Source organism: Panthera tigris, chromosome B1 (genome assembly GCF_018350195.1).
Source record: "Panthera tigris isolate Pti1 chromosome B1, P.tigris_Pti1_mat1.1, whole genome shotgun sequence".
Lineage (NCBI taxonomy): Eukaryota > Metazoa > Chordata > Mammalia > Carnivora > Felidae > Panthera > Panthera tigris.
In genome coordinates this window covers 153,030,995-153,103,083 of record NC_056663.1, presented here as the reverse complement: position 1 = coordinate 153,103,083, position 72,089 = coordinate 153,030,995, and positions in this window count along the sequence as shown.

Here is a 72,089-nt window from a genome sequence, read left to right as displayed (position 1 = left end):
TATTTTTATCTGTGACACTTTTCTTCTGCTATATGGTTTTTAAAGAAAACAGCAAAAAGTAATAATTATATATGTTTTGGGATTAAAATGCTTTAAGTTATGCTTTGTATGATAATTATAGCATGGGGGGGAGAAGGCAATGAAGCTATATTGGAACAAAGATTTTGTATATTACTGAAATGTGTTATCAATCTGGACAAGATTGTTTTAAGTTAAGATGTTAATTATAATTGGAAGTACAACCATTAAGAAAACAATTTTTAAAATATGGCACAATACAAAACATTATTTAAAATAAAAGAAGGCAATAATGAAGAAATAGAGAAACAAAAACCCATAAAACATATAGAAAGAAAATAGGAAATTGATTAGTATAAATCTTAAATTATCAGAAATCAGTTTAAACATAAATATAATAAACACTACAAACAAAAGGCAGGTATTTTCTAAAATTAGAAGTAAAAATAAAAACTAAGATTGGGGGTGCCTGGGTGGCTCAGTTGGTTGAGTGTCTAACTCTTGATTTTGGCTCAGGTCATGATACCAGAGTTGTGGGATGGAGTCCCAGGTCAGGCTCCATGCTGAGCATGGAACTTGCCTAAGATTCTCTCTTCCCCTCTGTCCCTCCCCCCTCTCAAATAACACAATTAAATAACTAACTAACTAATTAATAAAAGTTAAAAAAAAGGAAAGTTGGACTACATGCCATATATTAGAGATATATTTTTTTTTCAAAGATACTTTTAGATTGAAACTAAAAGTTTGGATGGGGCGCCTGGGTGGCTCAGTCGGTTAAGCGTCCGACTTTGGCTCAGGTCATGATCTCACAGTCTGTGAGTTCGAGGCCCGTGTCGGGCTCTGTGCTAACAGCTCAGAGCCTGGAGCCCGTTTCAGATTCTGTGTCTCCCTCTCTCTCTGCCGCTCCCCTGTTCATGCTCTGTCTCTCTCTGTCTCAAAAATAAAAAATAAACGTTAAAAAAAATTTTTTTAAAAAGAGTTTGGAAAAATTATACCATGCAAACAGTAACTATGACAGGGTTAAAGGAACTATGTTGATATTAGAAAAAAAGACATTAAAATTAAAAAAAATATTACTATAGTTGGGGCACCTGGGTGGCTCAGTTGGTTAAGTGTTTGACACTTTTGGTTCAGGTCATGATCTCATGGTTCGTGAGTTTGAGCCTCATGTAGGGTTTTGTGCTGACAGTGAAGAGACTGCTTCGGATTCTCTCTCTCCCTCTTTCTCCGCCTCTCCCCCACTCATGCTCATGAGCACATGTGCTCACTCTCTCTCTCAAAAAAATAATTAATTAAAAAAATATTTTACTAAAGGTAAAGAAGGGACCATTTTGTTATGTTTTGGAGTATAGTACAGTTTTGTTTTTAAAGCAAATTATGTAATAGTCTTATAGAGAAAAATTGTATATACCTTTTAATATTTACAATGAGTAGAATTTTCTACCGAACAAATATTCCATCCACTATAAATAGAATTATAATGGAACATTCTAAATACAGATTATGAAATAATGTATAATATGCCAGTTCTTTATGAAAATTATCCCTCCTTCCATTAAGAAAATTACAGCAAAATGTTCCCCATTAAATTACTTAGGTAATTCATCAGAAAGGTTATGGAAGATGGAAAAATTTCTTTAATGGAAATAAAATAAGTGTGAGTCAAGTGGAAATTTGACAAGATATTTTTCATAAAAACCATTAAATGATATGGTGATTTAGAATAAGATGGAAGTAAGTTATTTCATTGTTTAATGATGCAAAGAAATAATTCTGATGAATATTGATACATATTTACAAAAAAAAACCAAAGAAATTAGAAGCTAAATCATTCAAAACCTTAGGCTCAGTGGACAATGTGGGATAGAAGTCACTAACTTTAACGGTTAATTTTATCTATCAACTTCACTGTGTCAATGTGTGTCTAGAGATTTGGTTAATATTCTGAGTATGTCTGTGAGGGTGTTTCTGGATGAAATTAACATTAAACTTGGTAGACTGGGTAAAGCAGATTGCCCTTCCCAGTGTGGATGGGTTTTATTCAATCCACTGAAGGTCCAAATAGAACAAAAAAGTGGAGTAAGAATAAATTCACTCGCTCTGCTTGAGTCTTCATTCTGGGACATCATTGTTCTGACCTTTGGACTAGAACTGTAACATTGGCTTGCTAACTATACATCTTGAGGCTTCTTAGCCTCCATTATCACCTGAACCAATTTCTTCTAATAATGTGTGTGTGTGTGTGTGTGTGTGTGTTGTGTGTGTGTGTGTGTGTGTGTGTGTGTATATATGTGTGTGAGAGCTGGAAAGATATTTAGAAAATAAGTATAATAAAACAAAAGCAGGAGAAATATTTTTAATCATTTACTTAACCCCAAATCAATATGGAGATAAAGTTCAGATCTCTTGCCTCACAAATTAAGAATCACTATTGTAGGCCCTGTCACTTTCTATATTAAACATGTATATCAACTGATTTATTTTATGTCAAAAACAAAAAATGCACAGCAAAAGTTTAAGCAGGCAAGGAAGACTTTATTTGAATTTGTTGCTGCAGTGTAGAGAGGCCAGAATGCAGTCTGACCTCAACTCTGCTTAAACAAAGGTTGGAGAGTTTGTAATTGTAGGAATCTTGATCCTAACCAAAGGAAAAGTAAAGTTTCTCCTGTCTACATAACAAGTGACAGTTTACAACTTGGGGCAGGGCACAAAGACTGGAAATCAGGGTACTTCCTTCTTGATTTCATTTCAGAGAGATGCCTCTCTGTTCTTGAGAAAGAGATCCTAGATTGTGAAACTGGCTAGGATCTTTTTAAAGGATTTACATTTCAAAGAGACAAACAATTTATAATTACAAAGGATTTACAATTACATGTTTTTTGTTTTCATTTTGTTTTGTTTTAAGTTACTGCTATAAGAAAAGGGAGGTCAGAGTCCTAGAGTCATATAAGAGCCAGTCTAAAATTTCATCAAACTGAGGGGAGCATTATTAAGGGAGGGATCAAAATAGATCAGTTTCTTCATCTTTTTTTTCATATAGCATGTCAATTTTCTCAAAACTTTGAAAAATGGATAACAAGAGCTAAACACTTGTAATACATTTAAAGCTCATCTTGCAATAGTTGGGCTGTTTTTCGTAAGTGAAATAAAATTATAATATTTTAAATAACTCCATCAAAATTTCATTGCAAAATTCTCAAAGATCCAACAGCTTATTGAAATAATGAATACTTCCAATTTCTTAATGTAGGAATATTTTGAAGATGAGTGTGCCAGTCTTTATTAATAGCATTTGCTGTTCGAGGGAAACTAACAAATCAGGCTGAGGTGGGAATAAAGAAACATGGCTTAGCTAATTAGAGTTATTTAGAGACATGTTTAAATCTTACATAAGGTCCTCACAGACTGTATTGTACAGACCATATTAATACACTGCATTCTGTTGTTTTGGTTTTCCAAATTCCTTAAAACTACTGAACTAGAAAGCAGTCTCTACAGTAGATATACTGTTTATTTGTGGGCTGATACCTTGGGAGAAAGAAAATCATTTAGCTGTATCTTTGCATCACTATCCCCTGTTGTTTAGTAGTACAAAGATCACACTGGAATAGCTGTTTGTCTACTTCGCCAATTTGAGAAAAGATGTTGTAATAAAAGTGAGAGCCAACAGGGGTAAAAAATCTCACGTGTGTCTTAAATGTTCTTATTGGAGTGGAGAAAGACAGCACTCTTATTGCTCTTAAATTCCTTTTTTATTTTATCTGAGCATTCCTCTGTGCACATTCAAGCTCAGCAGGGAGTTTCACAAAGAGGCAATAGAAAAGAGACTTGATAAACCAATATCTGAATAATTTAGGTGGCACTAAGGAGACCTGGGAATCATTAAGAGAGGCAATATCTAAGAGTAAGAGCTTCAAGTTTTGAGTACTATTAGTAAGAGATCCAATATAAAGTAATCAGGAATTCCCTTATAGGCCTGGAGATTGAAACCACGGAGCATAGCTGTTGTATAAAATGCTCCAGTTGGTTATGCCTAGAGCAAAACCTGTCTTTACAAATGCATCCAAATTTATTCACAGCCACCTGTGAGCTGCTGCTTTCCTTAGTTTTTATGGGAAACTCTGTATTAAGACTAAGGACAATGGCCTATTTTTCCTGCAGTTTAAGTGACTATGGGATTGGCTTTTTCACTGGGATGTTGTCATCTTCCTCCTCCTCCTCTTCACCATCATCATGAAGGTCCTTCAAAATGAATTCACATTTTTAAATCAACCAAAACCTTCCTTCCTGCCATTCACCACCTCTTGCTTCACAAAAAAAGAATCAAGATTTTATATGCACAGGATTTGGAAGCATGTGGGAAATGATACAATTTATTATGGCCAATAGGTATGAGAAGCTGAGAGGAATTTATACAGCAGAGATGGAAAGACAAATGGCAGCTGGTTTACAGCTCTCTTCTTAGGATAGTGATAACTAAAAATGTTAATGTCTTTGGACCACTGCTACCACTTGTGCCTCACTGATTTGAAATTCCTGAAGGAAAATTGCATTTAAATTAAAATCTATTTGCATTAACAGCAAGGTGTGAAAACAGACATTAGTGACTAAAGGCAAAATTAACATCTAATTTAGACTTTTTTTTCTTTTCAGTCATCAAGAAAATACCAGGAAGAAGAAATGTTTCCTTCAGTACTAAGAGAAATGTAGCCAATGGTATGGAAAATGACAATTAGATTCACTTCCAGACCAATTGAAAACAAGTAATTGTTAGTGAATTCTATTCACTAGAAAATAGTGTGTTAGAATGATCTTGATGCTTTGTTATATATTTGGAAGAATTTTCCCTGTATTTCAGGGAAAGTTTCTTGGCCACTACTTTTCTTTGTGGGAGGTGTTTTGTAATGAGTTCAATATTTTTTAATAAAGGAGTGTTCAGTTTCTCATTTTTTTCCCTTCTATTGATATAGCCAAGTCTTCTTTTGTTTTATGTTTTGAGGGATTTGTCCAATTTATCTAAATTGTCAACTTTATTGGGATAAAATTTTTCATTTCTCATTATTATCTTTCAAAATGATTTAAGAGTCCATAGTGACCACACTTTTATCCCCCACTCTGTTTTTACTGATAATATTAACAATTACTGACTTATTTATTTCTTCCATTTTCTTTCTTTCTTTCTTTCTTTCTTTCTTTCTTTCTTTCTTTCTTTCTTTCTCTTCCTGCCTTCCTGCCTCCCTGCCTTTCTTCTAGATCATTCTAGAGTATAATACATTTGTTTAATGGATCAAGCTTTTGGCTTAATTGGTTTTCTTTTCTGAATATTTGTTTTCTGTTTCACTGAGTAATCATTATTATTTTATATCTCTGCCTTGATTTACTAGACTTTCTAGCTATAGAGATGGTAGCTCAAATCAATTATTTAAAATCTTCCTTTTTTGTTATTTGTAATTATACTTTTGTACATATTATATATGATCATATATTATATATTATACATTTAATTATATATTATTTACAAGTAATTGCACAATTATATATAACTGTACTTATAAATTTCCCTTTAGTCATTATTTTAGCTGCATCAAAGATATGTTGATAGATACTGCCATCGATACTCAGTTTAAAATACTTAAAAACATTTTTTTCTATATTGCTCATTTGATTTTTTTACTTAAACCATAAATAGTTTAGATACCTATTGTGTTATTGTCATCTAGTTGGAGATTTTCTAGTTGTCAATTCCACTGCGGTCAGAGGATGAATCTCATAAGACGTACCACAATTTATTTATCCATTCATCTCTTGAAGGAATAGATGCTTCCAAGTTTTGATGAATTTGAGTAGAGCCACTGTAAACATTCATCTGCAGGTTTTGTGTAAATGTAAATTTTAAACTCATTTGGGTAAATAAGAAGGAAAGCAAGTGCTAGATCATATGGTAAGTGTATGTGTAGTTTTGTAAGAAACTACCAGTCTATCTTCCAGAGTGGCTGTACTGTAACTTTTTAAAATATCTTTTAGAAGGAATTTATGGACAGAGATCAAGGTCAGATATTGGGCCCAGCATATTATGAGGAGTGTTTACCAGTGAGGTCAGGAAATTGCACAAAATCAGAACTTCCATTATAAGTAAGAAAATTAAATACTAAATATAAGACCTAGTGATGAAGGAGTGGGGCAAGCTGAGAGCAAAATACAGGCTGGCATACTACCCCCTCCCAGGTGGAATATGTGTGATATTCCCCAGAAATTCCTGGCTACCCAAGAACAAAGGAAAGGGGTTTCAGTGCTTGCCATGGTGATATGGGAAACTAAGGCAAATAAAAACTTAAATTCCCTTACTGCCTACAGCCCATTGGCAAATCCTTGAAACCCGCAGAGTGACCTCCCTCTAGGAGCTCCACTGCCTCCATGATGACACTTTGCTAGGGAAAAAAGAGACCTTAGCTTAACAATATCTCAACCTTGAGGATCCTATAAGCCTGCTTCTTTTATCTCAACTGTCCCAAGATATATGCTGACAATCATATTCCAAGATTATGGCCCCCTGATTTACATCTGAAGGGTCTTATGACTGAGGTGTTTATTAGCTGGTAATAAATGGTGTTTCCCTAGCACCAGCTAGCCCCTCAAGGTCCTGGAAACCTTGCTTCCAAAATTCCTTAGACATTACTCTATCCCTGACCCCTCCCAACCTGAGGGTATATAATGAGTTACCCATCAGGACCCCAGTGCATTTCTTCCTGCTCATAGGTCCTGTCCTTGGGCTTTAATAAAATCACCTTTTTGCACCAAAGGCGTCTTCAAGAATTCTTTCTTGGCCGTTGGCCCCAGACCCCATGAAATTCCCATCACCTCAAAACTTCATCACTAACTCTGGGGGATAGACAAAAACACCTGATTTCTGAAGACATGGTTGCTAATAAAAAACCAGAGAAATCAAGATGGAGGAAAGACTTGTTAAAAAAATAACCAAGAACAGGATGAACTTTCTGAGAAGTGAAAAATTTTTACCAGGGATTGAGGTAAAATTATGCATTTTTTATAAGCACTTCCATCTTATAAGCACTTCCTGTTAGTAGCTTCCCCTCATTATCCTAAGTGAATCTTTTCCTGTGATTACCAAGAATTTCAGCTGCAGCCCTATCTGCATTACAGAATAGAAAGCACAAAAAATAAATGCACTCTCCTGAAAGTTAACTACACGTTAATGTAACAATGTGAAAAGGGAATTGCAGGTCTTTGCCATCTTCACAAGATCACATTGGAGAGGATAGGAACTTTTGCCAAACTTTGGTCATTGCCACTCTAGTAGGTCTTCTAGAATACAAACATTTTCATTATTATAGTTGGCTTTCAGAAAAAAAGAATACTGAGATCTTTTTAAGAAATTTTAGAACTATTCTTCTTTTCCAGTTAAAGAAAATTGAGAACCATAATCATCCCTTAGTTGTTATCTGCTAAGTCAGGGATAGGTGTTGTAGGACTCTTTACCTCAATACCCAGGGTTCTTGTCACACCACTTCAAAGAATGAGAAGGTGGACACAGAATTAAATGAGCACCAGGCAAAAGTTTATTATAGTATAAGATCAGAAAGTAAGAATATTATGAAAGTGATGAGGCACCATGAGGCAGACTGAGGGCCAAGCACAAGCTAGCATTCCTCCCCGCCCCCTCCCTCAGCCAAGGTGGGATATATGTGACATTCCTCAGGCACTTCTTGCTACCCAAGGACAAAAGAAAGGACAGAAAACAAGTGGTTAAACTAAGAATCTCCATCAGTTTACAAATATCATAGTAAATTACAAGAAAAAGACAATCTTATCAATAGCCTAATCTCCAGAAACTTATAGACTCAGTTTCCTGGAGCCCCAACATCACCTTCCCCTCCAGAGTGATGTGGGGGACAAAGGCAAGAAGGAAATGTCAGATAAAACTGAATTTCCTTTTAACCTGCAGCCCATTGACAAATTTGAGGCAGGCAGAGTAAACTGTTCCCCAGGAATTCCCTACTGTCTTAATGTTAATGCTTTGCTAGAGGGAAAACAACCTTAGCTTGACAATAGCTAGGCTCCAGAAAATCTCTTTTGGAAACTTCCCCTTGGACTTTACCTCTCCCAAGTCTATAGTATAATACCAGTAACTCCACAACCCTGGTGCATCTCTTTCTGCCCACAGGTACTGTCCCTGTGCTTTAATAAAACTGCCTTTTTGCACCAAAGATGTCTTCAAGAATTCTTTCTTGGCCATCAGCTCCGGACCACCCCACCATCACCCTAAAACCTCATCAAAAGCTCTCTTCACTTCAAAAGTGAATACCCCCGACTAAAGGCAAGGAAGTGTATTTTAAAGGATTTTGGTAGGTCCCTTTCCTTCTCCCTTGTTCCTTCTCAGGTTCTACCCTTATTGGCTTGGTAATTCTAAATGCCTAGTCACTCCTTTTTGATTGGCTTGTTTCTGACTTTTGCGGGGCGGTCTATAGCCATATGGTTTCATGTGGGTCACATGTTTTATGGTCTACTTGTTTTTCAGTGAGGTCTTTTGTTTGTCAAATTCCTGACGGAAACCTGGGGTGGGGGTGGGGTAGGTGGTATCTATTACATTAAGAGGAATTTTGCACCTGAGGGAGTTTGCTCAAGGTTAGACTTCCGGAAGAGAGGTTTTAAAATATGTGTTTTTCCCCCACCAGGAGAACTTCAAGCCCTTGCCTTTCTCTTTCTGCCTACTGAATCCTACCTTTCCCTATTATGTAAGTAAAACCACAGTAATCACTGACAGAGGGAAAACAAGGCAAAAATAATGGGAAAATGATTCAGACACTTAAAATATATTTCTTCTTTGAAAAAAGAGTGCTTTAGTGTTTTTTTAAAAATATTTTTTAATGTTTATTTATTTTTTTGAGAGAGAGAGAGCTTGAGCATAAACTGGGGAGGGGGCACCTGGCCTCCAGGCCTAGGTTCTGGACTATCAGCACAGAGCCTGATATGGGGCTTGAACTCATGAATGGTGAGATCATGACCTGAGCAAAAATTGGCCACTAACTGGGTGAGCCACCCAGGTGCCCTGAAAACACAGTACTTTAAATGAGCTATAACACTGATATGAGAGACAAAGTTACTTATTCTCTCTTTACTGACTAAGGAAAAAATAGTTAGGCACTTATGAAGATTAATAGAAAATGGGGAGGGATACTCATGTTAATTCAGGTATTGGCAATTCATGAAAAATTCAGAAGTATATACAAGTATATACAATCTAAATTTTTGATTGAACTAGAGAACAGATGTGATTTAATATGGAGAAATGAATAATTATGCACACCAAGGGAAATAATTAGAATTACTTGCACACATATATAAATTAATCAGAAACTCTCTGGAGGTATAGCAGAGAAACACTAAAGATGATTGGATAGAAGTATTTTTTGACATGATCCAAGGGCACTTCACACATGCAGTAAGAATTTTACTACGTTTAATCCAAAATTGATAACTTCTGCAGTAAATTATTCATCGTATTCAAAGACATATATTAGTCCAAAGTAATTCACCAACTAACAAATACTTATTTTTGATCAAATAATTAGTTGACTAATAAGACTTAAGTACTGATTCATTTTCAAATTTTCTTTATTTCCTTAGAGAGTTTAATATATGGCAACAAAGGTGATATATGATCAAGTTTTGGGGTGATGGCAGTTCAGAGCTGACAGCCAAGAATTCTTCAAGACATCTTTGGTGCCAAAAAGTGATTTTATTAAAGCACAGGGCAGGACCCATGGGCAGGAAGAGCTGCACTGGGGTTGTGAAGAGTGACTGGTTATATACTATGGAGTTGGGGGAGGTAAAATCAAGGGGAGGTTTCTTAAAGGGATTTGCATATACTAAAGAATACTCAGAGATTACTAGAAGCTTAGCTATCTTTAAGCTAAGGTTGTTTCCCTCTAGCAAAGCATTAATATTAAGACAGTAGGGTGTTCCTGGACTTTAGGCTATTGATAAGATTGCTCATTTTTTGTAATTACACTAAGATATTTGTATACTGATGGAGACTTCTGTCAAATTAAACCATTTGTGTTGGTCCTTTCTTTGTTCTTGGGCAGCCAGAAGTGCCTGAAGAATATCATACATATCCCACCTGTGGGGAGGAGGGGTGGTGGTGTGCTAGCTTGTGCTTGGCCTTCAGCTTGCCTTATGGTCCCTCATCAATATATACACGCATATGCCATGTAATAGTTTACAAAATATCTAAAATAACCAAATGGAAGAAGAGGAGATGTTTTAAGATTCCTGGAAGACCACTATATAGTACCTTTGTAGTGAATAGGTTTTATTTTCTTTAAATATTATTATTTATTATTAATAGTACTAATATTATGGAGGTGTTGGAGACAGTTAGTTAGGTTCTAACAGGATGCCTAGAGGCCAGCAAAGATAAAGTCATGGCCAGCTATGGGGAAAGTCAGAGGCCTGCCTTGGCTGCACTCCAAAACAAAACCACAAGAAGATGAATCAAACCAGATAGGCCCAAATGGCTGGCAAAGTAGGCCAGAAACCTCTGATCAATTAAGGAAGAAAAGGTGCAAAACTCTGCTTACATGAGATCCCCACCTGAAGTAATGAATATGCCTATCCCTTGTTAACAACTGTTGATAAAAGATAGAAACCCAATCCCCAGAGCATGCAGCACCTAGTGTCTGTGCTCCCTTGGACTTGCAACCTCTCTCTCTCTCGCTCTCTCTCTCTCTCTCATTTCAAGTGTGTACTTTCATTATTTCATTTTAATAAACTTCCCTGATTGTGGCACTCATCCATTGTGTTGTGTCTGTTCTTGACATCTTTCTTGTGACAAGACCAAGAGCCTTCAGCAACATCTTTGGGATGGGCTGGGTGGTGTCCTCATGGCCTGGGGTTTCCCAGTTCACCAGTCAATGAGGCACCATTTCATAATTTAAATATTCAGTGTTTAATTTTGTCCATTTTTTTTAACTAATAGAAGTTATTTTTAGAACAGTTCCAGGTTTACAGCAAAAATTGAGAACATGATACAAAGAGTTCCTGTATACTTTCTACTTACTCTTTCTATTATTAACAGATTACATTAGTAAGTTACATTTTGTCATAATTGATGTACTACTATTGATACATTATTATTAACTGAAATCCAATTTTTTTTAATTGTACATCACTTTTTACCTATTGTTCTTTTTTCTAAGAATTCATCCAGGGTACTACAGTACATTAATTTTCATGCCTCTTTAATCTCCTCTTGATTGTGACAACTTCTCAGACTTTCCTTGTTTTTGTTTTTTTTTTTTTATGATCTTGGCAGTATTGAGGATTACAAAGCCTCATATTGTATAGTGCTTCCCTATTTATCATATGTTTTTCTCATAATTAGCCTAAGGGTAAAGGTTTTGGGGATGAAGATAACACTAGGGAAAGTGCCAATTTTATCACATGATATCAATAGCAATTTTTACCAACATGATTTATGACTGCTGATACTGACCTTAATCATGTATCAGATTTCTCCACTGTAAAGTTATACTTTATTCATTCTGTCCCCTACTATTTCTTTTGAAAAATAAATATGAGCACCTAAAATTAAGGATTGGGAAATTATGTTCCCTTTTCTTGAGGGTGGAATATTTACATACTTTTTTGGAATTCTGCACACAAAATTCATCAGTTGACAAATAGCTTTCCATGCTGTAATAATAGCTTTTTTTGTTACTATGTATTTTTAGTAGCCTGCTTTTATAGTTATCTAGAGGTTCCTTGAGTTCACCCACTACTTCTGTTTTGAAATTCAAATTTGTGAATCTGATATGGGTTGACTAATAATCATAATTTTTAGGGCTGATGTTAAAAGCATTCCCTATATACTGAAGAGATTGCATGAGGTTCTCTAATGTCCTTTCCAGTGTCCATATTCAAGGAATTTTGTGGATCTATCAGTCTTTCAAAATCAGAAATCACTAAGGAATTTGACCTGTAATTAGAATACTTCAATAATTTATTGATGCTTTCAGCTCCATCCTGAATGTGTCTTTCAACTTATTCTGTTATTGTCACTTGTTAATTACTTTCTAAAGCATAATTTTGGTCATTGCAATGATTTGTTTTAAAACTCCAATGACCCAACACCAAATATCTAGCAAATATCTAAGCAAAATCCCATATAACAGAAGACTTGTACAAACACATACACACACAATTTGTACCATTAATATAAATCCTATCACATCATGACATATATCTTAATCTTGTCATCTTTACAAGATTATAAACTTGAAGATAGGGCCCATGCGTTGTGTACTTTCATAACCAGGACATCTCTTAATATGGTTACTTGGAAATGTATTTCATAGGTGCTCGGCAAGTTATTTTTCCATTATGTCCTATATATCAGTTTCTGAGAAGTTGAAGTACATAAAAGCTTAAAAAACATATAGTCTATTATGGTCAACTGGATACAGAGAGATATCTTTAATATTATGTGATGACTCTTGCAAAAAAGGCATGAAAAATCTATGGTATAAGTGAATGTCAAGAGAAAATCACAATTCAGATTATAAAGAGGAATATAAAATCTTCTTAGATTGGGAGAAGCATAACATTCATATTAAAAGAAATGATTTAGGACTATTTAAAATGAAATGTAGAAAGGGGGAAAGGTATTGGGGAATAGTGAACATCATGAAAATAGCAAATTGATTGGGTCAGGAGGACAAATAGGGAAGTAAACAGAATCAGAGATTAAAGAGATCTTATAGGTAATGCTATATAGCACAACATTATCCTGAATATTATGGCAACTCACTGAATGATTTCTAAGTAGAGTAATAATTTAAATAGTTGTTTCATTGATTTGTTTGTTTGTTTCAAAATATTGTCTTTTGGTAGTTGGTTGGAGGTGGTAGCTAGAACAACAGGACATAGGTGGTTTGTTAAAAACAACTGGGATAATTCAGTTGACGAAACGCTAGAGTTTTTGCAGTTAGATTGTGATTGTGTTACAAGAATTATATATACATTCCCTCGCCTTGTGAATTTAAAGTATCTCCCACTAGGACCAGTAAAGTATATTGGCCTTGTCCATTGATAGTGAGCTTGGCCATATTATATGATATACCTTGGCCAATGAAATGTAGGCAAAGGAACAGTGTGCTAATTACTGTGGCCAATAACTTAAGAAAAATCACAGGTTTCCACTTGCCTTCAAGTATTTATGCCATCCACTGTAAAAAGAGCTTTCAAAATAGAGTAAGCAAGGCCTAAGAGAGTCTTTTTTAAAAATAGTATTGGGAGGCCCTAAGGGAGAGGGAATTTGTGAACATGAATAACTATAAACTTTTTGAACTTTCAAGCCAGTCTCAAAGCCCTCGGAGTGGACTTTCCCTTCACCATGGCAGTTGAATAATCTGAATTCTTCATTTGAAACAAGCCCATTCAGCTTAATAAACCTCACTCCCTCATTTGCATATTAACTCAACCAATCCCAGTTAACTTAATTTCAATCCATGTTTTGCACAGAAGACCTAAATGAGAACCAGATTTGTAACTTTTTGCACTTGTAACTGCCCCCTCTGTGTTTCTTGGAACATAGTTCAGGTTTTCTACAAGAATTTGTGTCTCCCAAATTGTAACTCTAATTACCCAAATAAATGTCTGTTTGCTTAAATTTTCAGTGAATTTTTTCTTGGTAGACATCAGCATGAGAAAAACATGTATTAGAAAGCCTCTAAACCCGGGCTGAAGAATTATGTGGAACAGACTTGAATCCAGCCTGTAGTCTGGATTAGGTCTATCAGATCCCAGCCAAATATAAAATCATCTGCAGACCTTTGAGCAAGAAATAAATGTTTTTGTTTTCAAAACACTATATTTTTTGTTGTGTTTTGTGTTTTGTTCTTGTTCTTGTTTGTTTGTTTGTTTGTAGCTGAAAACTAAGTAATACAAAGGTAGAGATGGAAACACTTCATAGATATTTTGTTATGGTGGTATAATTGACAAGACACATATTAAATTGGAAGTGGGTTATGAGGGAGAAAGCAGGGACAAGCTTTGTCCTCAGATTTCTTTCTTGGAAATTTAATATGGAAAATGAGTGTTAGTGATATATACTTAGCCCTTCCCTTCACATCTGCATTTAATCTCCATCTCTATATTTGCAACATTTATTGCCTATTAAACTTTTTTTCAAACTCTGTTTAACCCTAAGATGTTAATATTCTTCTTGTCATCCTTCCAAAAATAAATTGGGTCACACTCCAATATCATTGTGAATATCTAACTAACTAATATTAACCATAAGGTCAATGTGGGCCTTGTAAATAGGCTTTATATCTATTTTGTAAATAGTCTATGTTCAATGCCTACTAGAAAGCAGACACTAAAAACATTTGATATGCACATGAATAAATGAATGAGGTATATATGAAAGGGAGTGAGAGAAGAGAGGAAAAAAGGTAAGAAAAGTGACAATGGTTATTATACAATATGAAAATTATTATTTGAATTGTTATATTGATTTGGGATATTTGGGGATATATTATAGTAGACTTAGGATATTTTGAAATAAACATATATTTGTGTAAAACATGCATATATATCATTTTTCAAACACAAGAATATTACATATATTATATAAAATAAACTGTAATAATTTAAAGATGAGATTTTAACTGAAATAACGTTTATACTAGACATGTTACATAAAGAATATACGTTACAGAAGTAAATTATAAAAATAAAGTGTTAAGCAAAATTACCTTTAATATATTTTCTCACTACCAAACGGTCATGAGGAAAACTCCCCACAAGTTACTTTTACTAAATATCTCTCTCATAATTAATTGCAGTTCATAAACAAATCTTCAAATAATTCCCAAACCCCAACCTGTTTGAAGTTTTAAACTCTTCTGTTTTACTGTGAAAAATCTTCTGTTTTACTGTGTATGAATATATGAATCATATATTCAAGAAACCATATAAAGAACCATAGTTGAAACCCCCAAAATTAGTTTTAATGTCTTAGAAATAAAATTCATAAACTATTAAATCAGTTCATTGATTTATTTATCATATATGTATTAAGCATCAATTAGCATACCAGAAAAGGTACAGAATGCTGGGGATATAAAGGTGTCCTGAAATACTTCACATTTAGTTCAATTTGCATGGGGCTAAGGGGAAAAATGAAAAGTATAATATATAATTAAATGCTAAAATAAGTTTAAGCTCATAAATCAATTGGACGCGAGAAGAGTTGTAGTTCAACTCACTTAGGGAAGTTAAGCCAACTTTCTGCAGTGGGTGGTATCCTCAATAAAAGTATAAAATAGGAAGACTTGAATTAAAGGAGCCATCAGAAATTAGTTTGAGAATTTCCACAAATAATTTAAGTATAGAGACAAATTACTGGATGGGCAAATGCAAATCAAAGATTCTATAATAGATATATCTTGATCCTCACTGCCACGTGTGTAAACAATTACTTAAAACTTAAAACAATGAACTTAAAACAATTAAGTTAATGCTAATTAACTAAAAGAATGCTAGTGGAAGCATTCTTTTTTAATATGTTGTCAATTTAAAGAGCAAATTCTAGGTAGTGTATTAAAGTTAAATAATGAAATTTATATATATTTGTGATAGAGTTTTATATTGTAAAGTTATTGAAACTTAAGCTTTTAATGAAATTTATATAATTTAAATAAGTATTATATGATATACTTGGTTGTAAATACAATTAAAAGCGTTATAGACTGTCATGTTTAGGTAAAACGTGACATCATATTTTCTAATTTTTAAGTGTAAATGACCTCTTAAAATTGGAAATAGGAAAACACATTACACAACTATGAATATGCATTTATTTTTTTAACTGTGATTCATTTCCCATCCAACCAGATCAACTGTTGTTTCATCAGTTGAATTTGTACAAAAGACGATACTTGAAGAGCATTAGACAGCAAGAGATGAAGAAGGGAAAAGCCAGCGTAATTTTGTCTTGCTTTCTGCTTTGACTAGTGTATTGTGTCCAGCAGTGGTTATATCCCTTCTATGGTTCCTGATTTTATCACGTACCTGTGGCCTTTTTATTTTTTGTCTTAGCTTCATGCTTTATTCATGATTTCATAACCAAGTCATGTTTGATTTGAATTTTCACCCTTTTAATTAAATTCTTGCATTGAATTCTCCTCCTTTGAACTAGTCATAGTTATTTTTTTTTGTTTTCCACTTCAGACTCTGACAGTTGTTTTATGTGCATATATTTAGAACATTTCTAAACAGAAGGCAAGTTCTTATGTACACATTTGAAACAGTTCTGAATAACAGATAACTCTCTATTTCACAATAAGAATATTTTAATTTTTTTGTCCTTAGAGGGAACATTTGGGTGATATAAAATGTTAGGCATATAGGTGAAATAGTTAAGTATCTACTTGTAATATCAAGCATACTAATTTATGTGTACATATTTTAAATATACTGTACAAAAATATATTCACACTGATTGGTTTTTATTCTTTCAGTTCATGTAATGATTTTAGTTAAAATTCCTAATATGCATCTTTGACATTAGTGATTTTGTCATCATTAGAGCTTCTTTCTATTTGCGTATCTAGTGATTTTGTACAGTACATCATCTTCACGTCAAGTGTAATTGTTTAAGTTAGATTTTTTTTTTTGGCAGATGAGAATTTAATCCCATGCCACAAGCAGACATTTGCATAAAATTTTGGCAGACACATTTCCACTTGTTCTGCTGGTGTTTAAACTGTATTTAAAGCATATTTTTATTGCTTTTAGTAATAATCTGTAATAAAATTCAATTCCTGCATGTTCACATTATTATGAATAACTATTAAATTTATGTTATAATTGAGCACTTTCTTTTTATAAAATCAATTCCAACAGGTATTCCTCTTAAGCAATCGGTACTAGAAATGACTGAGATCTGAAATGTCTTATTGAAATTTCTTCAAGCAGAACTTGGTTGTTTTAAATGCATTAACTTTGAGAGCACTTTCTATTATGAGGACACTTCTTCGGAATACTTTTTGAAATAACACATAATTTTTCAGGAATATGTCAAGAGTAAACCTACTCTTTATCTATGTACTATTTTGACGTGCAACGTGATGCTTTAAGTTGCATTAACAATATATAAAAGCATTATATAAACTTAGCAAAGTAAGAATGGAGTAACCAAACATTGTTTGGCATATTCACACATTTTTTAAAATATTCATTAAAATAAGATTTCTTTCTTTTATAATTTCTGTCTGGGAAAAAGAATAAAAAATATATGATAAATTACATCACGGCAGTTATGTAATATAAATATTATTGTAGGATATCATAGGTTTACAACAGATGCCATTTCATCCTTTATTTGTCCTGAGAGAGTTTACTCAAGAAACAATCCCTGAAAGTGAAATTCTATGTATCTTGTAACCAACCTTACTCTCCTAATCGTATAATTGAACAAGTTGGTTCAACCTTCAATTGGATTGTATCTCCTAGGTATTTGAAACTGGAACACCAGGAAACTGAGTCAGTTTATTGAGCAGCATAAAACGGTCTTCCCTATGAAATGTATCTAATTACTAATAACAGTGGTAGTAGATGAAGTTAAGATTCCATGCATGGGGACCCAGGAAGTGTCTTGGGTTCTACACTTGTTCACCGGTTCAGTGTTTCCTTAGATCTATGAAGTATACCTTCTTATAATAAACTTGGGATATTTTGAATGACTTTCCAATCACTGGATTAATATTACCCTAAAAAAAGTCAGAGAGTTAAAATAATTTATTTGGATGAAAACCCATGCTTTGGCCATCTTTGCTTTACAAGATATACTGCTTGTTTGTTTTTCCCCTATGTATGTAAATAATACATAACCACCACCAAAATTTTTACACATATTTTTATATAAAAAACAGAAGTCATCTATAAGCCAACTGCATATTAAACATTGCGCTACAAAGCTTATACTTTATTATAGAATAATTTTGTTCTCATTTCTTAAATTTCGTTCTATTATTTTTTTCATATCACTTTACTTAGCTATTCTGTATGCATAGCTATAGAGTCACATGTTCTTTCTTTTCCTAATGGGTTTCACTGTAACAGCTATTAATGGCCATTAATTTAACTGTATCTGTTTACTGTATCATATCTGTATCATTATATACTGTATCATTACTGTATCATTATGTACACATGTATATGTGTACACATACACATAAATATCCATCAATTTAGCAGATACTTGCCATGTTCAAATATCAACATGATCTACTTTGTCCAATAGGCATATGAGACAATTCAAGTGTTTTGGGTTTTTGTTTGTTTGGTTGTTTTTTTTCTTTTATTTTAGAAAGTGGGAACATGAGCAGGGAGAGAGGCAGAGGGAGAGAGAGAGAGAGAGAGAGAGAGAGAATCGTAAGTAGGTTCCATACTGAGCATGGCTTGATCCCACAGCCCTGGGATCATGACCTGAATCGAAATCGAGAGTCAGATTTTCTGCTGACTGAGCTATCCAGGCGCCCCTCAAGCACTTTGAATGTGGCCAGTGGAATTGACATGTTCTGTGAGGGCAAAATAAACAATAGATTTTCAAGGCTTAGATTACAGTTAGAAAATATTATAAAATACATTAATATTTTATAGCTCAGGTCACAATCTCACGGTTGGTGGGTTTGAACCCCGCATCGGGCTCTGTGCTGACAGCCAGGAACCTGCTTGGAATTCTCTCTCCCTCTAATCTGCCCCTCCCTCACCTCTCAAAATAAATGCACTTAAGAAAAAAAAAAGGCGTGTTTACTTTCGAAGAATATGTAGACCACTATGCAATAATCATGCACATAACAAAAATAATATCATAATGTAAGCATCATATATATAGGTAATCACAGTGAAAATTAAATTTGAGTTGAAATTTGAAGAGTAGATAGGAGTTTATGGTTAAAAGCTAGACACCTATTTATGGCACATCTGATTGTTAACGGATATTCTAAAAGACTTACCTATGAATGATATGAAGGTGAGTAAGAGGTTAGAGACATATGTAACCAGCTAACTGTAGTGCATCTAGGGAATGGTCAGTCTTTTAGATATGTTCAAAGAGGCATGATAGTTCAGAGTGACTGTTCCATAGATATCTGAAAGATATTTTTAGGAGTCAATATTTTTGACTCAGAATTGTATTTTAAAATTTAATCTACTGATTAAGTCCAATTTGCTTAAATCGTTGGAAAATGTACACAATCCATCTTTCTTTATATTTTTATTTGCTACTTCTCAATGTTATGAAGTTTCTTAAAATGAATATAAGCTTGGGCACTCACAGTATATGATACATACATGAAGCCTAGTTACTTGGGAATCCAATAATTTCCCTCTAACTTTGATATTTAAGAGCATTAAATTTTGAACTTAAATGGCCAAGGAAAAAGAAAATAACACTACTAGTGATTTCATGGTCTTGTTTTACCTCATTAGATCTTGTTGAGTCTCCTACTGTTTATAAAATTGAAAAATCATGCTGAGTCAAATGCCCAATGGCCTGAATAAAATCAATTTTAACATTGCGCATCCCTCATCTAAACTTAGTCATTGACAGCAAAGAAAAAAAATAGTATTATAGTCAATTTTTTCTTTATGCACTACATCTGTGACTGCTGTTTGTTTATGCTATGAGTTTGCTTTGTCACTAAAAGAATTAGAGATTAGGACCACCATTCAAAGAAAAAAAACATAAGACTAAGGCAATTCTCACGCCTCTCATTAAATGGTATCAAATGACATCTAGAATTTAATAATAAAATAAATTTTAGAATAACTATGTACTCTAGATAACAGAATTTGTATTATTTACATTTGAAGGAGATGGTAAAATATTGAGGCATGCATTATCAAAAATTCACGTTATTTCAAAAATACTTTAAGAGATGTCAGAGATGAAGTAGCATATTAAAGTAGAGAAAGTAATTCTACCCCTTATCTGTTAACTTCAAACATATATAAAGGTTGTAGGTAAATTTTTGTTTCTTCTAAATAAGTGTAAAATCATGGGTCAAGTAAAAAAACAGTAATGACAGGAGAAAATGATTTTGCTTTATTTTGCACATCTGAAACAATCTCAAATTATAACTGCTGTAAGTTTTACCATTAAATTATTATATTTTGCCTTGAGTAATTTTATATTAATTTATTAAAAGAGTTTGACTTCTATTTCCAGAATCTAGGGGCAGGATTTTATTTTTAAACCAAAGTTCAAAACCCTGTCTCTTTGTGATAATAGGATGATACTTGTTTTCTAGACTCTGCTTTAAGTTAATTAAACCCTCCTGCTATTTGGAAACCATTGTTCAGGAATTCTTTTTTGTACTAGGAAAAGAAATATTACTGCAACATTTTCAGTCCTATAGAGGATGGTCCACTGGGAAGTTGGATCCCAGTGTCCCAGAAGCTATTAAATATAAAAGTAGCTTGGCACTGATTCACCTTAGCACAACTGCTAGAAAATTAGTTCACATTAAGCAACATTTAAGGAATTTAGTGTAGTAATATCTTTCTCTTAAAACCTCTCTAAAAATATGCTGAATGTAAACATAATAGCCACACTTTCACCTGTCCCTAGGAGATTTTGATCCGTCCCCTGATTCCATGAGGGTAAACTAGATATGACAATTTGAAAACCACTCATTGCAACATATTTTGTAGCTTGATTTTGATATTATTGCTTGTTTTAACAATATTTACAAGGGACTTGACAAAGACAACTTTTTAAAGTAGTCTCATTGATCTTCATAATAGAGATAAGAGTAGTGTGGATATCTGATGAACAATTGGGTACAGAATACCTTGAAACTTGAAAATGCAGCATGAAATGTAATTATTTTGTAATGAACTACAGAAACATAATATTACATGACTATTGCTAATTTGTTCATGCTATAGCCTAATCCATGCCCATTGATGATGGATGGGAAGAGATTGCTTTTCTTTTCTTTTCTTTCTTTTTTTTTTTTACTTTATCAGAGATAACTATTATTACTTTTTGAAAAAGTAATTTCTCATCTAAGCTTTACAAAAAATCTTTCCAATGTTTGATATCAGGCATAATTGTTCGTCTTTAAGCTGAGATAAATATAATTTGTCCCAATCAAAATGTATTCTTGGAAGTAAAGAGACATTTCCTACTCTTATAATGATAGTAAGCAACATTAAGTAATAAATGTTTACCAGTTCAGGTGTCCAACTTAAAATTTCTCAGTAGTCTACCTTTTCTGGGGTGAAAGGTAGAAGTTATGTTAGAGATACTTCTTTCAGTATTAGATTCTCTCTGTATTATTTATTCTTATAAAGATACATACGCAAAATCATGTAACAGGCCAAAGTGTCATATATGTTTACGAATTAATGGGAGGATTGTTCTATGTCCAGATTTTAATTTTTAAAGCTATGGCTGAGTACCAATGTAGAAAGGCCAATGCCATTTGAAAGCATATATTATTTACATTTCCTGAGAAAAGGGGGAATGCCATAACCATGCGGGGCCACGTAGGAAAAAACCAGATGTGAGTCAGGAGGCAGTAGATAGGAGTGAAGGGAAAGCCTAAATGGGGCCTTAATATGGATTTCCACAGAAAGGCAAGGCAGATCAGGGTATACAATTTACTATGGTCCGGTTTGAATAATTCCCTCTGGGCTTTGGGTGTAGGGGTGGTATCTTGTTGCCTTTTACCTGGCCCTGGGATTTAGGGCAGGGGAAATGTTGACTTGATATGTAAGAAGCAGATAAGAAGGTGGGTGGGAGCAAAAGCCTTGGATGAAGTCTGCACAAGAAAGGCCAGTTTCAGGCAAACTGGCTGGAAAGCAGTAAACACTTTAGCTGATATTTTGTTCCTGTGATTAATGGATGCCAAATGACATACCGAATCTGAGAAAACACAGTTTGGAACGATGATAAACGTGGCAATTTTAAGTGTGGCACAAGACAAGTGGAGGTGGTGTCCTTCTGTGTGGAAATTTCTCTCAATGCTCTTGTCTAGTTATTTCTAAAAACAACCAGGTGTCTGGCCATTTCCAAAAGAACCAGCCTGCCAGCTAAATAATGAAACAAACAAAAAGACTCAACACAGTGCTCACATGCAGGACATTCCAATTCAATTTACAGTGTGGCCTAAAGAAGGAATTGAATAAAACTATGTTCTTGAAGACTCTGCTTGGGAAATCTGACTGAACTTCAAATCTAAGCTCTGGCAAAAGCTAGCCATATATCTGGGCAGTTTAAAGAATCTCTTGTCCTTCTTTTTAAAACTAGTAAAAATAATAATAGTAATAATTAAACAACATAGTTATTGAATAAAATCAAATGTAATGTATTTTTAACAATGCTTAGATTTATTCCTTGCTTAAAGTAGGGAAGTGATAATTAGCTCCCTTTGTAACTAAAACTACTACACAATGTGACTAGAGAGGCATTGATGTTCTCCACATCTTGCCTTTAGTCAGGCATTCTGTTGACAGGGCAGGCTATTTTTTTTTATGCTAGAAATGACATTTCTCTTACCTTGAAGTCTGTAAATGTAACCTCACCAGAGAAAATAACATAAATTGTGTTGAACATAGAGTTTAAGTTAAAATAAATCAATATAAATTAAAAATGTCTTTAACTTTAAGGGCACGTGGGTGACTCAGTTTGTTGGGCATCCAACTTGGGCTCAGGTCATGATCTCATAGTTCATGGGTTCAAGCCCCGCACTGGGCTCTGTGCTGACAGCTCAGAGCCTGGAGCCTGCTTAAGATTCTGTGTCACCGTCTCTCTTTCTGCCTCTCCCAACTTGCGCTCTCTCTCAAAGATAAATAAGTAAACATCAAAAAAAAAATCTTTAACTTTATAAAGTTATGGCATCAAAATTTTTAAATTATTTCAAATTGTTAAGAACAAAAGAAGACATTACCTAATCTGTTTATTGGTCAATGTATGTCATCTAAAACTATAAGACAAAGCATTAAACATATCTAGAGTTATAAAAGGAACTACAGTATCATTAAAAAATAAAGCTTATCATTTTCTTGTATTACAGGTTAAAACAGGAAATTAAACTTTCCCTCTTTTAACTCTAAAAAGAACATCAGAATGAATTAGCAATTTATTAAAGAATACTTAACACTTAGGTGCTTAGTATTAAGAAATTACTAAAACCCAAAACAACTATAAATCTGCCCAACAGACAGTATAAACTTTAAATATACTTGTTAATTTCACTTTCTCACGTTAGTAAATAATGTAAGAGAAAGTGAGTCATTGCAACTAAGATAGTATCTGGATTACATTAAGCATTGGTACAGCATATGACCACAATAGGTACTTGGAAATGATGTGAGATTATTTTAAATTCATACATATATGTTGAACAATATTGTGTTTAAGGTACTGCACTAGGTAGTATAGAGTACATGAAGAGGAAGAAGATACATTACTTCTTACCAACAAGCACATCCAAGCAGGGCATACACTTAATGTAAGCATCATTTGTTCTTTTACAACTTTTTAATGAATAAATAGACATTCTTAGAGAACAAATATAAAAATAAATTTTACCTAATCAAAGATGCACTACAGAAGTCCCGAGTCTTTCTAGACAATTACTTTTCAGCAGGCCCACTATTATTTTTTTTTCTACATCAGATATAGCTAATAGTCTGTAACATATGGATGACTAATTGTACCAAATGGTGGTGGCAATGATGAGTTTAACAGAATATGGTGTGATTAGTATTAAACAGTTTTAGACTTGATTTAGCATTTTGTTTCCTAGCTGGTGAGTAAGGAAAAAAAAAGAGCATTTAATATTTTTTAACAGAAAAAAAAAAAAAAAGATAGAGCACACTATTTTAATCTTTTTTAATTATTTATTTTTTCAAAGCTATTGAATTTTTAATATTTTCTTACTTCAGGACTATAAGAAGAAAGATGTAGAATTGATGGAATTCATGAGAGAACAATTATCTACAGTATCATTAACTCACCTTTGGTTCAAATACAAACTTGAACATGAAATTTTATCATTGTTCTTTATGCAGTGAAACACTATTATTTTACCTACTACTATCACTGAGTGATTTTTTTTTTAATTTTTATCCAAATGTCATATATCACACTGGCAATGGAAACAAATTTGTTAGTTTCTGGATTTCCTCTGCAAAGTGTGATAAAGAACAGAAACTCAATTTCCAATTATCAATCCCAAGAATGCTAAAATTTATCTGGTGTTTGGATGTAATTCAAAGAAGGGCATAACACAACACTTGCCCTTTGGAAATAATTTGCTCTCAACTTTTATAATAATCTCTAAGGCATAAAACAGTAACTCTCACTGAAGATATCATTTAAAAACCAACTCTAGGGGTTCCTGGGTGGCTCAGTCAATTAAGTGTCTGACTTTGGCTCAGGTTATGATCCTCTGGTTCATGGGTACGAGCCCCACATTCCAGCTGTCAGCACAGAGCCTGGAATCTACTTCAGATTCTGTGTCTCCCACTCTTTCTGCTGCTCCCCTGCTCACTCTGTCTCTCTCTCTCTCTCTCAAAAAAAAAAAAATATATATATATATGTACACATCTTGGCTGCACCCAAGATCAAAGAGGTTTTTGTCTGCTTCCTCCTCGAGGATTTTGATGGCTTCCTGTCTTACATTGAGGTCTTTCATCCATTTTGAGTTTATTTTTGTGTATGGTGTAAGAAAGTGGTCCAGGTTCATTGTTCTGCATGTTTTCCAGTTTTCCCAGCACCACTTGCTGAAGAGACTGTATTTATTCCATTGGATATTCTTTCCTGCTTTGTCAAAGATTAGTTGTCCATACATTTCTGGGTCCATTTCTGGGTTCTCTATTCTGTTCCATTGATCTGAGTGTCTGATTTTGTGACAAAAGATAAATAAATATTACAAAATAAATAAAAAATAAAAACCTATTCTACTACAGTTTAATTTTCAAAATCTACTCTGCCCATAAAACATGAAAGAAATTTGTATCACTAAGCAATTCTAAATTTGAGATTATTCAGATTTATTTAGTTTTTAATTTAAAAAAATGTATGGAGAAAACAATAGAAAATATTAAAGTGTGTTATATATATCAAATTAATTTCTCAATATTTTCAAGTGTTTATTTGTCCCTATCAATAGAACCAAGCTTTGACAGGCTTGATTACAAGCATATTTTTGACTACTGGCAAACTGAGATATTAATATCTGTTTATGATTCAAAGGATTTAAAATTTTTAATTATTGTTTTGCTCTATATTCCCAAATATTTCTACATTTTTAAAAATTTTTTTATTTTTTTTAACGTTTATTTATTTTTGAGACAGAAAGAGACAGAGCATGAATGGGGGAGGGTCAGAGAGAGAGGGAGACACAGAATCTGAAACAGGCTCCAGGCTCTGCGCTGTCAGCACAGAGCCCGATGTGGGGCTCGAACTCACGGACCACGAGATCACGACCTGAGCTGAAGTTGGATGCTTAACTGACTGAGCCAGGCGTCCCTATATTCCCAAATATTTTTAAATTTTGGAATATTGTTTGTTAAATGTTTCCTATGTCAAGATGATTAATTTTTTTCATTATTTGACAAGCTAAGTATTTCAATAACTTTCCAACAAACTTTAAATAATCTTTCTTAGTGTACTTATTACATTAGATATATCCAAATCTAATTGAAAATGTACAAATTCTGGCTTTTTAAAACTAAGTTAACTTTTAAAAGTTCTTTCAATGTGAATTCAGTGAGACTATCAGTTATGATTGGACATTTAAAAATATTTAGCTGATGTCAATAGTATTTTATTTTTTATTTAAAAACAACTCTGGTTTTTAAATAAAAATTTATCTTTCAACTTTTTATGAATGGCAAGACTTGGCCATTCAGAACCTAGAATAAACACTAAAACTGGTGAAAAAATATTTTTATGATATTTCTCTTGATACCTTAAATATTTTTTAAATTTGACCATCACAATTTATGAAAGGGAAAAATGAAAATATCAATAATAATGAAAATAAAGCAGAAAATTTTCTGCTTTATTTGTCAATATACTTAGGACTGTGGAAGTAAAGATGGGTAATATTTATTGGGTTTCTTCCAAGCTCTAAGACCTGGTTATAAATATTCTGATATAAATTTATAGCTTCAGAATTGACTGCTCTCATGAGATACAAAATGCCTGGTTGATGCATATACTTGTTTTACTCATAGGGTTCTCAAGTTAAAATTTCCAAATCTGAATTCTTTTTTTTAATGTTGTTTTTTTGTTTTTTTGTTTTTTGTTTTTGCCTTTTCAGAGAGAGAGACAGAGCACCAGCAGGGGACAGGGGACGGGCAGAGAGAGAAGGAGACACTGAATCCGAAGCAGGCTCCAGGGTCCAGCTGTCAGCACAGAGCCTGAGGCAGACCTGACCAAGAGATCATGACCTGAGCCAAAATTGGACACTTAACCGGCTGAGCCACCCAGGTCCCCTTCCAAATCTGAATTCTTAATTCACTGCTGCTAAACCTATTTGTCTTCCAGTCTTCACCGTCTCTTTAGAAATTACTGTCATTTACCCACCATTTAATTAAACTTTGATTATTCCCATTCCTTTATTCCACATGAATGTCATCAGTAAATCTTTGTCTTCTTCCCAAATTATAATCCACTTAATTCTATTGATTTTTTTTAAATTTACATACCAGTCCAAGACACAATCACGCTCCATTTAACAATGACAATAGCCATATATTCCTTTCCACATTTGTTCAACCAGAAATATTCCATTCATGATAACCAGAGTGGTCTCTTTAAATAGAGTATAAAGCTCATATGACTCATATGACTTCTAATTTATCAAATAAAGTATAAAACTTTTAATCTGGACTACGATTACCTCCATTATATGATTCCTTTTAAAACTATTCTCATTTATTATCAGTAAGAATAGATATTAATAAATAAAGTGTGGAACAGAGAGATAATTAGGGAAGTGATTATAATAATCACTGCAAGAGATGCTGGTGACTTGGACCACAGTACTAGCAGTGAAGGTGGTGAATGGCTATCATATTCTGTCATAACGTGAAAGAAGTGCCACCTGGCTTCTCTGGTCGATTGGAATTAAGGTGAGAGAGAATGAAAGGCATCAAGAAAGACTCACAAATTTTGTTCTGAGAAATTGGAAAAGTAGGTTTTGCAATTTGCCAATATGAGCGAAGGTATAGGAGACCCCAAATTAGAAGTAATGTTGCAGAGATTAGGCATTTCTTTTAACACAAAATAATTTTGAGAATCTTATTAGATATTAGAATGTAGATATCAGAGAATCATTTGACTATGTGTGCTTCTATTTCAAAGATGTATACTATAAAGTTGGGAGTTTTCTACACAGAGATGATATCTAAGATCTGGGGTAGATCACCAAAGAAGTCAGTTGCTATGGAATGAATATTTGTGTTCCCTTCAAATTCATATGATACAATCTTAACCCCTAATGTGATAGTATTAGGAAGTGAGCCAATGGAAGATTTTTAGGTCATGAAGGTGGAACCCTCATGAGTAGGATTAATGCCCTTTTAAAATAGACCCTACAGAACTCTCTCCTCTTTCCACCATGTGAGGACACAAGAAGTCAGCAGTCTGCATTTTGAAAGGAGAACATACCTGAACCTGGCCATGCTGGCATCATGATGGTGGACTTCCAGTCTCTAGAACTGTGAATAAATAAATTTCTGTTTATGGTATTCTCTCTTTTTTTTTTTTCCTTAGTATAGCCAAAGGATTGTCAGTTTAGTTGACTTTTCCAAAAACACAACTTTGAAGTTTTGTTGATTTCTTTTTCTATTGTGTTTCTAGGTTCTATTTCAGTTATTTCTGTGCTAATATTTGTTATTTCTTCCCAATGTCTAATTTAGGCTTAGTTTCTTCCTTTTCTAGTTCCTTGAAGTGTAAATGGAGGTTGTTTGGGGAAGGAGACAACATGGACTTGCATTTCAATGGGTACAAAGTGTCAGTTAGGCAAGATGAGTAAGTTCTAAAGATGTCCTGTACAACACTGTGCCTAGACCTAACAATACTGTGTTCCTATACTTAAAAATTTGTTAAGAGGGTAGATTTTTATGAATGTTCTTATCACAATAAAAAAGAAAAAAATTATTAAGGTGATGAATTTTATATTTTGTATATTATACCACAATAAAAAGATAATGCTAAGCACCCAAACCTCCCCAAAATATTAGGTTTGCATTTCCTTATTCTTCGGTAATGTGCAGAGAGAGCATTACTAAGAATGACTTTGCCCTTATTAGAAAGATCTTATGTCACCTAGGACTCTGGCATGAATCAATTGCACTTGTTTCCACTCATGGCTTTTATTTGTTTTGCTATTTAGATAATATTCGGGCTCATATTTTGAAGTTACAAGCTTTAGATTAAACAAGATATTTTTTAGAGATAATTAATTCAAGTTATTACTTTATTTTATTATTTAATAAAAATATTTTGGGATATAAGACAAATCTGCATTCAAATCCTAGTTTCACTAAATATTATCTTCACTATTCTTTCATCATGAAACTGTACAAATCTTGACTACTTTCTTTTTTTAGTTTTCTGAAACAGAGCAGTTACATAGTATTCATCATATGCACTAAACACATGAGTTTTCAAGCAACATAATGGATTACTGAAATTGAAATAAATATCAGTATATAAGGAATTTAATAAACTTAATAAATGTAGGCAAACTATATCAAGGAGATTATTCATCTTTGCAAACTACTCTTTACTTAGGAATCCAACCCTACTTATGTAACTGTAGAAAAGATTGTTTATAATATTTTCTAAATGCAATATATTGTATGTATGTGTAAACATATGTGCTTATTTGTATGTGTAAATAATCATGTTATCAAAATTTTTTTTAACTTTTGCATCAAAATACAGAGTTGATAATCAGGGTGTTTTCTTTTTTAAGTCGAAAAGTTGATGAGTGATGGAATAATTGAATTCAAATAAGTTGGCATATTTCTGGGATAGAAGTTTCAAACTATGATAAAGGAAGAAGTCCATTTGCCTAGACAAGCCTTTGCTTCTGAGATTCATGTTACACCTTCCAATACATGTTGGAACTCCATCTACAAATGGACAAAAACACTGTACCATCTAGCACCTGTTGCAAACCACACATATGAGAAAAATGACCAAGTACATAAAGTATATAAAATTGACTATGAAAAAGTGACACAGCTTCTCTCGATTCTATCTCATCAGCTTCATAGTGAGGGTAATACTAGTAGAAATTCATGTTCATATTAGGCTTTTGAGTATACATACACACATATCAGTAATACATGTAATATATGCTCATATATATAACAATATGTTATATAATCACTTAGTAAGATCTCAATAAATGTTAACTCCTACTATTATTTATTCTGATAGCTCTAGTTCTGACATAAAGAAACAAACAGGATGTGGGTGGGTGGGTGGTTATTTAATTGTGCCTGTGAGGGGCTAGAAATCATTCAAATACATACATATATATATCTTATGTATGTATTTGTCACTGAAACAAAAAATGTATTTTTTACAAACTTATATTACTTAGAGTGCAACATATTATATTATTATTATTATTATTATTAATATTTCTACACTCTTGCTTTCCCCTAGAATTGCCTACTACCTTCCCTCCAACCTACCTATTATCTAGCTTTTTCCTTCCTACCTATAACTTCTTTTCAGAAGACAGTCTGGATTTTATCAAAGGACTGACTAGAAGCTTCTCAGGAATAAAATACAATTCTCATTTTCTAATAAAGGATTTAAGAGCTCAGAAAATATTTCTTTTATGACTGAATTTAGCTCCATATTTTAAGGGCATCTTTTATAATTTTCATGCAAATGAGCTGAGGAGGAGACAAGGAGCTATTTGGAAATTACTTCTTGATGGTGTAAAGATAATTCATGGCATTTATTATGTACCATAGTCAGAATAAAGGTGTAGAGAGGTACAGATTAAGAGGAAAGAAAAATGTAAAGTATGACAAATCTTAGAAAATATAAATAGTGATCCCATAACATTTTGAATAAAAAAAAGGTAATAGCAGTATTGTCCATAATTTTCTTTCTAATTCAAGAATGTGAGACAGATCTCCAGTCTATGCAAGGGTAACAATTATTAATAAGCCTTTAATAAAGGCTTTTTTTTTCTTTTTTAATTGGGCATGTCAGTTCTATATGAGGTAAAGGGAATTAGTATAATGAATAATCTTGAGAAACGAGGATCACAGTCATGTATCAAGAAAGTGGAATTTAATAAGTCTCTGGTTTACCCAGAGGTTCCATGGTCCAGAATTCAAAGTGTAACAGAACTGGGTAGAAATGACAAACATCAGACAGCAGACATTGTCAGGGTAGCAAAGGTAAATTCCTGGAAAATCTACCTTTAGAAGCTTAAATTCCATCCACTTATAATTCTTTGCTTTGGTCCCCAGTATTATAGTAGCATAGCACTGTGTTGAGACTCCTTCTTAATATTAATACTTGTGAATAGTCTAGAATTTCATTCTACTTACAAGTTCTTAAGCTAGCCTGTGACTGCTTCATGGGTGCTGGCAGAAGACACAAGACTCCTGAATCAGGGACAAAGGACTTTATTACTCATGGTAAAAACAACAGCCAGGACTTCATATTAGTTTGTGTCAATTCCCCTCTTTCCCAAGCTCCACAGGGGTTAAAATGGCCTATAAAGAATGCCTCTACAGGCAATGGGTTGAACTACAGGAAAGGAACACTGCATTGGAACAGTCTCTGATTTTACAGTGAGTAGAAAAACCCTGCTCTCTACTAGAGGAAGGCACAACTTCATTCCTCAAGGTTGTTTGTTGCAAGCCTAATACTGAAAAATGGCCCAGCAAATGAGCGGCAAGGGGCTTACATTCTTAGTGGAGTCAGCAAGAACTTGCAGGGAATCTCAGGCCCATGGCGGATTGCTTACACAGCCGCTTAACAGCTATTGATATAGCCTGTCAGGCACAGTGTTAACTCGAGCTAAAGAAAACGAAGATAGACTGAAAGAAGTGTGGACTTTAATTACCACCAAGAGGGATAAAAATGATTGCACACTCAAGCTATTCCACTATGTGAATAACGAGGGAGATAATAGGTATAGCCTCTTATTCAGAAATGTCATTTTTAGTAACATTAATTGGAAACCAAAGAAAATTCACTATATTCAATATTCTTTTAGTCTCCATGTATAGAAATCAACATTTTTTAAAACATCATAAATTTTTCTCAGATGCCCTGTATTACTTTGCTTTAAACATGCATTTGGAACATTTTCAAAGTCACTATCTGGGAATTAACTTGCACATAGCAGATCAAAACCTAAAATGATATTGAGAAACCCTTCAAAATAAATAGTAGTTTTTTCATATTGAAACATATCTTAAAACATTTAGCTCAAGTAGTTTTGTTTTTTGTTTTTTTGTTTTGTTTTGTTTTGTTTTGTTTTTTGTTTTTGTTTGCTTGGGGTTTTTGGTTAATACTATTCACTAATAAAAAAAAATGCCAGTATATCCTTTTCAGAGAAATATTCAAATCCTATGCAAAAAAGTAGCATACTATAACCTGTACTCAATGGTCAGGACCAACTTTTAAATAGCAGTTTCTAAGTTGACTGATCTAACCTCTCCACAGAAAAATGTAAAGTATCAAAGTTTTCACCTAAACAAGAATTGAGAAGCAATTAAGCCATTTCTTACTATTGTCATGTAAAAGGTTACAGAATACATAAAAAATTGAATAGGATAGATGCTGTTTAATTAGAAGCATTATATTGTTAATTTTTTATGATGAGCAAAATATTTATAATAAGCATTATGTAGAAACATATTTAAATTTTAATTTAGGATTTAATTTTTTAATATTTATCTTTATTTGGTGAAAGCCAGAAGATTAGCTAAATGCTTCTAACTTTATTACTAGCCATATAATATGGTAGTATTTTAAAGAAAGTTTCATGTAAAAAGGAAAGAGAATGGTCTTAATATAGTTTTGTCTTTTAATTTTTAATTAATTGGTAATAGAAAAGAAAATGATCCTTAGAGTTTACAACTTAGATAAACATAATAACTACCCAAAACATTTTTTAAATAAATTTTTAAAGAGAATTTACCAAAATTACTTTGGTAAAATCAATAAGAAATAAAAAGAATGCATTAAATGCATTATCTATTGATTTTATTTATGCTATAAAAATCAATGATACCTATTAAACAATTTTAAGTTTGATACATCATGTGATGCAAATACTTTTACCCATTACTTATATTCTTTATATTATTTTAAAATGACTCTTATAGAGCATTTGCCTGACCACCATTTTTTTTTCTTATTTTAATAAAAAATTTCTATCAAAAGAATCCATTGTATGTGAATCTATTAGAAACTTTGTCAACTAACTGGCTACAATTGTATCAGAAAGGCTAGATTGAGTTTTTTTGTTGTTGCTGCTTGTTTAGGCCACAAACTTACTGGCTTGAAACAACACAAATTTGTTACCTTATAGTTCTGTAGGTTGGAAGTCCAAAATGGGTCTCACTTGCCTGAAATCAAATTGTTGGTAGAGTTGGTTTAAGTCTCTGGTGGTTCTAGTGGAGAATCCCTTCCTTCTTCCCCACCTGTTGAAGGCCACTCACTGCTCTTGGCTCATAGCCCCTTTCTAATAAATAACTGCTTTATTGACATATAATTCACATATCATTCAATTTATCCATTTAAAGTATACAATTCAATGCTTTTTAGACTCTGCACTATATCTGCTCTATCACCACAGTCATAGAACATTTTCATCAACCCCAAAAGAAATCTTGTATCATTTAGCTATCACATCCCCTGCCCTTTCCCCCACCCCCACTCCTAACTCCCCAGCCTTAAGCCCTCATCAATTTACTTTCTGTGTCTTAGATTTCCCTATTCTGTGCTTTCATATGAATGGAATCATAGTTAAAGTAGTCATTTGTGACAGGCTTTTTTCACTTAGCATGTTTTCACGTTTTATCCTTGTTGTAACGTGTATTTTTATTGCAGAGTAATAATCCATTACATAGATATACCGCAATTTTTTTGAAATCCATTTGTCTTTTGATGGACATTTGGGATGTTTCCACCTTTTGGCTATTTTGAGTAATGATTCTATAAACATTTAGGTAAAAGTTTTGTGTGATAATATGTTTTCATGTCTCTTGGGTATATATTAAGGGTAGAATCACTGAGTCATATGGTAATTCTACATTTCATCATTTGAGGAAATGCCAGACTGCTTTCCAAAGCAGCTCTGCCATTTTACACTCCTCCTAGTAGCCTATGTGTTTCTGATTTCTCCACATCCTTGTCAACACTTCTTATCTGACATTTTTTATTGTAGTCATCCTAGTGTGTATGAAGTAGTATCAGGTTCAGGTTTTAATTTGCATTTCCCGGATGACTAGTGGTATCAAGGACTTTTTAAGTTGCTTATTGACCTTTTGTATACATATTCCTTGGAGGAATGTCTATTCAGATCCATTGCCCATTTTAAAACAATTGTTTTTGTTGCTGTTGAATTGTAAGAGTTTTTCATATATTCTAAATACAAGTCTCTTATCAAATATATGGTTTTCAAGTAATTTCTCCTAATCTGTGGATTGTTTTTTCACTTTCTTATGGTGCTCTATGCAGCACAAAAGTTTCTAACTTTGATGTAATCGACTTTATCTAACTATTCTTCTATTGCTTGTGCTTTGGGTCTCATATCTAAGAATCCTATGCTAACTTCAAGTTTGCAAAGATTTATTTACCTTTATATTTTCTTCTGAGGAGTTATAGTTTTAGTTCTTAAGTTTAGATCTGATCCATTTTGATTATTTTTTGTACTAGGTGTAAAGGAAGGCACAATGTTTTTGTGTGCTTGTTTGTTTTCATTTGGATATCCAGTTGTCTAAGCAGCATTTAGTTGAAACACTATTTTTCCCCCCACTGGTCTTGGCACTCTTGTCAAAAAATCAGTTGACACTTGATGTATTGATTTATTTATGTATTCTCTTTGGTCTATATGTCTATCCTTGTGCCAGCAGTCCATGTTCTTCATTACTATTGTTTCAATAAGGTTTGAAATTAGAAAGTGCAAATCCTATTTTGTTCATTTTTTTCAGGATCATTTTGGGTTTCTGCATCCTTTAAAATCCCAAATGACTTTTATTTTTATTTTTATTTTTAAGTTTATTTATTTTTGAGCGAGACAGAGACAGTGTGAGTAGGGAAAGGGCAAAGAGAGAGGGAGACACAGAATCCATGGCAGGCTCCAGGCTCTGAGCTGTCAGCAAGGAACCCAATGCAGGGTTTGAACCCACAAACTGTGATATCATGACCTGAGCCGAAGTTGGATGCTTAACCAACTGAACCACCCAGGTGCCCCAATTCCATATGACTTTTAAATCACATCATTAATTTCTACAAAGAAGTCAGCTGGAATTTTCACAGAAATTACACTGAACCTATGTATAATTTTGGGAACATGTCCATTTAAAAAATTTAAGTGTTTTCATGTATAATCATTGGATATTTTCCATTTATTTATATCTAATTTCTTTAAACAATGTTATATACTTTACAGGGTATGTTTGCACTTTTTTTGTTACTTTTCAAGATATGTTTTACATTTTTTTTTGTTAAACTTATTTTATAGTGTTCAATTTTTATGATATTGTGAAAGGAATTGTTTCTTGGCTTTATTTTTTGGATTATTTAATTATGAGTATATAGAAATACAATTGATTTTTGTACATTGATCTTATATCTGCAATCTTACTTAATGAATTTAGACTTCAGTGAATTTCTTAGGGTTATCTATATTTAAAATAATGTCATCTGTGAATAAGGGTCCTTTTATTTATTTTTTTCTTTCCAATCAGGCTGGCTTTTATTTCTCTTTATTGCTTAATTTCTCTGGATAAAATCCCCAATACAATGTTAATATAGAAGTGTTGAGAGTGGATATCCTTGACTTAATTCTTGTTCTTACAGAAATGTATTATGGCTTTCACTATTAATTATGATGTTACCTGTGGGTTTTTTTTTTTTATAGATGCTCTTGATCAGGTTGAGAAGTTCCCTTCTATGCCTACTGTGTTGATGGTTTTGTCACCATTTGTCACTTTTTTTTATCTGTTGATATTTCTGATACTACTAATTTGAGTTTCTGTCTTTTTTCATGGTCAATCTAGCTAAAGATTTGTCAGTTTTGGGGTGCCTGCATGGTTCAGTCGATTAAGCATCTGACTCTTGATTTTGGCTCCGGTCACAATCTCAAGGTTCATGAGGTCGAGTCTGATGTTGGGCTCTGTGCTGACAGTGCAGAGCCTGCTTGGGATTCTCTCTTTCTGCCCCTCGCTCACATTCTTTCTCTCTCTCGAAAATAAATAAGTAAACATTAAAAAAAGGATTTATCGATTTTGTTTGATCTTTGCGAAGATCCAGTTTTTGGTTTTATTTATTTTTCTCTATTTTTTTTTAAATTCTGTGTTTCATTAATTCTGCCTTAATTTTTATTATTTACTTCCTTTTAATTAATTTTGACTTAGTTTTCTCTTTTTTCCCCCAATATCTTATGGAGGGAGATAGGTTATTTTAATTCTTCTTTCTTAATAATGGCAATTACAACCATAAATTTGCTTTCAAGCATTTTTTAGCTGCATCCCATAAGATTTTGTATGTTTCATCTTTATTTCATTCATCTCAAAGTATTTGATTTCTCTTTTGTATGTCTGAACAGTTATTTATATTGTTAATTTTTAAATATTTATGAGTAACTCAAATATTTTCCTGCCATTGATTTCTAATTTCATTCCATTATATTTGAAGAACAATTTTTGTATGATTTAATCCTGTGCAATTTATTGAGCTTTGTTTTATTGAAAATATAGTATATCCTGGAGAATGTTCCATGTGCACCTGACATCTGTACATATACTGGTACTGCTGGATGAAGTATTCTAAACAAATCTTTTGGGTCTAGCTGGTTTATACTATTTTTTTCAAACATTTTCTGATATTCTGTCTAATTGTTCTATTATTGCAAGTGGGATAGTAAAGTCTCCAACCATTATTGTTGAGCTGTTTCTCCATTTACCTGTCAATTTTTGCTTCATGTATTTTGGTATTCTTTTGCTAGGTGCATAATATCTATATATTTTAATACTCTTCTGATGCATTGACTCTCTTATCATTGTAAAATATCCCTCTTAAGCTCTAATAATAATTTTATTTGTTTTACAAATTTAATTTGTCTGATTTTAATATAGCTACTCCAGTTTTCCAGTGGTTCCTACTTGCAAGATACATGATTTTGCTTTGTTTTGTTTTACTTACAATATATTTGTGTCCGTAAATGTAAAGTGTGTTTCCTGTAGATAAGATGTACTTGGTTTATTATATTTAGTCTGACAGTCTGTACCTTCTGATTGGAATTATAAGTCTATTCACTTTTAATATAATTGTTAATATGGTTGGATTTATGTTTGCCATTTTACTTTTTGTTTACAAAACAAAACATGATATTCTTCTACAAACTGGCAGGCCAACATTCTAGGCTGCATCTTCCATAGATTTATTGATCTCCTTCCCAATTTCCTTTTACCATAACCTCCTCTGTTTTTGAAAGATTCCAGAGGTTAAAACTTTGTAAAGCTTTGCTACAAATGAAGTCAGTTCCTTTGAGAAATTATTAGGTGTCCTGTTCTGTGGCTGTTTCTTTCCCCCGTCAAAATCTGTCAACGAGGACTTTGGAGATAGGATAAAGGTACCTAAGATAAAGGCTGGAGGAAGAGACAGTGGCAAGCTTCTCTTGGAGTCACATTCCCCTCTAAGACCTCAGCACTTAGTGGAAGGTCGGCTCCTCTCAGCTTGCCTCTTCTGGCATGGAATCACCATCTCCTGAGCTGGAGAAAGGCAGTTGTAATCACAGTATTCTCAGCATGCCACACCCAAGGTAGAGCTTTCATTTCAAGAGTTGGGGTTGGGTAAAGAAACGAGACCCTGCCTCTTAACCTGACTTGCCTGGGACTTAGCCTCAGCAACAAGCAGCAGAGAATAGGATGACAAATACTGAAGTAGTATTCCTTATAGGAAGAAAGCACACTGGGAACTGGGGAGAGAGAGACAGAGTCCTGTATTCTTGGCTACAGCAGTCTGGAGTAGTATCTGCACATTACCGAGGAATAAAGGGGATGGACACACATTCTACTGACTCTTCTTTCTTACTAAGTTTTTCTTTCCTTTCTTATTCTTAATTTTATTTTTATTGTTTTCTTTTTATTAGAGACAGAGAGAGAGAGAGAGAGATTGCAAGTGGGGGAAAGGGGCAGAGGTAGAGAGAGAGAATCCCAAGCAGGCTCCAGGCTCAGTGTGAAGCCTGACATGGGCTTGATCCCATGACCTGAGCCGAAACCAAGAGTCCAACACGCAACTGCCTGAGCCACCCAGGTGCCTCACTTACTGAGTTTTAATAGATTTTATTGATACATATTTCTTCATTTGCTATTTACTCTTAGAACAATTTCCAGAGGCTTTGAGTGTTCTGTTGTTGTTGTTGTTTTTGTGTTTAATATTTTTCACCAGTTTCATTGGAGACTGTCAATCCTAGACCAAACTCTAGTTAGGATGCTCTGACTATTTTTCCATTAGACCTGATCTTTGTTCCTTGTCTTCAAGAACCCAGTTTTAGCAAGAATTCTGCTAAATCAGTTTAGGGAAAATCCCTAATCATTAATATCCAAACAAATTTCTTATCCCCTACCCACAATGTCATATCACCCTGGCTTGCCTTCAGCAAAAAAAAATCTGTCAATTAAGTTTACCCAGAATCCTCTCTACCTTTGATGTGTCTTCCCTCTTAGTAATTTTCCATCCACTGACTTCCACTGTATTGCTTGGCTATAAATTCTTACTTTTCCTTGTTATATTTAGAGTTGAGCTTGATTTCTCTCCCCTACTACAAGTACTCATTGTAGTAGTCCTTTTAAATAAAACCTTCCTTACCATATTTAAAGGTGTCATGATTTTTGCTTACCAGTTCTCAGTTCTGCAACATATTAGCTGTGGGGCCTTGGCCATATTACTTACTTCTTTGTGACAACAGAAAAAAAAACCAGATATTTATGTATCAGAGGTATTATGAATAAATATATTGTAAATAAATATAAAAATATGTATATGTTTGTGTATATATAGCCAAAAAACAGTATTTGGTTGGCATACACAAAGAACTGGTTAATGCTGAAAGATCTTCAGAGTAAGTACTTCCTTACATATTATACCTTGATCCCAGTATTTTGATCCCAGTATTTAATCAAGGAGACTAGAATTTAAAGACTAGATAAGCAGCAAGAATTAATTGATTTGAAGACACTTCCTTGGAAAACAAGATAACGCTATGTAGTATAATTTATTCTTGTACTGAAAATGCTCTAATCTTAATTATGGGAGTGTTTCGATATAGGACTTTGACTCTTACCTAAAATTAAGGCATTGGGATTCACTAAATCATGTGTAAAGTTTGAAATTCCCCTGGGAAATCCCAGGGTCAGTATGTTTGCTGATGGTTTTAAATTGCATAACTGGTTAAGATGGCTTGACTACAAAAACCAGAAGGACATAGAAATCTTGCTGGGAACTTCTTTGATTTTTTACAAAGTAAGATTTGAGCTGAATCTTGAGGAATATACTGTTCAGAAGTTGAAGGTTAATATAAAGAAGAAATATAAGAAAGATATAAAGAAGGAATAATTAAATGTCATTTAATTTAATACATTTAAGTAGCAATAGACCATAAAGAGCTGGAATATAGTTGACAGTGCTTGTACACCTGAAAGTATAATCATTCCTGGGCTGTATATATCATAAAAAAGGGAATTATTTACTTTTGCTGATCTCTTTGATATGTATATGTGTATATGTGTATATATATATATATATATGTATATATATACATACACATATATATATATATGTGTATATATATGTATATATATACATACATATATATATATATGTGTATATATATATATACATACACATATATATATGTGTATATATATGTATATATATACATACATATATATATGTGTATATATATATACATATACATATATATGTGTATATATATATATACATATACATATATATATGTGTGTATATATATATATACATATACATATATATATATATAAAAAGGTTCTCAGATTTTTTTTTCATAATACAATTTGTCATAATACCTAATATACCACTGTGTGATCTGAGCACTGTATCTAAACTTTGGGCTACAGAAATGAATATAAGAAATTGCACAAAACAAAGGGAAAACAAATGTTTTTCCTATTTATAACATTCGGTTTTTCACAGAAATTTTATTTTTGTATATTTTATACTGTTAATTCAATTTTAATATTTTAGAAATTTCAGTATTGGCAAAATACATTATTTCCTGATACAAAATTTTTTTTTCTTGTAACTAATATAGACTAACTGTATTGTCACTGAAGTCAGGTTCTTCCCTAACAATGACAGCAATGACGTGGACCCAAAAATGGAAAGGCACAGGCAAAGCTTTACTAGGGCTACAGCTAGAGCTGAAGGGAGACACAACATCAACAGAGACAAATTAACCTGGCCTCTCCCAGCAAAGGGGAGGCCCTATTTTTGTAGAGAAAGTTCCCTTGAGAAGCCCTCACTTAGGTTCCTTATACTAATAAGAGATAGAAAAGTGCCTCATCCTGATTGGCTCATACTGGCAGGCAACTCCTGCAGCTCATTGGTGCTTTTGAAGCTGAGGTTTTTCAGGTTTGTGGAGCCTCTGTTCACTGCTGCATCAACAGGGTGTGGCTGAAGCTGCTGGTCTTAAGTCTGGCTTGTATTTTGAGCCGCATCTTGGTTCTCCTTTGTAAGAGATGTGGTTTAGCAACAACAGCCAACAGGAAGTGCCCCAGGTGCATGTTTTTCACATTGTCCCTGTGTCAATATTATAAATACCTGTAATATAATTTATTTTTTTCATTTTTATTCCTTAAGCCCCCCCCCCAAATTAGTAACTTTAACTTGTATATAGTGATTTTGCTATTTTATATTGAAACATATACACTTCTTAAGCTAGAAAAGGACAGATAATTTCTTTCACATATTTGAGGTACATTGCACAAACAAGTTTGGATGCAAAGTTGCTGGTAATCAAAGGAAAAATAATCTATACTCTTTGTTAAAATATTCATATGAGATTTATAGATTATGAAATCATCATCCTTTCCACACAGACTAAAGAATTATTATCAAATCAAAACTATTTTAAAATAGGGGCGCCTGGGTGGCGCAGTCGGTTAAGCGTCCGACTTCAGCCAGGTCACGATCTCGCGGTCCGTGAGTTCGAGCCCCGCGTCGGGCTCTGGGCTGATGGCTCGGAGCCTGGAGCCTGTTTCCGATTCTGTGTCTCCCTCTCTCTCTGCCCCTCCCCCGTTCATGCTCTGTCTCTCTCTGTCCCAAAAATAAATAAAAAACGTTGGAAAAAAAAAAATTAAAAAAAAAAAAACTATTTTAAAATAAGTCATCTAATGGTAAATACAATTTGCAGAAGAAGCAAGAGATTTCTTAGGGCACAGCAGGAAGTTAGAGCTGTTCATTAATTTACAAAAGACATAGATGAAACTCTATGCTCAGTATAAAGTACTTTGGATCAAAAAGGTACTTCATTACTACACCTAGCTTATTTAATAAAACTCTTAAGGGAGGCTATCATTTACATAAGGCACTCTTTAAAAATTTATTTTAGGTAACTGTAACTGAAATATAAAATTAAATGCTTTAACATGAGAGAACATTTTATTTGCATTTTATGTTACAATTTTATTGTAGCATTATAAAATTTGAATATTTATTATATAAAATGATTCCATATGATTTGCAGTTTGGAACTGGGAGGAAATGTAGTCTGTTTAATAGGACTCAGCTTATTATTTGCTAATGGTTCAGGTATTTAAGTCTGCTTATCTCTACCTATTGAATTAAAATATTTCTGTTACTCTTAGGAGTCGTGCAGGAGTTTAGCCAAGATGCTGAGTTTCATTAAGAAATATGACTTGTATTTAGTCAGAAGTAGATGACCTGAAGGTCTTTCTGTTAATCATGTGTATTTTTCTTTGTATAGATTTGGGATGAGTATCATGGATTTATAAGAGGAATGATTAAGATTCAGTCAGTACAGTGACATGGCATCAAATTGAATAAACTGCCCTATGTCAGCGATCTTATGACTAAAATTTTTTTAATTGAACTAATGATATATATATATATATATATATATATATATATATATATATATATATCTGGGTAAGATACCAAAAATCTAACAAAAACCCTGATAAACTCTCTGAAGCTTATCATATAATAAAAAAAAAAAGAAAGAAAAAGAAGAAATCATTTGGCCAAATATAAATCATTATTAAAAAGAAAATATCTATCTATCTATCTATCTATATACTTGACAACAATTTTTTTTCTTTTTGTTTTTACTTCCATTGAAAAATCAGCTTAGCATTTCTCCTCCGTAACGTTATTAAGAGTTTGGTTATCATCAGCTACTACTTCCAAAGAACAAACACGAAAGACTTAAATAACACCCAATACCCAAAAAGACCATCTTCATGATGAATCACTGGATTACCTTAATTGATAAATCATACTTTTTCTTGTGGTCTTTACATACCAGATCTTTTTTTTTTTTTTTTTTTTTTTTCTTTTCATTAACAAGCTGGGTCCTCTTTCACCTTTGGTATGTGAGTCTTTTCTCTGTCTGAGATTTTCTTCATCGTTTTCCTCCTTCTGAAATGCAGCCATGTGCTCTCCTACTTAGGTCTTGCTCACTTTGACTTAGTAATCGTGGTGCAAGGAACTTCTCTTCAGGGAGCAGGAATATTGGATAAATGGCTTATTAATGTGCTCCCAGGTGTTCTGTGCACACACCCATCGCAACACTGACTATTTGATATTGCATTTACCTTCAACCACTACATCCTTCCACATCCTTCAAGAGTAAGAATATACTCTTTGAACATTGTATCCCCAAGGCCTAGCAAAATTCCTGAAAAAATGTAGTTGCCTAGTAAATAATTTTTGAAAAATATTTATAATTAAATGAAAGTTGGTGAAAAAGTTTGATTCCAGATTAACTCTATAAAATTAGAGTTACAGTATTGGGGCCTACAAACCTATTGTCTCATCACAGATCAATGGAACAGGATAGAAAGCCCAGAAAGAAACCCACACTTAACACGGCAATTAATCTATGACAAAGGAGGGAAGAATATACAATGGGGAAAAGACAGTCTTTTCAATAGATGATATTGGAAAAACTGGACAGCTACATGCAAAAGAATGTAACTGGATATAATTGGACCACGTTCTTATGCCATACATAAAAATTCAAAATGGATTAAAGACCTACATGTGAGACCTGAAATCACAAAACTCCTAAAGGAAAACATATTCAGTAATCTCTTGGATATTGGCCTTAGCAACATATTTATGGATGTGTCTCTTGAGGCAAGGGAATCAAAAGCAAAGTTAATCTATTGGGACTACAGCAAAATAAAAAGCTTTTGCATAACAAAGAAACCATCAACAAAACAAAAAGTCAACCTACTGAATGAGAGAAGATATTTGCAAATGATATATCCAAGAGGGAGTTAATATCCAAAATATATAAAGAACTTCTACAACTAAATACCAAAAAAATAATCTGATTAAAAATGAGCAGAGGACCTAAATAGTTATATTTCCCAAGAAGACATACAGACGACCAATAGACTTATGAAAAGATGGTCAATATCACTCATCATCAGGTAAATGCAAATCAAAACCACAATGAGAAATCATTGTACACTTGTTAGAATGGCCAGAATCAAAAAGAAAAGAAATAACAAGTGTTGGTGAGAATGTGAAGAAAAGGGCATCCTCATGCACTGTTGGTGGGAGTGTAACTGGTGCAACCACTATGGAAAACAGTGTGGAGTTCCCTCAAAAAATTAAAAATAGAAATACCATATGATCCACTAATTCCATTACTAACCATTCACTGAAAAAAAACAAAACAAAACCTGAAAACACTAATTCAAAAGGATATATGCACCCCTATGTTTATTATAGTATTATTTACAATAGTCAAGATATGGAAGCAACCCAGGTGTCCATTAATAGATGAATGGGTGGGGGTGCCTGGGTGGCTCAGTCAGTTTAGTGGGTTAAGTGTCAGACTCTTGATGTCAGCTTAGGTCATGATATCTTGGTTCATGAGTTTGAGCCCCATGCTGGGATTCTCTCTCTGCCCCCCGACTTTGCCCCTTCCTTGCTCATCCTCCCTTTGTCTCTCTCTCAAAATAAATAAATAAAAGCTTTAAAAACATAGATGAATGGGTAAAGAAGATGTGGTGTGTTTGTGTGTGTGTGTGTGTATGTATGTATGTATATATACATATACAGATATATATATGAAGACAAAATGAAATATATAAATTATTATAAATATATAAACATGATATGTATATATTTATATATATATTATTTTATTTGTCTCCATGTATTTTTTAAAATATTTTGATTGCTTCATTGACCCATTGATGTTTAGTATTATGTTGTTTAGTTTCCATGTGTTTGTCTTTTTTCCATTTATTTTCTTATGATTTATTTCTAGTTTTACACTGTTGTGATTGGGAAAAAATACATAGTATGATTTCTTAAGGTTATTGAGGCTTGTTTTGTGTCCTAAAATACAACCTATTCTGGAGTATGTTCCATGTGCACTTGAAAAGAAGGTGTATTCTGTTTTGGGGATGGAATGTTCTGTATATATCTGTTATGTCCATCTCATCCAATAAGCCATTCAGTGACATTATTTCCTTATTGATTTCTGTCTGGGTGATTTATCCATTGATGTAAAAGGAATGTTGAAGTCCCCTACTATCATTGTGTTACTATTAGTTACTCTCTTTATGTCTGTTCATATTTACTTTATGAATTGAAATGAAATCTTGCCATTTGCAACAATACGGATGGGCCCTCAGGGTCTTATCCTTAAGTGAAATAAGTCAGACAAAGAAAGACAAATACCAAATGATATCACTTATATGAGGAGCCTAAAAAATAAAACAAACCGACTAAATACAGTAAACCAACTGGTGGTTGCCAGAGAGGAAGCGGATGGGCGAAAAGCAAACTAGATGAAGCAGATTAAGGTATAAACTTCCAGTTATAAATATGTAAGTCACAGAGATGAAAAGTTCAATATAAGGAATAGAGTCAATGATATTCTAATAATGTATGGTGACAGATGGTGACTACATTTGTTGTAGTGAGCACTGAATACTATATAGAATTGTTGAATCACTATGCCATACACTTGAAACTAACATAACATTGTATGTCAACTATACATCAATAATAACAAAAAAATACCCACACATTCAGAAAAATCATGTCCCACGATTTCAGTCTCATTATTTTATTTTTGATTTATTCCAATTAAACGTATAGAAAACCTATGCAAGAAGAGTAAATTTCCTTAGCTACTTAGGCAGTAGATTTTAGTTTTCTATTTTTCATTTATTTCCTAGTTCTAAAAAATAGAAAATTCAAGATATGTTTATAATTTTATATCATATACACTGGTATTCCTGCTGTTGTGTTTGTGTTCTAAATTATTTTATTCTCTGAAATTAACTCACAAACTATACTGAAAATTTTGATGTCAATATCAAACAAATTACTCCCACTGCTGCAGAGGAATTATCTGGTATCTGGCCTTAGACACTATTGTCAAAGACAAGTCACTTACGTAGAAATAATTAATTAACACATAGCTTCTAAACAACTTGCCAGCTAATATTTGATATGTGACAAAAGCTTTGAATAGAAAAATACCTTGAGTAATTTTTAGCTTTACAAATACGTATATTTGTAGATATATTTGCAACTGTTACCATAGGGCCACAAGATACATTCAGTGCATTGGATTTAATAATAAAGTAGAAAAAGACATACAAAAAAATTTTTGTACATACTTAAATTGGCATTTTATTTTTAGAGTTGTTTAATTATTTTCTCTTTGACTCTTCACATTAGCATTCAAGTAATTTCAGTACAACCTGAAAACATTACATGCTTTTCTTTTTTAAAAAAAAATTAGTTTTTTAAAAATTTTGTTTAATGTTTATTTTTGAGACAGAGAGAGAAAGAGAGAGAGTCAGAGGGAACACATGAGAGCAAACTGGGGAGGGGCACAGAGAGAGACAGAGTATGAAGAGGGAGGGGCAGGGAGAGAGGGGGACACGGAATCGGAAGCAGGCTCTGTCAGTACAGAGCCTGATATGGGGCTTGAACTCACAGACCCTGAGATCATGACCAAAGCTGAAGTCAGATGCTTAACAGGCTGAGCCATCCTGATGCCCCTAAATGCTTTTCATTAAAAAGTAATGACTACACTTTGTGTAAATAAGGCCTCCCAGGAGTTCAGAAACCAAGAATAGAAAAAAAGAGGAATTTGAACTTTTGCTATCCCCTGTCCTAGCAATTGTTTTCTTTTCTTTCTAGATGTATTGATGTCTAAGTTGTGATTTTACATTTGATCCATATTCATTTACATGTAACTATAGATCTTATAAAAATTAGGATGAATGACCAGAAATTTTACCTAATAAATGCAGTACTATTTAGAAAACAGTTATGTACAGTGTAACTGTTCTCCCATTGACTGATATTTTGTGTTAAATATTTGTCCTTTATTAAGATTTTATAGGAAATTTCTTAGGTAATCAGAAAATTAATTTAACAGTTCTAGTAATAAAAATTGGATTTTTATAAAGCAGTTTATAAATAAATTCTTCATATTTAGGGTTTATATTCAATCCGTAACTGTTATGTTTTATAGTTTCCAATATTTTCTTTTGACACTTTTTCCTACAAATGATTTGACTCAATTAGAAAGGAGATCTGGATTAATCATATTTTCTTCTTTCTGGTGATTGATGTTTTATATTATTGACATCAACTTTAAGATGTAAGTGAAAGTTCTTTTCTCAGGTCAGTCTATTATATATCTTTTAAATTTAAGACTACAATATACTTTATGTATATATATGAGCAAATATGTGTTATAAATTTATTATAGCAATATTGCACCTAGAATATGTGTTCAAAACATTTAAATATTTTGATAAAATTGTGAAAATTTTTGATGCCAGAGTGACAGTGTAACAGAAGTGAATTGTCAAAAACAGATTCCTGAACATTTGAATATCTCAGAATAAGTTTAAGAATAAAATTTGCTTTAGAGGAGCAGTGACTGATAGGCAAAGAAAAGGAAAATGAGGCTGAGGGAAACAAAAGGCTTAACATTCACTCCTGTAACACACAGCTGAGTGCACTCTACTGGACACCGTGAAGGGCACTATTCAATCAAACACAAGTTCAACGCCCAGGAAATATAATAGTAAATAGAACGCAGACTGGAAGTAAGATCACAAAATTGACAAATGAAAGAGTACTGACATCCAACTGGTCCACATACACACATACTTTAATACGCAATAAAAAAGACTCTCCCTCTAGAAAAGCTTTCCTAAACCATCAAGATTAATATGGGGACCCTCCTAAGGTCTCTCATAAAATCCTGTGTAGACAGAGAATTCAGTCTTCAAGCCCATCCAGATCCACTTTATCAGCTGTGTATGCACTCCTGCCACCCACACCCATACTCAGTGAGGAGCATCTATGACCCTTGTGATGCTTGTGGGCCCAGCAACAGTGCCCCTCCGGGGAAGGTTAGAAAGCTTTAACTCTCTTTGTCCTTCTGCTCTTGTATTATGCTCCTCACACACTGGAGTGGCCAGTGTCTATGGTCTGGGAGTTCAATGGCCTAGCTCTTGACTCCAGTTGGGATGAACTTTTGAATTTATACTTCAGAGCTCTTCCTGGGATTAGGTTATGTCCTGGACTTTCAAGTTAAATTCCACCCTTGCCGAATTTCTTCCCCTTTTCTATTCTGTTTCCTTCATATTTTTTCTGGGTCTTCCTTTGAGTTCTTCCTGCGTACATCATATTCACCAGAATCTTTAGCTTATGATTCATTTAGAGGAGAACCTTACCTGAGACAAACATGTTTCTTTACTTATCAAACCTCAGTGTATTAGCTGTTTACTGGTTAATTTGGGATCATCCAACTCTCTGCCTTTGTGTTCTCAAAGCATGACACAAAATAGTAAATATAATTGTATTAGTTTGTTAAAGCTGTTACAACAGAATATCATAGATTTTGAATAACAGAAACTTTGGAGGCCATAAGTTCAAAATTAAGGTATCAGCAGAACCATGCTCCCTTTGAAGGTACTAGGGAAAGTTCTATTCCAGGAATTTCTCCAGCTACTGGCAACATAACTCCAATCTTCACACAGTGTTCTCTTGTGTATGTCTGTCTCTTCACATGTTTTTGTTTTGTTTTGTTTTGTTTTATTGGAACACCAGTCATATTGGATTGTGGACCCACTTTACTGCAGTGTGACCTCATCTTAAATCGGTTACATTCATAATAACCTTATCTCCAAATAATATCACACTTTGGGGGTTAGAACTTTAACATAAGATTTTTTTCAAGACATAATTCAACCAATAACACTATTTAATACGAATTGACCAAATACGACAGAATTAAAAATACCTGAGTATTGAACAACATAGTATAAAATAAAATATTTTTCAAAGAATTTAAAAGCTTAATCATTTCTCTTTTCATTTTATGCTTATTCTATGTCAGACAAAACTCTTGCACATCATATGAATTAGTTTATTTAGTCTTCATAAAAAAATGAAATAAAAAAAGGGGGCAGAGAGATTAAATGGGCATCATTTAATCTGAGTTCTTTATTTTCAATGTTTACTATTTACCCTCATCATACGGGAATGATTGGACATGCACCAGCATTTAATAACTACTAATATGCTCCACGTGCTGTACGTGCCCGAGTTAGAAAAACTCAATTTTCCACCTGTGTGTGTTCTTCACTATTCACACATAACACTTCACTGCTGACACTTCTGATCATCAAATGTCTGGAGGATTTTACCCACACCATGCAATTCTCTGAGACACCAACCAGGTGTCTTACTTTTTAGCTCAATTCTATCACTAGCTACCTGGAAATAATGTCAAATCTCATTCATTAAGGACTCAATCCCACAAAACTGGTCCCACCCTAGTTCAGATCTCAATTGCAATTAGTAGGTCCCCAGGTTACCCACGATTTCTGTATGCCAAGTCAGATTCCCACAACCCCCTTCACAGGTTCAATTAATTTTCTAGATGCTCATAGAACTCAGGGGAACACTTGGGTTTATCAATGTAGCAAAAGATGTGATAAAGGATATAAATGAACAGCCAGGGAAAGAGATATGTAAGGTGAAGTCTAGGACTGATCTTCTCTGTGGAGTTGGGATGTGTTACCCTCCCAGAATACGAATGTGTTCACCAATCCAGAAGCTCCCTAAATTCCCTACTATTGGGATTTTATGGAGGATTCCTCACATAGGCATGATCAGTTATTAACTCCATTTCCAGTCCCTTCACCCTCTCTGAAAACCGGGGATGGGGCTGAAAATTCCAAGCTTCTAATCATGGCTTGGTCTTTTCAGTGATCAGCCCCCAACCAAAAGCATTTTCAGTGTCAACTCATCAGAAACAAAGACTCTCTGACACATAGGAAATTACAAGGGTTTCAGGAGCCCAGTGTCAAGAACTTGGATGAAAGAACAGGTATTAGAATAAAATATACTTCTGGTACTTTTATCACCAAAGCAATTACAAGGGTTTTAGGAGCTCTGTGCCAGGAACTGGAGCAGAGACTAGTATACATTTTCTATTACCTCATAATACCTTACATCAGTTATTTTCTAAAAAAAGAAAACAAAACAAAACAAAAAAAACCAACAAAAAAACTCAGAATTATGTACCAAACAATTTTTGCTAAATTTCAGTCAGTATTCTTTAGTAGTGGAACTTAAACCTATCTGATTACAAACCTATAGGCATTGCACTACAAGGAGTTTGAGTCATTTGCAGACCCTTCGTAAAGGGAAAGTAAAGTTTTCATGAACTCCTAAAGTTGAAAACTTATTTTAAATTTGTTTTTAATTAATGTTTTTTTATTTGTTTTTGAGAGAGAGAGAGAGAGAGAGAGAGGGAGGGAGTGTGTGTGTGAGTGAGGGAAGGGCAGAGAGAGAGGGAGACACAGAATCTGAAGCAGGCTCCAGGCTCTGAGCTGTCAGCACAGAGCCTGACGTGGGGCTCAAACTCACAAACTGTGAGATCATGACCTGAGCCGAAGCCGATGCTTAACTGACTGAGCCACCCAGGTGCCCCCAGTTGAATACTTATTTTAATACAACACAGAATATCTACCAAAATAAAGACAGGTTTAAATTCCACTTAAAATGTTTAATTTTTAATTAAAAATAATAAATTATGTCAACAGAAATATTAATATAATTAAATATAACATTAATTTACTGTGAAACATCATATCATATTAAAAATAAATCAGTCATTATTTCTATGGTTTAATCACTTTTAGGATTTATCTCCGAATACCTCCAAAAATTTAATACACATTTACAATAACCTCTGTAGCATATTTGCCTCTAGCTTAAAGACTTGTCATTACTGTAATACATCAACTAGAATGTGATTCTGATGGTGACCACAGGTCCTTAATTCTCCTGCGTTTGGACATCTTTAAGACTGCTTGTTATACAGTGATTCAGTTCTTTCAACACATTTCTTCTTTTCAACTACTTCAAAACCATTTTCCCATATAGTGCATTTCACTCAAATGAATTATTTTTGTTATATTGCTACCTATTAGCCTACAGAGACAGATAAAATATTAATCGCTGCACTACTAAATGGTGACAAAAGAAATATTTTTAATATTTAACTAATTTCTTAAATACTTGAATACAGGTTTTCATATGTGAAAATGTAGTTCACTCACAATTTATCACTATAAGTGAAATATTTGTCCATATACAGGAGTTATAATCATTCATGGTCATTTAAGTTAACAGAGATTGAGTGTCTCAAAGGCCTAGTACTATTTTAGGTGTTTAAGATATATTACTGAGAAAAAAAATTATAAAATCTCTGTGCTCATGTAGGTTACATAAAATGAGATTACTGATGTCATTGCCAAAGTAGTAGGAGCCATACACACTTACCATTGCACTGAATGTTAATTTCTTATTACAAATTTATATTTGGCAGCAAAGATATCCTCAGCTTAAACTAACAAAGACATTAAAAGTAAGTGCTAGTACTGTCTGCAAGTTTATAACCTAGAGAACTACTCGTTAAGGTAAATAAGCTATCATTATTGTAATACAATTTCCAATGTTTATTAGAAACTTATAGAGGGGCACCCGGGTGGCTCAGTCATTTAAGCATCCGATGACTTCGGTTCAGGTGATCATCTTGCAGTCCATGGGTTAGAGCCCAGCATCGGGCTCTGTGCTGATAGCTCAGAGCCTGGAGCCTGCTTCAGATTCTGTGTCTCCCTCTCTCTCTGCCCCTCCCCTGTTCATGCTCTGTCTCTCTCTGTCTCAAAAAAAAATAAACGTTAAAAAAAATTTTTTTTTAAAAATAATCATATGTTAAAACAATAACATATATTTATTTTAATAAAGGTCCTCCTAAAATTGATGAGCTATTTTAACCAAAACAGTTCCAATTAAAATGTTTCAAAATCACAGATTTATAAATATGTAATGATTTCATTTCTTCTTTAATCTTTACTAAAAAAAAAAAAAAAAAAAAAAAAAAGCATTATTACTTCACTCTTGACCACCAAGATTACCTGACAGAAATATTAACATCAAGAGTAATAATGATGCTTACATTCTTTGAACAACCTATATGCCAGGCATTGTTCTAAGTACTTTACGTATTATCTGATACATTTTCATTGTTTTCTGGGGCAACTGGATGGTTCAGTCAGTTAAATGTCTGACTTTGTCTTAGGTCATGACCTCGCAGTTCCTGAGTTCAAGCCCTGCTTTGGACTCTGTGCTGACAACTCAGAGCCTGGAGCCTGCTTTGGATTCTGTGTCTCCCACTCTCTCTGCCCCTCCCCTGCTCATACACACACACACACACACACACACACACACACACACACACACTCTCTCTCTCTCTCTCTCTCTCTCTCTCTCTCAAAAATAAGTAAACATTATTTTTTTTATTGTTTTCTTATGAGAGGTGATTTCATAAATATGGAAAATATCAAAGAGAACAAACTGTTTTTGCAGTTGCCTTTTTGTGTGTGTAAAAGTAGAAACACCAAAAGGGTAACATTGGTAAACACAACAATTCTGGTTATGTTGTATTTCTTATTTTTGAAGACTAGCTTTTTTTTTTAATTGATTCTTTTTTTAAATTTTTAAAAATGTTTTTATTTATTTTTGAGAAAGAGAGACAGACTGAGAGCAAGCAGGGGAGGGGCAGAGAGAGAGGGAGACACAAAATCCGAAGCAGGCTCCAGGCTCTGAGCTGTCAGCACAGAGCCGAACACGGGGCTCAAACTCGTGAGCCATGAGATCATGACCTGAGCTGAAGTTGCAGGCTTAACCGACTCAGCCACCCAGGTGCCCCTGAAGAATAGCTTTTGGACATGTCCTTAAACATGTCTGTGATAGGGATCAAAATTCTATTTTAATTATAGAAGTTTGCAGCTACTTCTTCAGTATAGCCTGCAGGTAGAATGCCTGTCAGGAAATAATTGGATTTAATACCAATTATAATATAGAAAGACATGGGTTTAATTTTTTATGTATCAAAGACGCAGCAATTTACATTTTTAAATTTAAAAATGTTGACATAATCTCATTTATTCAGATACATAGAATCATTATTTTAAGTCTTGGTCTCTTGAGTGACACTGAGTCGGTTTGCTCCTGGAGGAAACTATACAAAGAGGTAAAACAGTAGAGATGTTATGGCTAAATTGGGTTAAAAATGATGGGGCTCTGCTAGATACCTTATTCACCTCTTTCTAGACATGTGGCCTTAAGCAGATCAACTGACGTCTGTATGCCTCAAGACCAGTATCATACTCATCTAAACTGTGAATAATAGTCCTGACCTCCTAAGGTAAATGGATACCATATGTAAAGCCCTTAGCACATACAGCAAGGTACATAAGCACTTACCCGGTAGATGTAATGACTCTTTGGAAATAACCACCAGAGGATTAAGGGATAGATTTTCCTGGTAGGTAAATGAATATAGTGCTTCCAACAGCATCAAGATGAATCCTTTTCTAATGATTTAACAATGATTCTAATTGACCCTGCTTTGCTATTCATTAGGTGTGAATTAGTGAGGTTTCTTTCAAATAGATCTGTCTATATAATCATTATTTTAGCCTGAGTTCATTTTTAGTTAATGTAGCCTGAAATGTGAATCTGGTGAGTAATGCATTTTAGTTTCATTGCCAAGAATTCTGAAAAAATTCCCAAATTTGCTTGGCAAATGGAGTGTGTCTCCATAAGGTCACAAATTTAACACTTTGATATAAAAAAAGGGGAAATGAGTATATAATCATAAAATTTTGAATTATCCTAAAAATTATAGGTGCTGTATGGTAATACTGCTTTCTTTTAATTGCAAATGTGATTATTTAAACATTATTTTAAGTTAACTTAATCCTTACCCTTGCAAAATATAATTACATATGCGCTCCATTTTTTCTTGGAGTATATTATTATTAACATACATTCACAAAAAGGAATTAGTTTCAACACTTATTTTTTCCTATAACAGTATATCCTGGGAACTTTCTGCACTGGTACATGTAGTTATATTTTATTTTTTGTAATAGTATATAAAATCAATTCATCTATGCACTGGAATTATTTAACTAATAACGTTATAGTACGACTATGAGTTAAAAATGACAAACTCAGTGGAACAACTTTACTCAACTTTGCTTAAGTTGTGGATAAGCCCGTGCATGTTTTAAGTTCAGTATTTTGTACGTTAAGCTTCCGTATATTTCTCAGGGCAAATGTTTTATTTCCATACCACCAAATTTTATACACACAGTAGTTTCAAAACAAAAAACTAAAATTTTATGTTAGAAAAAAGTACCTAATCTCTTTTCATCTCTTTTTGTTTTAAATGTCCTTTAAATTGTTAACAAAAAAGATTAAACAAGAATAGAATGTTTTATGTACTTTGAATAATGACAAATTGCTGACACTACCTTTTGTTTTTTAATGCAAATTGTTTTTGGCTCTTTTGTACATAGGAACCAAGCAGTAAAAGTGAAAGTGTCTCATGTGTCACTAACAACATCAGAAAGAAAAGTAAATCTTCAAAAGTTTGTTGTGGACCATGTTCTAAAACGATCCAGGATGAGTGGCATATAACCTTACATGTTGCAATACAGCAGTGTACTTTAGCTGAGACACAACTGTTCTCAAAAATCGAAGTGAAAATTGAGAATTAAAAAAAATCAACACTTGCTAAATAGATCATACTTACTTATAGAGCCTATAATTTGCAAATGTTTTGAGACCGTTTCTATTTCCACAAATGCACCTTTAGGGAAAGGCCCAAATAATGGATCCTGCATTTTAAAGCAAATTGGTAAATTTATATAAATTTAGTAAGGCCTCTCTTTCTCTTGCCATCTTTGGGAAATAGTGTGGGAGTTTAGGAGTATGTATTTCCTGAATAAAATAACTTTGTTTATCTATTTATTTCTGTTAAAAAATCATTTAGTATTGGTCACTTGGGTGGCTCAGTCGGTTGGGCATCTGACTTCGGCTCAGGTCATGATCTCATTCATGGTTCGTGAGTTCAAGCCCTGTACTGACTCTGGCTCTATACTGACAGCTCAGAACCTGGAGCCTGCTTCAGATTCTGTGTCTCCCTCTCTCTCTGCCCTTCCGCTGCTGGTGCTTTGTCTCTCTCTCTCTCTCTCTTAGAAATAAATAAATATTTAAAAAAGCCAATTAGTATTAATAGATTGAAATATATCTTGTGATTTCAGTGGAATGTAATTAGCACACCTGTAATAATGATGGTCTGAGCTAATGAAATAGCACAGGAACTACATGGTGATAGCTGCATGGTGACGAATGTCATGACACTTGGATCTAGGAAATGGGGTCCTACACTGGGCTACATACTTTGGAGGGTTTTACATATATTAATATGAAACAAAAATATAAATATAAATTTACATAGTCTATAAAATATAAATAATATATTTAATTATTTTTCTTTTCCTTCTCTTAAGAAAGCTTGTTGAAAATTTATAACTAATCAAGTAGATAAAATATGCTAGGGCAGGATCTTTAGGAGAACTTTGTGGGCCAGGCCAGAAGATGAAGCAAACCAGATCCAGTGAACATGTGAGCAGATGAAAGGGAAGAAAGACCTGAAGTTGCCCAGAGAGTGTGTCTAAACCACCCAGTTTCCCAGATAAATAGTGCTTGGCTAGTGGTGCTTTGGGAAATGCTAAGTCAGTTGCCCCATGGAGGAGTGGTACTGGCGTATACTGGTTTCTGGGGAGTTTGACCTTGTCAAGTCTTTAATAGGGATCTAGTCCTGTCCTAGGAGTCTGGGTCCCAAGCCAGCTTTCATGCTGCCGGGCCGCAACACATCTTTACAACCACTCTGGCTGGCCCACAGACAGCAGGTGTGGTCAGGGAAAGAAGAAAAGAAGGTCCTATGAAGAAAATCCCTGGGGACGGGCCAGATGGGTCTCATTACAGGGAAGCAGCTCAGGCCAGGAGTAAAACTGTGTTTATAACTTTTAAGTACTTAGATTTATATATATCAATTCCATTTTTATTCTTGCTCTGGAACCACAAATGTACTGGCTGAATTTCTCTATATTAAAGCAGTTGTGGAGAAGCTGGTGAGAAGACCCAGATTCACAGACCCTCCAACAGAGATAACTGATTGATTATATATAACGTGTGAGTGAAGGAGAGTCATCAAGGATGGCCATTTACCAAAATGGAAAATACTGAGAGCTTAGCATGCTTTGAGGAAAATGAGATTTTTTTTTTCTTATAACATGTTAATTTTGGGGATTTCAGAGGAGAGTCAGATTAAAGATGATATTAAAATCTGTGTAGCTGCCTATGATGACCTAGTACCTGAATATAGATAGCAAAGTCCTAGAGAATGTTAACATTTAGAAATTAATGAGAAACAAATAAAATTTTTAAAAAAGTAACCAGCGAGAAAAGAGAAAAATAAGAGTTTTTTTTTCAAGGATGAAGATGGATAAATAATGTTTTAAGTACTGCCAAATGGTGAAGCAAAGTGAGGACTGAGAAATGACCTTTGAGTTGGTAATAAAGAGGTTATCAATGACAACAACCAAATGATTTTAATGCAGTTGTGGGGATTAACTCATGATCATAAGTGGTTTAGGAGAAAATGGGTGGTTAGGAAAGGTAATTTAATTATCAGAACTTTAATTTATAACATTGAAAGCTGGGAGGCGAACATCTCATTCAAATAAGACCAGCAGCAAATAGGCATGACTCAATATGGGTACTTTTCTCACATTAATCTTAATGGGGATATTTGTCTCCTCTCTCATGCTAATTTCTCTCCTAAAACTGTTCATTTATGGGGAGGACTTGCACTAATGCTAGCTTTGAAGATAATGGATGTATAGGTGAGAACCCGGCTCTGTCTCTCAATTCTAAACCACTATTTTTAAAAAATGCACTGCTCCATCTGTAATTTTTTGGAAATCTTTAATATGGTTTTAGTTCTAAAAGTGCTATATGAAGCAACTCTACTGAATCTTTTGCTATCAGTCATTAACTTTTTTTTCTATCCAAATCTATATTCCAGATTATAATAATTTCAATAGGACATGAGGGATAATATATGTTGCTGAACATGAGTTTTAAAAAGAACAGATGTGACTTGATAAGAAACAGGCATAGACCGAGTCCCAATTTCAAAGATTGATTAGTGGGTGTGCACAAATAAAAGAAAACTGGTAGAACAAAAACTGAAACAGAAGTAGTACCTAATAAACGTTATTTATAAACTTATAAACATTTTGTGAAAGTCTCTGGAACCTGAGGATAATATTTTGAACTTGATACAGTAGGATCATTCAGGGACACTTAATAAAGTCCCACTGCTAGAAATATTTAAAAGTGACTTGAATAAACAGAAAACAAACAATGTAAGGGATGGATCGAAAACATAGATACTAAGAATACAAGATTGGGATATTTTAAAATTTGTTCAGCTGTGAAAAAAGAAACATAAAGAGTAAAATGATGATAAGGAACTTTGAAGAGGGTTTAATTAATTAATTAGTTAATTAATTAATTAATTTTACAATGGTGTGAAATAAGAAAAAGAGGAAAAAATTATAAAGACTTGTATCTGGGCTTTTCATACTCATTTGATTATAAATCTTTTGCATGATAAGGAAATAAAAGGATATGTGAATGTAAGATAATGACCCTATGATACCCAGGCATTAATCTTGGGGGAAAATGATAGGTACCCTCTGGTTGGTGGAGATATTAAAAGCCACTGGCAGGGTTTTGGTCACCCAACACATGAAATATTTGAGCAAAACAAAATGCCAGTCGACAATATTAATAGACAAATGGCAATTTGAAATTTTGTCCTTAACCACCCCCACCCATTTTTGGGTCCAGCCAAGAAAATAAACCAGAGCCTTTGGATAAAGATGCGGTCGGTATTTGTTAAAAACTTGGGAGAGATTATGGAATATCTGTAGTTACTGGTCCATTTTTTTTTAGAAATTTGTCTAAATTTGTCCAGAATTTTTAAAATACAGGCAGCAAGTGGTACCCTTTAAACACATACACCTACACCTCCTTCCTTGGCCAATAAGGAACCTAAAGCTAAATGGTTATCCCAAACTCTCTGCGCTAAAGAATCATGTAGCTGTTGCGTTAAGGCTAGGCCTTGACATAACAGCCCAATGTGTTCAGCCAAGGTGGCTGACAGGTTGGTATTTGCCTTAATAATTCATTGTTGCATGCCCAGTGTAGTGACACCTAGCCTAGTCCCTGTGAGAAATAACAGTAGACCTACTCCCAATATAATGGGGATGAATACCACACACTTCTGATGTGAGGGGCAGATGGAGAGATACATTGGGGGTCTTGTTCAGTGATTTGTAAAGGTGGTTTTAGGGAGACTAAAGAGCATGGGTATGAACAGACAGTACTTGCTGGGAGATGGCACAGAGACAAATACATTGGAGGCTGAGGGAAGGAGAAGTGTACATATGGAGAACCATGTGTGATGGCCCCAGGGAATTGGACCTACAGAGGACACCAGCTTGATAAGGGAAGCCAAAATAAGCTGGCGATCCTCCCACACCCCCACCCCAGACAGCTGGGCCTCAAGGCCCAAGACCATGGGAATTGTGCTTCTTGTGGCGAGGTATAGGTCAAATATTCATCCCTGTGGTGTTGATGCCTGGAAAGATATGGAGGTTTAGGAAGGAATGTGAGGGCTCCTGCCACATACCATCTTGCAATACCATTCTGCATCAGAGCAGTCATGCATCATAGCAGCTGGACAAGCTGCATGTAGGGTGTTCTCTGTTGAGCAAACAGACCAGGGTCAGTAAGTCAGTCAGGTAGGCTACTAACTTGGGAAACAGTCTTTGTTGAGGCTGGCAACATACCCAGCAATTATAGTGGCCCCAAAAAATGAGCTCTTATTTCTTCCAGTTGTGTAAAAATACTAAGACTATTGGAAGGCTTGAGTGGGAGGATCGTGGAGCCCTGAGTGGTGATCATAGGGGAGGGTCTCACTGGGGTGGTATAAGGAGGTGACCTGGTAATTGTTGTCCTGGAGGGTGTCCTGGTGGATGCCGTGGTGGTGGCCACACCTGCAGCTGGGAAGGGGGTCTTCTCAACAGAAATAAATTCACTAATTCCCAGTAGGCCACATAGTGTGGATTAACCTAATGGGTGTGGAGAAGGCAAGCAAATAGGTGGAATGTTTACTGGGGTTCCCACAGGGTTGTGAGACTTAATACATATGTTGGCCTTACAAAGCTCAAAGGAGCAACACAGAGCAGCTTAGCAGTCACCGCACTGCCTGGTACTCCAGCAGCAAACACTTTATAAGCAATATTGCTCTGGGGTAAACACACAGTTAACTCTGCAAAATGCCACTCAGATAGGAAATTTAGATAAACAAGTATTCAGTTCAGCATCCAACCCCGGGGGAGTGCTTTACCATCACCAGCCACCATGTCTTCCTTGGTGTCACCTCTGCTATACTAGAAGGTTATAGAAGCATCATTCAGAATGAGGGTCATGTCCAGCAACATTGTGGACTGGGGTGTCATCATCTACAGCATTATTGCAGGTGGAGGGAACCATTCAAGAGGGGTGCCTCTCCCAGGTAGCCACCCGGGATGGGGACTAATGGGCCAAGGGGTCTATCAGGGTTGCATAAATTTTTGTTGCTCTGATTAAGGTTAGACTGCACCTTAATTAGCTTTGGGAGTGTTTCCTGGTATCACACAGTCTCATTAAATTTTGTGGGTACTCAGGGGCACTCTGGGCAAATAGTTGGGTGATATTTTCTTCTGAGGCATAGAAAGTCTCCATCCATAAGTAGTAAAGGTTGGAGACAGATGTGTAGCTTTGGTTTAAGTAAAATTTGGTTATATGCTCTTGACAATTTAATATTTCACACTGTACTACCAGAGATGGGTCTGAACTGCATAAGCCTATCGGCCAATTAGGGTTCATATGAAGGCAATGTGATGATTGGTGCCCAGACATCAGGATGACATTGACTACTTGGGCAGGGCTGCTGCCCTTTAAGCATTTGTGCCATTGTCCCATTTAACTTAAGGATTGAATTGTCTGACTAGTATCCACACTTGGTGGTGCTTCAGGTGAACCCCCTCTAGGGCTGACTTCTAGCACTTAACCATCACACCCCCTATCCTGGGATGCACTTATGAGTGCTGTGTAGTCCAAGATACTTTCTAGTATTATCTCTCTGGGGTTGAAGAATAAGCCCCATGACTCAGATGGCACAAAAGGCACAGAGTAAGGTCAGCAGCTGTGGGCATCTGCATTTTGTAGTTTTGTGATTGCCTTTATGGGGCCATTCATTGGGTCTACAGCTTGTTGGTGGCCTCCTACAAAGTGAGGTAGGGACAAGTGTTTTAATTGTATTGCCATGCTGTCATCTTCTAATGTTGCTGGTGTCAACCAACCTGAGTGACTCTTTTCTCCTTTTGGAGATATACAGTTTCTTATTCCTGATGGATTCCAAGTGCAATTGTTTCCACTTCCTGTGAGGAAGTATGGTTAGGAGAAATGAGCCATCCACTAATACCACTTTACACTGGAATTAGAGCTGCAATTTGCATGTCAAGAGGGTCAGAACATTAAGACTATTTTTCTAATGGGCCAGGACTATCTATGATGAGGAGGTCAGAGCTAACCACCTGTCCCTGACTGGGTTGCTAAGGAATATTGCAAGGCAAGACAACTGACATTTTAAATCTGTAAGTGGACTCAAAATTGTAATTATAATTATAGTTTGGTTCTCCCAGACATGGAATCTTAAACCAGTCAATCAGGGATCACCTGATAAGCATGCTTAGGTAATCTGATAGACTCATGCCATCCCCTAAAAGAAAGTAACCTTGAAATAACTAGTTCATTTTGTGCCTGATAGAACTTCTTGTTCCTTCTCCCTTCTACCTATCAGCCTTTCATTTTGTATAGCTCCTCAGAGCCCCTTTCTATTTGCTAGATTGGATGCTTCTTGATTCATGAATTGTTGAATAAAGCCTAATAAGATATTTAAAGTTTACTCAGTTGAATTTTGTTGTTTTTTTTTTTTAACACTGAACACAAAAACTAACAGTTTATTTGGAAAGAATACAAACAGCATTTTTAAAGCTCCAACAAATATTAATTTTATCATTAGGTGTTTTATATTCTACTTTATTTTCCCAACTTATCCATGTGCTAAATATTGTTAGTGTATTTTTTTTTAAAGGAACAGGGTTAGACAATTTGACATCACAGAGTCAAATGTGATTTGACATCACAACAATTTGTGCTATCACAGAGATACTAAGTGTAAGAACACATTTTGGAACCCAGGTCTGAAAGGATTCAAAGGCTTTTTATACTTAAAAAAATGCTATCTGCTTCTTAATTATGATGTTCAGATTTTGGATGTGGATTGAATCTTGGACATTAACTAACTAGAGGTAGACTCCACAAAGAAACTCAGTTTTCCTTCCTTATTTATCTTCAACTTCCTGATTTTTGTGATAACAAAAAATTTACAATATTTACTGATAATACAGTGCCTGGCACAGAACTGTGCTTGTGTTTAATTAATATTTCTGTGCTACTTTATTAATTGGATGTTCAATGAGTGAAGCTATTTTAGAAAATATTTCATTAACATTTTTTTCTTGGTTTCTGAGGAAATTTATTCTGAATACTTTATTAGGCTACAAGTCTTTATTCGTTGGCAATGTGTTTGAGTTTTGAAAAAACATGAAAAGCCATTTAAGCTTCACCTGATTAATAGATTGGACGTTAAAACTTGCATGCTGAATTTTGGTATTAAAAATAAGATTACGGGGGTGCCAGGGTGACTCAGTCGGTTAAGCATCCAACTCTTGGTTTTAGCTGGGGTTATATACGATCTCACAGTTCATGAATTCAGGCCCCACATTGGGATCTGCGTTGGGCTCTGTACTGACAGGGAGGAGCCTGTTTGGGATTTTCACTCCCTCTCTTTCTTTGTGCCCCTCCACTGCTTGTGTTAGCACATGTGCGCAGGCTCTCTCTCTCTTTCTCTCTCTGAAAATAAATAAATAATAAATAAATAAATAAATAAATAAATAAATAAATAATGTATACAAACAATATTACAAAAAGATGAAATATTCACTTTCACATTTTGTGATCTTGCTCTGGAGACAATTCTAAAATGAAAGCTCCAAATATTTCAAGAAATCACAGCATCATTTGAATATATTTATATGTATATTGTAACATGCACACATAAAACATGGAAGAACCACACCATTTCCATGGTATATTATCTGTTACTTTTTTGATAATCTAATCAAGTCTAAAGTCACTATGTTTGTGTTTGGGTGTAACTATCCCTTAATCATATTCTGATAGCCACAAGAATTAGTCTATACCATCACAATTTATCACCCCATTGGGCTTAACAAATAGCATTTTGGCATGCCATTATTTCTTAATGAGGACAGTGCCCTATATAATTAAGTCAGCACATTAGGTGATATACACTAGAGCTAGCAGGGTAACAGTCCTTATCTTAGTTAAGCATTGATAGAAACTGTGCTGAACTTTTTCTTGCTTCAGTTAAGCTTACTAAATTTCAGTTTCCTCTCTGTCCAAATATAACGTGAGACAGGTGGTGGTTATGTCTAGAGTCATATGCAAATGGAGTGCTAGCTGATGTGTATTCCCAAACAATCCTGTTAATGAACCACATCCACAGCTGACTATATCTCTATGTAGTAGTAGTACACACTGCCCTACCCCAAAACCCTTGGAGAAGGCACATTTGGGATTTTTCAGCTATTTAGAAAGTTTAAATGTACACATGTGAGATACTAGGCAACAGACTTATCATAGTCTAGGGCAGTATCTCATGATTAACCAATATTTCTACAGAAGAAAACATAAAATTGTTCACAATAATGAATAAAGATATAAATAGCAGCATGTCAGACTAGGTCAGATTCATTTCCAAATAAACTATGAAACATCTTATATTTTCTTTTTTTCTTTCTCTTTTTTTTAATATGAAATTTATTGTCAAATTGGTTTCCATACAACACCCAGTGCTCATCCCCACAGGTGCCCTCCTCAATGCCCATCACCCACCCTCCCCTCCCTCCTACTCCCCATCAACCCTCAGTTTATTCTCAGTTTTTAAGAATCTCTTATGGTTTGTCTCTCTCCCTCTCTAACTTTTTTTTTCACTTCCCCTCCCCCATGATCTTCTGTTAAGTTTCTCAAGACCCACATATATTTTCAAACTTCTTGGATTTTGAAATTATAAAAAATGTACTCTAAATGTAGACTTCAGAGATCCATTTGCTCACACATTTAAAAAACTTTTTTAATATTTATTTATTTATTTGGGAGAGAGAGAGAGAGAGAGACAGAGAATGAGCAGGGGAGGAGCAGGGAGAGAGGGAGGCAGAGAATCCCAAGCAGGCTTCACGACATCAGCACAGAGCCCGATGTAGGGTTTGAACCCATGAACCGTGAGAGCATGAGCTGAGCCTAAATCAAGAGTTGGACGTTCAACTGATTAAGCCACCTAGGCACCCCTTTCAAAACTATTTTAACACATACATTTTATTTACTCACAAGAACACACATCTAATGATAGTCTACCTAACTCTGTGACTATGTAATCAATAGCAGGGACTTGTTCTTATTTGCTTATTACAAATCTTTATTTCCAGAATGGTTGTGCATGATTAAAGCTATATAGCTACTACTCTTTTCCTGTTTATCCATGGCATGCTACCAACTGTATGGAGGTAAGAATAAGAGAAGTCTCCAGAAATCCCAATTTTATTTTATTTATTTATTTATTTATTTATTTATTTATTTATTTATAAATAGAATTTATTGTTAAATTGGCTAATATACAGTGTGTAGAGTGTGCTCTTGGTTTTTTGGGGAAGATTCCCTTGGTTCATCGCTTCCATACAACACCCAGTGCTCATCTCAACAAGTGCCCTTCTCAATGCCCATCACCCATTTTCTTCTCTCCCCACCCTCTCATCAACCCGCAGTTTGTTCTCTGTGTTTAAGAGTCTCTTATGGTTTGCCTCCCTCCCTCTTTGTTTGTAACTATTTTTTTTTCCCCTTCCCTTCCCCTATGATCTTCTGTTAAGTTTCTCAGGATCCACATATGAGTGAAAACATATGATATCTGTCTTTCTCTGACTGACTTATTTCACTCAACATAACACCTTCCAGTTCAATCCACGTTGCTGTAAATGGCATGATTTCATCCTTTCTCATTGCCAAGTAGTATTCCATTGTATATATAAACCACATCTTCTTTTTTTTTTTTAATTTTTTAACGTTTATTTATTTTTGAGACAGAGAGAGACAGAGGATGAACAGGGGAGGGTCAGAGAGAGGGAGACACAGAATCCGAAACAGGCTCCAGGCTCTGAGCTGTCATCACAGAGCCCGATGCGGGGCTCGAACTCACGGACCGCAAGATCATGACCTGAGCCGAAGTCGGCCGCTTAACCAACTGAGCCACCCAGGCGCCCCTAAACCACATCTTCTTTATCCATTCATCAGTTGATGAACATTTAGGCTCTTTCCATAATTTGGCTATTGTTGAAAGTGCTACTATAAACATTGGGGTACAAGTGCCCCTATGCATCAGCAGCCCTGTATCCCTTGGATAAATTCCTAGCAGTGCTATTGCTGGGTCATAGGGTAGGTCTATTTTTAATTTTTTGAGGAACTTCCACACTGTTTTCCAGAGCAGCTGCACCAGTTTGCATTCCAACCAACAGTGCAAGAGGATTCCTGTTTCTCCCCAATTTTAAATGGCCTCATAGTTCAGGAAGTAGTCTGAGGTTTCTGGCGATGTAATTTTATTGTTTTAACTTCAGTTTAATACAAAAACATTTTGTTATCTTCCCTACAATACGTTTTCAATCGATTTCCCTTTCATTCTTTTTCCCCATTGTATTTGTCAAAGTTCAGGCTTTGTTCTTTATATGTAGTATTTTACCAATAGCCTATCCTAGTTCACTTCAGCACATGCTCTCATTAGCTTACAATAGTCCTCATCTCTTTCAGTTGATTTTAAGGAAGCATGACCCTGTTTCTACTAGCAGAGCACTTGCTTCATGATTCTTACCTGGATTCAAATCCAAACCAAACCATGACACTTACTACTGGGTGACTTAAAGTAAATTAAATATCACTGTGCCTCATAGTTCTTATCTGTGAAATAAGGATAATGCTAATGCCTATGCTATGTGATTGGGAAAAGATTAAATTAAACCCTTTAAAAAAGTAACACACTTATAAACAGTGCATGGCATAAACTAGGCCCTATGTTAGATGTTAAATCATATTATTTTATTATTTTATCTTTAATTATTGTCAAAAATATCACCATCAGTATCTTTCATTTATCCTCAAACTGATCTCTTTCTTCTATAAATCTCCCATATGCCACCTTGATTATCTTTACAAAATCATCCCTGGTCATTATCCTCTGATTTCATAGAGGGTAAACTTTACGGTTTTGGATCAGATGTCTTTTTCCTATTTCAGCCTTCTCTATTTTAACTGAAGAGTATTAGATGTGACTGATGTGGTGTGATTTATATTTAGTGAAAACCAAAAGAACAAAGAAAAGTACATAAAATGGGGACCAATGTCAACCTTCAGGGAATTCTCTATGGAAATAGTATACGTTCCCTAACTAGGTGGAGTAAACCATGATGTCAATATTAACATATAATTGGAAGGAAAAGAAACTCAAAAATTTTGAAAATTAAACATGACATAAATGTAACTGAGAATGTCCCACACTATGCCATTAGGATTCATATAAAACCCTCAGATGGTAGTTCAGAAGACAAAACAAGTCAAGATTCCTTCTCTCTCTGAGACAGTAATAGAGCTAACCAAAGTTTCCCTTGTAATAGCAAAGTGAGAAAAAAATCTTGGTAAAATTAATATAACAGAACTATCAAACTAATGGAACAAAAACAATCAATATTCTACTAGAAGACAAATATTTAGCACCAAGAAACAATTTTTCCCAACTGAGAGATCATCCTATATTCCAAGAAAGTCTGATTCAGAGAACTTTAAGTGGAAAAAAAAAGGACGTTTATAGTAAGAATAGAAAGATTATTACCAGTGAGTATCTGAATAACATTTAGAGCCAGAGGACAATAACTTTTTTTGTAGCCAAAAATTAGTTAGTATTATATATAATTGAAATTTGTTTTGAAAAACAAACCACAATGACCACAAACTAAATTCTTTTCATTTAGCATGACAAAGATGTCTTAGTTCACTATTTTTGCTTTGGTGAAGGGACATTTTTTGAAGTATAGCAGCTGATTCTTTGATTGTTTTCTGTTGATTTCAATTTATATTCTATTTGATAACATGCACAAGATTGTTCAGTTCTTTATAAAAGTATTTTTAAGCATCAACCTACTCCTCTATATTTATAAAATAAGCAGATAAAAATATCTGGAAAGTAATGTTGTTAAAAAATAATTTATTTTTTCATGATAGATACTGGGGTTTGGGATTTTTTACACTTATTTTTATATTTCCTGATGCTCTAGTTCATTATAATAGGTATCCATAATTTTTATAAGCATAAAAGCATGGATTTCTGTAAAATAGATTAAAGTCTCTGCTCATCAGAAAGCTTCCCATAATTATAAAATTATTTCTTTATGTGTCTCTCATTTACAACTGAATAGAATTAATTTGTAAAATAATGAACAAAATTTTATCTTTCATGTTCTTTCATGCTTCTTGAACCATGTACACTTTTAAGTCATACTTTGTAATGAAAATAAGACTTTAAAAAATCAAGAACTTAGAGATATACATTGTGAGTTACAATGAAATAAAGAGTAAGGAATATAGGTAATTATTAAATCTTGTGGGGACCTGGGAAGCGAGGTACTCAACATGTTCCCTGATTTTTTCATTTGACAAAGAGAAATTGATAATTGTGATTCTTAGAGAAAAAAAAAGTTGCTATGTAATGAGAAAATATAGCAAGTGAAAGCCATTTGAAGTTTTACTCCATAAATAAAGTATGAAAAATTAAAGCATTTGATTTATCTGTTGCATTTAATATTACACCATGACAGTGATATTCATTGTATCTCCTACCAAGATTATAATGGCACTCATAAAAAATAATGTATTTGAAAACAAAGAGTTTTTGTTACAACTAATAGAAAATAGGCACAAAACTTAAATACATATGAGCACCAAGACAGATGTTAATTGCTTTTTTTGTCATCCAACCATTAAGTATTTGTTATAAGCCTGCCACCACATATGTCAACTAGAAATGAAGGCTGTGGAGAAAATAAAATAGGGTAAGGATAGAGAAAGTGCCAGAAGGAAATGGGTTTACTTTATTTATTTATTTTTTTAAGGTTAGTCAGGGATGATTGACTAATGAGAAATCTGATTTGACACTGGGAAGAAATGAGAGCAGATGATGCAGGTGTCTGGGTGAGAAGGACTATTTACAGGGTAAGAAGAGAGTAAATGCCAAGATCTTGAGATAGGGTGATATTTGGAGCATTCAAGGAATATCAAAGTGGCCAATTTGTCTAGAGAAAAGTAAATGAGTGGCAGAGTGAATGAAGGTAACACCAGAGACACACCAGTAGGCTAGATCATAGGTCCTGTTGGGGCAAGGAAAGTACTTTGGATTTTACTCTGACGAGAATGAGAAGACACTCTCCTAATTGGAGAATACCAGTTAGGAATTTCTTAACTTACATTTTAAATGGATCATGCTAGCTTCTGTGTTGGGTGAACACTGATGTGCTGAGGTACAAAGAGGGAGATTGGAAGATCAATGAGAAGAATACACTAGGAATTCAGGTGATAGAATTTGAGAACTTGGACTAGGTAGAGATAGTGAGAGGTGGTCAATTTCAGTATATAATTTAAAGATAGATCCAGCGGGGATTACTGGTGAGTAGCATGTGGATAGTGAAAGAAATAGAAGAGTTGGGGATGATTTCAACAAACTTTTTCAATGAGAAATTGGAGCAAAGGAGTTAATGTTTGGTTATTTGAAGAGGAGTGTGGGAGAAGCAATTCAGGTGTTAAAATACAAAGTTGAAAGTTAGGTACAAAATTAAGCTTAAGATGCTTGTTACACATTCAAGTGGACATGACACTGAAATACTAAAGTCTAGATTTCCAAGGAAAGGTCTGGATTGGAGTTACAGCGTAAGAAGAATTGTATTTAAGAAGAAAAGTATCAAATTAGCTATATGTTGCTAAAGCGACCAAATCAGAAGACAACTGAGATTAACTGTCAGAGTAAATGGCATTGACAATGTTTGTCAGACTCATTTCTTGCTCTTCCTTTCTCCCTCCCAATTAATAAGTCTATATTTAGGAAAGAACACTTATTTCTACAATATTTCTACTTGATGATAATGTATTTAAAAATATTTCTAGATAAACCTTATGGTGTATTGTTTGTATTTTGTATTTGCAGTATTCTCTGGGTAAATCTTGAGGTCAAGAATGTCCAAAGGAAATGTAGTTTTGCAATATAAATGCATATTGAAATCGTGTGCTAGATGCAATGTCTACCTGAGAAATTAAGGTTGATAGAGCATCATTGATTTTTTTTTTACTGAATGTAATTAACATATAACATTACATGAGTGCCAGTTGTGTAGCATAATTATTTGATATTTGTACATATTGTGAGATGGTCACTAGAAGAAATCTTGTTAACATTTATCACCATACATGGTTACAGAACTTTTTTCTTGTGATGAGAACTTTTTTTAATTTTCTTAGCAACTTGCAAATGTGCAATACAGTATCCTTTACTATAGTAGCCATGCTGCATATTGTAGAACTGGAAGTCTATACCTTTTGTCCCTTTCACCCTTTTCACCCACCCTCCAACCCCCATGTCTGGCAATCAGCATTATGTTCTCTGTATCTTATGAGCTTGTTTTTTTCTTGTTTGTTTGCTAGATTCTGAATATAAATGAGATAATGTGGTATTTGTCTTTCTCTGTTTGACTTATTTCATTTAACATAATGCCCTCAAGACCTAACCATCAATTGTTTTGTTAAAAAAATTCATCTATATATAGTAGGGCACCTGGAGAGCTGGGTGGCTCAGTTGGTTAAGCGTTTGACTTTGGCTCAGGTCATGATCTCACAGTTCATGAGTTTAAGCCCCACATTGGGCTCTGTTCTGACAGTACAGAGCCTGCTTGGGATTCAATCTCTCTCTGTGTCCTTCTCCTACTCACAGTATCTCTCTACCTCAAAATAAATAAAACTTAAAAAAATAATAAAAAATCTTATAAAAGCAAAGAAATGACATAAAACTAAATGTTTCAAACCATGTACAACTATACTGGAACAAAATGAATGTTATCTGAGCCATCTTAATTTGTGTGTTTTTAAAGTTTATTTTTGAAAGAAAGTGGGAGAGAGTGTAAATGGGGAGGCAGAGAGAGAGGGGGACAGAGGATCTGAAGCCTGCTCTGTGCTGACAGCAGTAAGCCTGATGTGGGGCTCAAACACACAAACTGAGAGATCATGACCTGAGCCGAAGTCTGACGCTAAACCAACTGAGCCACCCAGGTCCCCCTAAGTTGTGTTTTGAAAAGGAACATTTCAAAATGTTTTGTACACAAAATATTTAGGAAGCATTTATTAAACCCTGGGTAGAACCAGAAGTGGTGCTACTTTTGAAGCTTGGGTTCACATTCATAAGACTTCCTCGTTTCAATAAAATGCATAAATATTACAGTATGCATTATCATTTTCATTTTTATGATATATGCCTTTGGGTTAATGTGATATTTGCATTTTCTCAGGAACTCCTTTGTCCCTTTAAAGGAATGCATTTTATTCCTTTATTGTGTTCCTTTTGTAGTATTAGAAGTTAGACCCTTTAGGGAAGACATTACTTATGAATATAGAAATGAGATAAATTGTAATATTCTCAACATCCATCTAAGATTAGAAAATCTTTGTTTAAGGCAGATGTTTATGAGTTATTGAACTTAAATTCTGTAATATCTGAAATTGTCTTTGTCTCTCATTCCACTTGCATTATTATTGCCCTTGAAAAGAATGAAAACAAATCAAAACAAACTCTCTGCCGCTTTATCTCTTAAATCTATTAATTAGTGTTTTTACTATTCTCTTAATACGTTTTTCCTAAATATAGAAATATTCAAAATGATTCTTGTATTTATATTGTAATGTATGAAGAATAAGTGCTTTATTAGAAATTAGTATTTAAATTTAATCACATTGGATGCATACCTCAGTATTTCTAAGCATGAAACTGAAGTTCTTATTCTGGAAAATATATCACAGGATTGTTTTGAATATTTAGGGAATAGTTTCAGTTCAGAACCATATTTAGTACGTACAATACAAAAGAAAACCTGGATATTTCTCTTTTCTTATTATGCAGTCACCATCTTTAATGGTCATGGTGCACTGTGGAGAAGGTTCAGGAGATTATAGACCATATTCATTAAGGATACATTGAGGAGTTCTTCAGAAAGACCCAGCGTCCACCTCATTCATATTCATCTTAGAATTGAGGAAGAGTCTGTGAATCTTCATGACAGTAACTCCAGTTAAATTTCTGTCCACCGGGATTAACTTTTTATTTTTATATGTCAAAAAGATCTTCAACATATGCTCCATTTTGGTTGTTTTGGCTTAATTCTTAGGGACCCTGAAATCAGTTCATACCACTCTAAATGTATCCTATCCCTACAGCTTATTGTTGTGACTCTATTCTCATTTTCTCTAGCTGTTTCGTGCCACCACTCCAGGATCTCATTTCATCCACTCACCCTCGTCTCCATCTGTGGTTATTCAAGGACAAGATGCCCTCACCAAGGCAGTTTTAATGTCTTGGAGAAGATGTCCTCCAACTCTGATGAGGGTATAGTTAAGGTATAGCTGAGCAGGCTAGACATTTTAGAGCTATTTTAACAGTCACAATTTTTTATTCTTACCCCCTTATACACTAGCAAAATTCTGGCATTTCAACCTATGTACCATAAGACATGATGAAGCATAGGCTTCATTTAGTAAAATTAGTAGACTATAAAACATCACTCCCAGGTGATCAGTGAGAACCACTGAATCCTTAAAACCTTGTTGGTAACATCTGAAAGAGAAACTGAAGGATTGAGAGTTTTTTACTTGGTCTTGGCAACCATGGCTTCCCACCTCCTCTTGCAAAATGACCTTAATCTTGAACTGTCCCTCCTCAACCCCTCCTGGTAAGTCCAACTTGACGAACCACAACTTCCACCTCTTCTTTCTGAGAAACACTTTTGCTCAACTCTTTCTGAAATGAACTGAAAATGAAGCCTTTTACTAAGATTTTGTAAACTCACTCTCCCTCTTTCAATCTCTCTCAAATTAGAAAAGTTTCTAATGTCTGGCTTTTTTTTCAATATGTAAAAACTCCCACAGTTTTTAATCATGTGCAGCATCTTCTTCTGATCACTGTAAGACCACTTCCATGAGGATAAGACATACTCAAAATCTTTTGACATCTGTCCTCAGAATTCCAGTGACTATAAAGCTAAGTCCTGCTTCTGACAAGTGCCATTTCTTATGCTTTGAAGTGCCCCCAGGCTTCTCTTTTCTTTTTTTTTTTTTTGTCCCTTTAATACTGGCTTTTTGATTTGCTTTGAATTACTCACAGATCTGATATATAAGGTGGGATAGGACCAAGAACCTCAGTTCCTGATTATTTTCATGGTGTTTGTTTTCTTCATTTGAATATTGTGAATTACTAGACTTTTAATAAATCTCAGGTTATGGTTCCAATAGTCTTACATATTCCAAATTTTGATAAGATTCTACCAAGAAAAATTTAGAACTTCAGTGTCCACTCTGCAGAATTTAAGATAAACCTATCTGTGTGCATTACAATCAAATATTTTAAAGATTTTAAATATTCAGTGGTCAACATTTTTAGATTGGCATAAAGAGACCACTGAAGGATAGGACACTTCTAAAATTATTTATCCTAGGGAGTCATGAATAAAAACAAATGAAAATGTGGAATATCTAACACCCAAACTTAACCACTATTGACTCTATTCTGATCCGACTCTGGACTGGCATCCTATTTTCCATACCTCAATTTCCTCCCCTCTTTACATTTTCTCTTTCTCTTTCACTTTCACCAGATTCTTTTCTGTTTCATGCACTGGCCTTTCCTAAACATATGCCTGACATTGAACATTATCATAATATCTCATACGGTAGCTGGAAATAATGACCTATTCTCGTTTTTCATTTGAAATCTTGCTTGAGATCATATTAGATCATAACTTTATTGAGGTAAGGAAAGACAAAAGTTCACTGAAGAATTCAGTATTGCTCTATAAACTTTTATTTCAGGATTCTCTGATCTCTATCACTTTATCTCTGTGGATTCTGGACATGTGAAAATTTGATTAGAAAAGTAGGAAGGATTGATGTGAAAATGTGACTACGGATGGGTATAAAATGAGTACAAGAATAGGACAAGTATTTCTAGTAGTTATATCTGAGGTCTTTGTTTTTCCAAATCTGATTGATGAAAAATTCAGTCTGGTAAATGGAGGAAAGAAGTATCCATTGAAGAGTCCACTTAGATACCACTTTTGGGAACACACTGCTAAAGATAGGATTGAAGGTATCACTGGTATTGCTGGGTTCTTGAAATATACTTTAACTCAGAAAAAAGAAAAAAATCCATACCAATTAATCCAAATGAACCCTTCAAGTAAGTAGCCACTCTTGTCTGACCACAATTTCCCTTAATACAAAAGGAATGTAATAACTAAAATCAATTCTGGGAGGTATCAACGGTACTATCTACCATAAGCCCTCCCTTCTTTCATCATTCTTTCCTCAAGATAACAAATAACTCAGTGGTACGAATCTCAAAAAATTTTTCGATTTGGGCTTATTTGAGCCACTTCCTGTGTCTGTAGTCTCTCATGAGTTAAAACAATTTTTTTGTTTGTTT